The 60,948-nt window shown below is 34.9% G+C and overlaps 6 protein-coding genes across 8 annotated transcripts in view; 4 read left to right on the top strand and 2 right to left on the bottom strand.

Annotated features, from left to right (window-relative positions):
• The first annotated feature begins 287 nt into the window (after positions 1–287).
• On the top strand, positions 288–7,674 carry LOC112051803 (zinc finger protein 280A-like). The gene is made up of 7 exons (XM_052881926.1): positions 288–408; positions 1,180–1,280; positions 1,481–1,543; positions 3,492–4,219; positions 5,221–5,409; positions 6,381–6,489; positions 7,455–7,674. The coding sequence occupies exons 1-7, from the start codon at positions 288–290 to the stop codon at positions 7,560–7,562; spliced, it is 1,419 nt and encodes a 472-aa protein (XP_052737886.1). The 3' UTR covers positions 7,563–7,674.
• LOC112051794 (cyclin-dependent kinase 10) lies at positions 7,675–13,800 on the bottom strand. Its single transcript, XM_024090584.2, has 8 exons — positions 13,645–13,800; positions 13,445–13,563; positions 13,293–13,365; positions 12,309–12,483; positions 11,192–11,394; positions 10,521–10,748; positions 9,484–9,702; positions 7,675–8,737 (listed from the first exon to the last, which is right to left on the bottom strand). Exons 1-8 carry the CDS (start codon positions 13,652–13,654, stop codon positions 8,550–8,552), a joined length of 1,215 nt encoding a protein of 404 aa, XP_023946352.1. The 5' UTR covers positions 13,655–13,800; the 3' UTR covers positions 7,675–8,549.
• Positions 13,801–14,175: 375 nt separating this feature from the next.
• Positions 14,176–23,041, top strand: LOC112051796 (methionine aminopeptidase 1D, mitochondrial). 3 transcript variants are annotated; one of them, XM_024090589.2, is made up of 7 exons: positions 14,176–14,320; positions 14,426–14,530; positions 20,595–20,808; positions 20,917–21,108; positions 21,497–21,604; positions 22,379–22,532; positions 22,805–23,041. In XM_024090589.2, the coding sequence occupies exons 2-7, from the start codon at positions 14,484–14,486 to the stop codon at positions 22,993–22,995; spliced, it is 906 nt and encodes a 301-aa protein (XP_023946357.2). In that variant the 5' UTR covers positions 14,176–14,320; positions 14,426–14,483; the 3' UTR covers positions 22,996–23,041. The 3 variants fall into 3 exon arrangements, with proteins under 3 accessions (XP_023946357.2, XP_023946354.2, XP_023946356.2); XM_024090586.2 differs by lacking the exon at positions 14,426–14,530 and having other exon boundaries at positions 14,192–14,373; XM_024090588.2 differs by having other exon boundaries at positions 14,218–14,530.
• A 3,195-nt stretch (positions 23,042–26,236) lies between these two features.
• On the top strand, positions 26,237–35,269 carry LOC112051800 (protein N-terminal glutamine amidohydrolase). The gene is made up of 5 exons (XM_024090593.2): positions 26,237–26,391; positions 26,491–26,644; positions 27,172–27,320; positions 27,808–27,932; positions 28,290–35,269. The coding sequence occupies exons 1-5, from the start codon at positions 26,276–26,278 to the stop codon at positions 28,397–28,399; spliced, it is 654 nt and encodes a 217-aa protein (XP_023946361.1). The 5' UTR covers positions 26,237–26,275; the 3' UTR covers positions 28,400–35,269.
• A 914-nt stretch (positions 35,270–36,183) lies between these two features.
• Positions 36,184–43,799, bottom strand: LOC112051795 (5'-deoxynucleotidase HDDC2). Its single transcript, XM_024090585.2, has 4 exons — positions 43,538–43,799; positions 42,399–42,546; positions 41,498–41,652; positions 36,184–40,584 (listed from the first exon to the last, which is right to left on the bottom strand). Exons 1-4 carry the CDS (start codon positions 43,598–43,600, stop codon positions 40,348–40,350), a joined length of 603 nt encoding a protein of 200 aa, XP_023946353.2. The 5' UTR covers positions 43,601–43,799; the 3' UTR covers positions 36,184–40,347.
• A 2,354-nt stretch (positions 43,800–46,153) lies between these two features.
• The window catches only part of LOC112051799 (pancreatic lipase-related protein 2-like), a 16,111-nt gene continuing 1,316 nt past the window's right edge, over positions 46,154–60,948 (top strand). Inside the window, exons 1-6 of the mRNA XM_024090592.2 lie at positions 46,154–46,362; positions 49,570–49,717; positions 50,900–51,048; positions 56,696–56,941; positions 58,833–59,021; positions 59,720–59,885. Of these exons, the coding sequence (XP_023946360.2) occupies positions 46,332–46,362; positions 49,570–49,717; positions 50,900–51,048; positions 56,696–56,941; positions 58,833–59,021; positions 59,720–59,885 (929 nt within the window). The 5' untranslated portion in view covers positions 46,154–46,331. The remainder of the gene's footprint in view (positions 46,363–49,569; positions 49,718–50,899; positions 51,049–56,695; positions 56,942–58,832; positions 59,022–59,719; positions 59,886–60,948) is intronic.

Raw genomic sequence — 60,948 nt, 5'->3', positions numbered from 1 at the left:
CTGAAACTACTAATTGAATTCAAATAAAACTTTTATTCGGTTTGAGATCATAATATGGAGAAGGTTATAGGATAGTTTTTATTGCGAAAATAAAATAAGAAGGGGGGGAAATAGGGGTTGAAAGTTTGTATGGAAAGTCCTTAATTTTTAGAGTTACAGTTTTAAAAATTTGTTCATAAATCATAAAAAATACGAAATATAATGTGATTAAAAGTGGTGAAATAGGGCTTGAAAGTTTACATTGATTTCCACGCGGACGACATCGTCCGCTAGTTTTTGATATTTATATGCAGGCCGCCGCAGCGACACCGCTCCTGCGCCGCGCCGCTACCGCACCGCACCGTGTGGCTTCTCCCTTAGGCAGTAAAAGTACTGTTCATCTGGTCCACTGGGCATACTTACGAGGACGTAACTTCTCGTACGTCGAGTTCTACTATCAGTAATTTGTCTGCAACTTTCTGCAATCTATCATAGTTTTACAGTTTTCCATCCGTATATTTGGAATGGAATGTTCCTTAGCTTCAATTCATTGAAATCGAACGTAAAGAGAGGAGAAAATAAACGAATTGAGGGCGTCCGCTGAAAAGTGATAGGTAAGTTATCAAAAAGCACAAAAATCATGACGTAGCTACAAATATGATAAATGAGGGTAGCACAACATTCCATATATTAAGATGTTTACTCGTGAACAGAACAGTGATAAGTGACTTTACTGAGTAGGTCATTGTACCCTTCGTTACCAGGACCTAAAATATGTAGTTTCCGCCCTTTTAAAATTCCAATAGGTACAGAAAAGGGAATATGGAGCATTGAACCATCACCCTAGTTCAATGCAGACTAGCGTTCTTAAGGTGAATAATCTATGAGGATACGTAGCCTCAATAGCTATAAGGTAAAGGGGTCAGACTTATCACCGAGAGGTCGTGGTTCGATTCCCACTCGCTGGACTGTTGTCGTACCCACTCCTAACACGGACTTTTTTGAATAGTTGGAGGGGAATGAAAATATTGTTCGTATTTAAAAGATATGACACATAATGATATGATGCATAAAAAAAAGCATCAGCTCATGTTAATTTTTATAATTATAATGACCAGGAGTCCGGGACTGACTACTAAGTTTTTTTGAACGAAACAAAAGCTGAAAATTTTCTATCTCGATCCACGACTTTTTCCCAAGATCCAAAACCACAACTCAACAACAATCATGAAACTGAACTTTTAAAATCAATTTTCGTTTTGCCTGTCACATCCGGGCGCACTCTAGACATTAAAGACAAAGTATCACCATTAACGATAGGTCAAGCAGAACTTCATCATCATCATCATCGCAAGTATCTATAGGAAATATCAAAAAAAATTACAATACTGAAATTGCTATCAGTAGAGTAGAATTTGAATGGATGGAACCAGCTTTTGAATGGATTTTTGTACATACCCTTAATAGTTTTAAACGGTATTTTTTGTTGACAATTACACAGATTGATATAAAAGCAGAACGCTCTAAAAGAGTATCGGTTCCGACGCTCGGGGCTCAGTACCGAGTCAGTAATTGATTGGTTTCACACGCCGCTGCCTCATCCGCTAGACAGCACACGGCACCGTTTATACCTAAATCATATTATGCTCTGTGGGCAGGTCTTTTAATCGTCGGAAAAATATTTCGACCAGCAATTTGCTATTGCCCACGACAATCATCATATTGCCATGGTTCAAATTCTAATAGTGTAAATAGCAGTTTTATCAACTGAAATGGTTACCTAAATAACACCCACACACATAGAAGGGGAATATTGATCAATATAAATAACTTTTAATAGTTAAAAAACTAAAAAACACGCTTTTCACGCACTTAAAATTACAAATATTGGATTTAAGTCACGTGTCTATTTTTTTCGTATTTCTAACAGCATACCCATACCCTTTCATTTGATATCCATAAAATCCAATATGGCGGCCTCCCCAAGATGGATGGCCGAATGGCGGTTTGAAATCCACCCCCAGGATTTCAAACCGCCATTCGGCCATCCATCTTGGGGAGGCCGCCATATTGGATTTGTAATGACATTTCTTAGCTAGTCATGTATTGTCATCAGAGCTCAGAGCGTGTGCAAAATTTCATCCTACACGAAGATCGGTAAGTGGGCCAAATTAAGTATCCAAGATTTTCTTACATACACAGTTACTATTAGCTAAAAATAATCTGCATACCAATTTCTAGCTTTCTACCTTGAAAAATTCAAACTTCTAACCCCCATTTTTAGGGAAGCGGGGTTTAAGAAAGAGACCTAAAAGTAGTCTACATCCTTTCAACTATCTCCATTTAGAAAATCACGTCAATTCGTCGCTTCGTTGTGCGTGAAAGACGGACAAACAAACATACAGACACACACACTTTTACATTTAAATATGGATTGATAGATGCGATATTAAATAAGCAATGAACGAGTTTTTATTAATTTGAATAGTGGATCTATTCAAATTACACTTTTTAATATATTAACCTCTATAGACAACCTACCCACTTAGTAGTTGTCAATGCTGAATGATAGTTTGAAGTATGGATTGAAAACAATCCGAATTTTGTAATGGCCTATTAAACACCATTTTTCATTTATTTATTTTACTTTAACAATAAATCATCAGTATGAATGACTTCACGATTTTGGAAAAAACTATAGTGCGTGAGCTGTTGTGCCGACTGTGTTTGTGTACTGATGTATCCAAATTAAAACCGCTTAACGCAGAGATCAAACGCAAGTTGAAAAGACTTTTCGATATTGTTGTCAGTACTTTGTATTTTATTTACTCAATATCTTTAATTAGCGGCCGCCCTACGGTTTCACTCGCGTAGTTCCCTATGTACTCAAATAACTTGGTATATCGGGTCAGTAAACCCAGAGATTAACCCCTAGAACCTCGCAACTTATTTTTGTCTGCGCAAACCCTTGGGATTTTACATTTCAATATTGTCACAGTTCTGTAGGTAGACTGCGGATGTGGCTACTTACTAATCTACATCATCATCATTATCAGCCTATGGACGTCCACTGCTGGACGTAGGCCTCTTGCATGGACCTCCAAGTACAATGGTCTCGAGCCGTCAGCATCCAGCGGCTCCCTGCAACCCGCTTGATATCCTCGGTCCACCAAGTGGGGGGTCGACCAACACTGCGCTTACCACGGGGTCGCCATTCCAATTTCCAGCACCTTGGGGTTCCAGCGTCCATCGGCTCTTCGAACTATGTGGCCTGCCCATTGCCAGTTCAGTTTCGCGACTCGCTGAGCTATGTCAGTGCCTTTGGTTCGTCTGCGGATCTACATAGGTACCACCAAACATTTTAGCGTTTCTCTATGATTGCACGTAGAAACTCGAGGAAATTCGTGAAATAAAATATAGTTACCTCCTAAGTTAAAGCGCTTATCTACTTCTTAGAATAGGTATATGTATAGTGTAAAGTGAGATCAATCATTTAAACAAAATATTTACAGATTTACAGCGACGACAACCTCCCCAAGGCAATATGCCACGATTGTCTACAGCAAGTATCTATTTTGCACCTTTACACAGTGAAAGTAGACAAAACACAAAAGTTTTTGGAGTTTCACAACATTAAAAGTAACGCAATCAACACGGAGCGGCATAAACTTCACCCCATAATCGCAGCGATTCCGAAACACAAAGAAAACGATATAAAATCCAATGACAATTCAAAACAGACTTCCCCTAAAGTGAAAGTGCCACCAACCGATTTCCAACAAGGAGATGCGAATACCCTGAAACTTCAGAAAAGAAAGTCTCCCGCTGATATGAGATTCTTAGAAGTAATGCCTTTAGATGAGTTTGCAATAACTGAGAGCATAGATAAATCTTTACTTAACAGTACTGCATCTAGCAACAAACCTAGTCAACTAAAGGAAAAAGATATTAAGGAAAACGCAGATGTTCAGTCGAATGATGTGTTGGACCCCATTGTATTGGTAGACGGCCGTCCAGCCAAGCAAGGCGCGGCTTTAGATAAACAAATAACACTATTTTACAAAATGGAGTGTTGCATTTGTCACAAGCAAGACTTCCACTTTAGATCTCTAATGAAACATTACAAAGATCGACACGGTGTGCCTGGCTACGTCACATGCTGCGAGAAAAAGTTTCACTACTTTTATCCGAAAAAAATTATAGAGCACATGGCTTATCATTTGCAACCCAACATTTTTATGTAAGGCGATATAAATTATTACTATACTTAAATCAGACCCGTATTGGAGTATATTTGTTGGTCCACACTTCATTGCCCGCTTCCATTTATGAAGATTTATATTTGTCTGACGTGTCGTGTCATGACGCATCAAAATCGTATCATACATTGTATAAGGCAACGTTTACACTTATGTGATGTAACATGTTCTGATGGCTTCTGATGTGCGGCATACAAAATGTATGATACCGATTCTGTTCTGATACTCCAGTAGTTGGGCGTTAAATTTGGCTGACATTAACGATAATACTAAATTAATACATTACCTAATTTATATTTTAATAATATTATCTGTCTATGATTTTGATGAATTTGGGTTTTGTTAGAAACTTTTCCATACGCATGTTATTTTGTGATCTTATTTTACGTCGCCGGTTATATACCTTTAAATAAGTATTAAGGTCTAACTATAGTCTGTTGTCATCATCATCATTATCAACCCATATTCGGCTCACTGCTGAGCTCGAGTCTCCTCTCAGAATGAGAGGGGTTAGGCTATTTGCCTTTGTCCACCACGCTGGCCCAATACGGATTGGCAGACTTCACACACGCAGAGAATTGTTAAAATTCTCAGGTGTGCAGGTTTCCTCACGATGTTTTTCTTCACCGTTTGAGATACGTGATATTTAATTTCTTAAAATGCACACAACTGAAAAGTTGCATGCCCCGGATGCCCTGTGGCTACCACGGCTCACAGTCTGTTGTGAATTACTATAATTCTATGGTTTTCTTTAATTCGGGACGGGAATTGTACTTCTTATAGTGTATACGACACACACACCTTTGAGCTAAAAACCAACATGCAATGATGAGTGATGTGTGATGTGTGCGTTACGTGAGTTTTATGTACGTAAACTCTGTTCCATCCACACATTATATTTATACGTATTTCACGTGACATTACAATAAACCTTACACACGTCTAGATCCGGCCTAATAACAAAGCAATGCATTTTTTGTAGGTGTCGCAGTTGTCATCAGAATTTTCAAACGTCGCAACAACTCCTAGAGCACCAGAGCAACGGTGGGATGTCGGAGGGCAAGATCGCCTGCCCACGATGTACAGATCGCTACCCCACCTACCAGGAACTGGGGTGGCATATCGTAACGCATCGCTCGGATAAACTGCAGTGTGATTATTGTGGGAAACTGTAAGCCATTATTGAAACTTATTAACAAAAGCCTGTAGTTACGAATATAATTCATACCATATGGTATAAATCATAATTATTGCAATTCTCTAACAGCGTTTGTATAACTCGATAGCGAGTTTCGAATTTGTTTCTTAACTCTTTCTATAGTAACGTGTTAAACAGAGAAAGATAGAGACATCGTCGACGTCGAGTTTCAATGCGTTACAGAATAGCGCTGCCGCTACCGAATTTGCTCTTTATTAAGGTTTAATAGCTCTAAGACCCACACACAAATTCAGGAGGTCTTAGTCTTAGGTTAAATTGTTGATGGACTAAGTATATTTTTGTCTTAAATACTACCAGCCAACTTTTCAATTAATTAGATGGGTCTTGTTATTGACATGGCTAACATTCAAAAAAATCATAAGAAACGCCTAACTTGATGCTTTGCAAAAGACTTTACAATTAAAGATGGAAATGACCTGATGGAAGTCCTATACCCGTTTTTCCGATTAAACTAAAAAAAAATCTATTTAAATATTATTTCAAAAACGTCGTTTTGTAATAACAAATGCCGTATATCGGCCACATGCCAACGTAGGTATCTATATTGGTACGCAATCGCAAATGTTACGAGCGAGTAGGTCTCTAACTAGTCTGTCCCTGCATATAAAATATGTAGATTGTTGAAGCAGAGGTAAGTCGAAATACGTTTTGGCCGCATATGTTCGATTTATGCTGCCCGAGCAATAGCATGCTACATATTGGCTGCCAAAATATGTACGGAAGATTTGGACGTAGGTAAACTAAAACGGGTACGTAGCTCGATTGCTATTCAGGTAATAACTTCAGCGAATTTATGAAACTAAAGGCACGGACCATCTCATATCGGTCTTGTTATACAGCCATACGAGTACATACATACCTATGTAGGTTTTTATGTAAATTAGCTGAGTTTCCGAGTAAAAATCCGAAATTGCCTTTTTTAGGTTGAAACATCACCACCGCAAGAAAACGGTAAATCATATGGAAGACGTCATACTTTGCTCGCACTGTGTACGGACTTTGAAAAGTTTGGAAAAACAAGAGAGAGAAATCGTAAGTTACATTAAGTTTACAATTGTTATATTTAAAGTAGATATAGATATGTAGGTAGGTACTAATTAACTTCCTACTTAGATCTGATTTTTTTCCGACGTTTTCGTTTACAGATTATTATTAGGCTGTGTTTTCTGTACTTCTATAAATGACAGCGCCAACCTTCAGTGTCCGCTAATACGAGGCGTATGAATGCGTAGTAACTAGTTAATAATAGCTGTGTAATTCGCCGTATTGCAAAGTCTAAAGCCTAGGGCGGCAGATTTTAGGGGTTGACATTTTGACCCAAAAATCTTTTTATTTATATTTTAGGTGTGTACATTTTGTACAGTCTTTTTAAAATTTAAAAACTTGCAATTTTATTGACACAATTTAAGGTAATTGTATTGATTGCGAAACTATCGAATTTCAGAGTTCAGTAGGGGCTGCAAAAGTTCAATAGCCTACTGGCGGCAAAGTAAATCCGCCACTGAGCGGGCTTGGTTTGGCGAATACCTACTAATAACTTCTTTTGCTCTTCATCATCATCATGATCATCATCATTAACAACCCATAAATTCTGCTCACTATTGAGCATGAGTCTCCTCTCAAAATGAGAGACTAAGGCCTTAGTCTACCACGCTGGAGCAATGCGGATTGGCAGACTTTACACACGTAGAGAATTAAGAAAATTCGTAGGTATGCAGGTTTCCTCACGATGTTTTTCCTTCACCGATTGAGACAAGTGATATATTTTCTTAAAATGCACATAACTGAAAAGTTGAAGGTCCATGCCCGAGACCGGATTCGAACCTACGCCTTCCGAATCCAGAGGTCATATCCACTGGACTATCACGTCATCTCTTAAACCACAATATTTATTAAATACTCATAAAATAAATTATGCCTATTAACTTTTTAATGTACCTAACCATAGCCACAGCATACAGGTTTGCAAACGTATTTAATTTTTTTCTGATTATTAGAAAGAAAAGGTTAAAGCAAAGAGCAACGATGTTGTCACAATACAAAAATATCAGAAATTTCGCCAAGCGATGGGACTATCGGCGGACGAAGATGGATCAACAGACTGAATAAAAATTAAGATGTTTAAAAAAATAGCAATATAAAAAAACAACTTAGAGGTACCTACGATCAACACATAAAATAAGTTTTAGGCACATTACAAAATAAAAGAATTGAAACTCTCAATTATCTTTTTATTTAATTTCTTAGTGAACTATAATTGGTGAGCCTTCCATTTTTTAAAGAACATAATTTTATTAAGTAATATCTTTTGGACATGAGTTTTTTTGTTATATATAATAGATATACATATGTATATCCAAAAAATATTATTATAATTAATATGACAGTAGTGCATAGACGAAAATAGAAGCTAGAACCTTAGGGATTTCAGATTACCCAACTGTTGAGATACTTGGGCCAGTTTGACCATTACCTAATTAATAAGTATCAGATAGTCTAACCGTGAGTTTAGTCACTTTGTTACTTTTTAACAGAAGACGAAAGCGTTTGTGAAAACGCTATCCGAGACTTATAATCGTAAAGAGGTAGTGAAACTGGCCCTTAATAAGATGTACCTAATGGCTTCCACACAAATATTAAGGGTTCCGTTTCGTATCCGACTTAAAAATCAACAAAAGAACATAATTCTTTTCAGTAATAGGTACACATGCATGTTTTTTTTATATCAAAGAAACAGTATATAATATGACAATGGTGCAGACGAAAACAGAAGCTAGAACCTTACGGATTTGGATTTTAGATTGAGCTACTTGGGCCGGTTACGCCACTTATTGATAAGTATTGGATAGTGTAACCATAAGTTTTGTCACTTTATGCCCGATGACAAAAACGAAATTTGTGAATAAGCTATTTGAGACTTAAGAAGGTAGTGAAACCAAACCTTAATAAGATGTAATGGCTTTCACACAAAATATAAAGGGTCTTATTTGGTATCCAAAATATTTGTGTACCCTCATTTTGCCACGCTTCTATGGGTCAAGTTCCGTTTTAATTTTGAAATTGATGTTTTTAAATACAAATTATATACTTATTTATTCCAGCCTTCGCTTCTTAACAAGTGACCCGAGTAAGTCAGAAATGGCCGGCAAGTTGTTGGTCTGATCGTTCGCTCCAGTGTTCAGGTTGGAGAGAGGAATGTTGAGCTGGTTGGACGTAGCCTTCTGTTGGCCCTTCATGTTTCTGTGCTGAGGGAAGCTCGGCATGAGCTTCGGGTCGCATGCTGGAACAAAATAACAAGTATAGGCAAATAAAAAAAAATTATCAGCGAGCTTATAACTATATTGTGCTGCATAAACGTGTCAAACAAGACACGCCCAAAGTGTCATGTTTGTTGTCAAGGTCAAACGTCAAAGTCAAACTTCAAAATGCTTTTACAGCCACAGAATGTTTCACAAGTTTCTATATGGTCAATGTCAAAAAAATGCTCCACATCTCACCTGCATCTAAAATATATCCAATACGCTATTATCCATCAGGATGGCAAGGCTTAATATTCTTTGGGCCAAACAAGCGCCAGCTCTCGGGTAGACAAGTTTAATTTTTTTATGGTTTTTAGGGTTACGTGCTTTTAGTAAATTACATGATGCTAAAACACAATCAAGCATTTTTAAAGTGTTTGTGTCTGCCTCCCTGTTTGTCCAGGCTAATCTTTGGAACGGCTGAACCAATTGAAATTTTCACTGATAAATAGAGAAGATATATGCTACATTTTCTCCTGGAAAATCCATGGTTTCCGGGGATTTGTTAAACACTGAATTTCACTTGGACAAGTCGCGAGCGTCCGCTAGTAATAAATGTAAAGTAGAAGAAGAAGAATACTTTATTGCCCACAATATAAAACTAATTAAAACTAAAAATTTGCATTCAAAGTCAGCCTTATTGCTAAAAGCAATCTCTAACAGGTAATAGACAACCCCTGATGACATAATTGCGGCGAAAGAGCTGGAATATATAATAGGTACTCACGTAACGGCTGCTCTTTGAAGTACGAGCTCTGGAGGCACTCCTCAGCGGTGGCTCTCTTGTTGGGGTCGTACATGAAGAGGAAGTTGAGCAGCCGCAGCCCCGCCGCCGACAGCCACGGGAAGCGCTGCTTGAGGTTGTTGTACGGCTGCTGCTTCAGCGTGAAGTTCTGCAGCGCGGGCAGCGCGCTGAACTCCGGCCAGATGGCGTCGGACGGTGTTCCTGTCAACCACATACAATTAAAGCTCAATATTCATTAATACGCCTCAGACACGTAACGAAAACGCCTCAACTGCGCTGCCGCGCGCTGGTTCGCTTGCCAGCAACTCTTGTCACTTATATATCAGGATATATCCGAGAGCTGGTGGAAGGTATTTGAGGCAAGGTGAAAGCTTATCCTGTACCTAACTTGATCTAGAGACCAGTTTGCGAAGCAGTGGGGGTTTTTTAAGTGATAACTTCTTATAGAAGGGTAAACCGCTTCGTGAAGTAACGCATTACGGCGCCACACTGTATAGCTTCCTTTCTTCTTACCCATGCTGCAGCAGGTTTAACTTATATTATTGGCTTGTCCGACGGAGTAAAGGCAAGCTGTCGCCGGTTGGACGGCGAGGTGATACATATAGGCCGAAATAGTCCCGCGTTTGGAATAAGTGAAGAATTGGTAGGTGTATGGTCAAGATAGAACACTCTTTACATTGGTGCTGAGAACCCTGATTTAAAATGGTAAAAGCCTGTATTTCAGGATCCTCGCTAAGATAAGTGGCATAAAATATGTTCATAAGCCACTTTTACACTAAAACTAACTTAACTATTGTCCAGATTTGCACATAAACGCAACCTTTTTTCACACACCCTGATGAGGTAAAAATACATAATCTCAGTCAGAAAAGTGCTGGTGTACCTACAAGCAACCAGTAATGGTGCAGAAACCTAGTAAAAAACAATTAATCGAAAACAGTTACAATGTTACAAAGACTACAATATACTCGTCGCTAACTCCAATAAAAGAAAGATAAGGTAATACTTCTTAAACTCACCAAGCAAATCCACAATAAGTTCCAGCTGTTCTATCTCTGTCCGGCCAGGGAGCAAGGGCTTGTTGGCCAGCAGCTCGCCGAGGATGCACCCGGCGGCCCACATGTCCAGTGCAGGGGTTTGTTTGGGCGACTGCAATAGTAGCTCTGGGGCTCTGTACCATAGTGTGACGACACGTGGCGTAGCACAACGTGCTGGGGCGCCTAGCCAACGGGCTAAGCCGAAATCAGCTGGAAAACAAAATTACGTAAAAAGGGGTCAAAAATAACGAAACAAGAAAATACTTCAGATAGAAATAGAGTGCATAAATATAAAGATAGCCAAGCTAGAACCGTGGTCGCACTCATTGTATACATTTACTTATATTTAAAATAGAGGTCCCATTTATCTACATAACATCATGCTACAACCAATATCGAATCTGACATAGTAGTAACAATGGAAAATGTGTCAAATATAGTACATCTATTCTATCTAGTTATGTGTATATTAATGGTTGGGCAAAGTAGCTGGTGTTACTAGAAATCGAAATAATATATAAAATAAACATAATCTAAGGCTGCCAGTCCACCGAAGCAGAACAAGGCAGCAGAGCCAGAATGATGATTTTTTTTATAAAATTTTAATATTAAAAAAGGGACTAATAAATAAATGTTAGAAAAAAACATATTACCTATCTTGACACATCCTTTATCTGTGAGCAACAGATTAGAGACTTTAAGATCTCTGTGCACTATGAAATTAGCGTGCAGATACTTCAAGCCCTTCAACACTTGGAGCATTAAGCATTTCACTTGGGACTCTGTGAATGGTGACGTCATGTTGTCAAGCAACGAAGCCAAGTCTTGTTCACAGTACTCCATTGATAAGAAGATACTAGAAAAAATGTATTTGATTTAAGATTTAAAATGCATAATGTCAATGATATTGGTGGTTTGGAAGTTGCAGGTAAATTATATTTGACGATCTGACATAGTTGGTAATGCTAGTTTTCAATAGAAAGGTCTCGGGTATGTTTGGCAGTATGGGATTATATATATTTTTATAAAGCATTTTAGAACTTTAGTACCATTATTCTACATAGAAACCTTATAAGAGCCTGGTTCCATCTTAGTCTGCATGGTCTTAATGTCTGGAGAGATCACGGTCAAGGGCTACCTTGTCATTGAATAATCAGAGACAAATATGTTAGGATTCCATGGATTCACTGTGCAGGTACCGGATCTATCGCGTGGTAGAAAAAGACTCAGAGCAGAGTCTTGGACTTGTGACTACAGGATGTAGTTTTAAGGAATTCCTTGACAAACAATTAACACTCCCCTCCTCTGCTCGTGTTTTCTCCCTGCCTAGCCAAATGTGGTAAGATCCTATTAAAGCAGCTTTGGATAACTGTTCTAATATAAAACTTGCTGCAGTTCTAGAGAGGCCAAGGTCTTTAAGCAAGTTATAGAGAGATTTTGCTGGTAATTCTCTCGCACCTGCTTCTACAGCATACAGACTAACTATATAGCCATTTTTAATTAGTTCATAATGTTATATTATATATTAGGTCATATAATTGGGGGTTAATTGCGTAAATCGATTGGATCCATTTGACAGCTAATTCAATCCATTATTATTGTAAAACTGGCAGTTTTCCTAGGAATTTGACAATTCATTAATGGATATTATTTGACATTTCATTAAATGGAGCTGTCGGATCCAATCAGGTTACACAATTACCCACTAGATTGAGCCAACAGAAAAAAGTAGTTGAATTTGGCTAGTTTTAAATAAACAATAAAATATACCTCTCCAGTGACCTTCCAACTAACACTTCTTTGAGTTGTACAATGTTTTCATGACGGCATGCCATCAAGACTTGGATTTCACGTAAGCCGCTCAGTGGCAAGCCATCCTTTTCAACATCCATTCTTACTTTCTTCAATGCTACTATGTTGCCATTCAGTTTGTCTTTCGCTCTATCTGTAATAATTTTTTTCATAAATGTGTATAATCTTAATTTTTTATTAAGCACTGTTCTGTAAAGCTTATAAACGATTCAATTTTGGTTCAATATTGATTTCAATCTCATTCAAAACTTTGATTGGCCAAACTCTTTCAAATGCCATTACTTCAATTTGATTGTATAATCTATACTAATATTATAAAGCTGAAGAGTTTGTTTGTTTGAACGTGCTTATTTCAGAAACCACTGGTCAGATTTGAAAAGTACTTTCAGTGTTAGATAGCCCATTTATCGAAGAAGGCTATAGGTTTTATAGACCAATAGGAACAGAGCACCAAAAGCAAAGATTGTTTCAAAATCGGAGGATGTGCTCCTATTGATAGCCTACGCTGCGTGCGCTGCGTAAGTGGTTAAAGTTTCGCAAAAGCGTTAGCCCAAAGTAACTATACCATGAGGACGAAGTCGCGGGCGGAAGCTAGTATGTAATATAATTTAACAATGTTTTTATAATTTGATAGTGCAGCTTTGAAATTGCCTTTATTTCGCTCTATCTATAGTATAGCATTAAAAGGAAAGAGATAGACGAATGCGAGACTCTCACTGTCTAGCTGTACATTGATACCAGTGGCGTGCATAAGGTTATCGATTAAGATATGCACTAATAATAAAATTGAGCAAACTTGAAAAATCTGTATTTAATAAGCACTAAGAAGGCAACTCTTAGGTATATTATATGCAGTACTTTAATGCATGTATAAAGTTCACGCCTACTACTGCGACTAGCCTACAATGTTTATTTCAAAATTATAAATGGAAGAAAACTTACAGACAATTCCATAGGTGCCTTCACCAATGCGATTTATTTTTTCAAATTCTCCAACGAATCTGCACCTTCCTAACTGCAGACATAGAATATTCAAACATCCAGTTTCATAATTTATAATTTTAAATCGATTGATTGAGGTTATGTTGACTTACTATGTCTTTTTCGGGAATTTCCATGGATTTTCCAGTTCGGAAAGATATCAGCACACCTTTGCGTGCTGCTGGACCAGTAGGGTCCACAACATCTTGAGTGGATAGAGGTTTATCAGAACCTGAAAGAAGTACCGAATAGAATTTTGATTTCGTTAAAACCTGGCACTGGCATAAAACTTAATTTTGTTAGATAAACTTACTTTGAGACATTTTAATAGAGTTTACGTCCAGCTCCGATAACTGCGTCTATTTAATAGTAACAGTAGAAACACGGAAATCCGAAATAATTATGAATATTTCATTTAAATTAAAATTTATTCTATGTAAACAAACAAGCGCAAACTACAACACACATCATAAACAGATTAATACATAATTACATAGATACTACAACCAAAGAGTATCTCATAGAGTAGAATGTATATAGTATCTCAGACCAATTATTATATAGGACCTGCCTCGCTAGACGTTACTTTCTATCAAAATACCTTTTTGTGTAATTGAATTGTGTAAAAAACAGGCAAAAACTTCTAGTTTATTATAAGACATATACCAAATCTAAGCTCGTTTTCCTCAGAAAATGACAGACAATTTTATTCGTGACTGTGAAAGCGATACAGATCCATCTATAATTGGTCTGAGGGTGCAATGCATCTCCTTATCTAATTCCTCTATGATTTAAACTCTGTTCATCAAATTCATTCAAAACCCTATAAACATTCTACTTTAAGCTCATTGCTCAAAACTGTCAAAGTCAAACACGAAAAAATAACCCAACCCAAAAGTCAACAAATACTACAAACCGAAACCAAAACAAATGAAAAAATTTTAAATTTTGCAATAAAACCGTATTAAATTTTTCTGTTACTCATCATGGTTCGTTCACTTAACATTATTGAACCTGTAGGCCGGTTTTGGCGTACTAATATGTAAGCGTTATACATAATTTTCTCATTTCATATTTCTAATTCCAACCCACAGATCCAATCCCAAAACAAATATTTTTTATCAGTATAATTAAAAGCAACACCCAAAAGCTATGAGAATTCCTAAATCAGTAAATCCTCGAATTCAAAAGGAACTAACGTAAGTCTTTCAAATTATGTAATTTGGTCAATTTATTTTATCAGCCCTCTATATATCCCTCCTTAAATCCAGGAGCAGGGATAGGGAGATCCACCATGCAGCTCCAATTAGGTTTGTCAGGCTTAGGGTGATTATGATAAACCATTCTACAATCACTATTGGATGATTGCAAATGACTTAATATGCAATCCAAGGCACACCCTACTGGCTAAGATATACCGCCAAGCGAATTAGCGTTCCAGTATGATGTCGTGTAGAAACCAAAAGGGGTGTGGATTTTCATCCTACTCCTAGCAAGTTAGCCCGCATCCGTGTCTTAGATTGCATCATCACTTACCATCAGGTGAGACGGTGTTCAAGGACTAACTTGTAAAAGAAAAACATACAGTAAAGTGACACCACTAACTGCGTAAAGGGCTACAGAAGTAAGAAAAGCTTATTCCACAGACTGACTTGGGACTCAAACCCAGGACAGGAAGCTACGTAGCTAACTATAAGCCTAAGGTGGCAACCTTCAATAATCCAGTGAAGTCCCTGATATCCAACGTCACCTAGATTTTTTTTTTTTTTTTTTTTTTTTTTTTTTTTCTTGTACGGCCAATCTGCGATCAGTCCTAAGACTATAAACAAATATGTTGCGAGTGTCTTTGTCTTGTGGAGGTCGATCCTCATTAGGAGTCGGCGCTCATTTGGTGCGTCCTGTTTTTTAAATGTCCAGGTCGAGTATGCGTTTACGTTTAAGACGCCTCGGACAGTCATCAGTCAAGAGTCTGTTTGCTAAGATATTAGGATGAATAAGGAGTCGCTTCTTGTATCTTTTGGCTAGCCCCCTAACTTCGTCCTTTACTGTGCAAATTTGCAAATTATGATGTAGTTCCTCATTCGTGATAAACCACGGCGAGTTGGCGATAGTACGTAGTATTTTATTTTGCATTCTTTGCAGGATATTTAGGCTAGTGTCGCATGCACTACCCCACAGTTGAGCGCCATAGGCCCAGGCCGGCTTCAAGATGCACGTGTAAATAAGCAGCTTGTTGTCAACGGACAGCTTAGAGTTTCTGCCTAAAAGCCAGTGGAATGTTTTAAATCTGATATTCAGCTCTTCTCTTTTAGTTTTTATATGCTTTTTCCACGTGAGTCTGCGGTCTAGATATAGGCCTAAGTATTTGACGTGTTCATTGTGAGGCAAAGTGTTGTTATCTAGATGGACCGGCGGACAATCTCCTGTTCTTAAAGCAAACGTGACCTGAACAGATTTATTGGCGCTTGTCTTAATCCTCCAATTCCGCAGCCATGTTGCAACCTGATCAAGACCTGTTTGCAGCAGTGCTGATGCTGAAGTAGCATTTTTATGGCTTGCTAATATAGCTGTGTCGTCGGCAAATGTTGCTGTTGTAATATTTGATAGAGTCGGTAGGTCGGCTGTGTATATTGTATATAGAGTAGGCCCCAAAACAGATCCCTGCGGCACACCAGCGCTAATATTGAAAAACGAAGATGTTGTGTCTTTTTCTTTTACTTGAAAAATTCTATCAGACAGATAGGAGGAGAGAAGTGGTATGTAGCTATGTGGTAGCACTGATTTGAGTTTGCACAAAAGACCTTTGTGCCAGACCTTATCGAATGCCTGCTGAATGTCTAAGAAAGCAGAAGCACAATATTCTTTATGTTCTAGGGATTTTCGAATTTTATCGCACACTCGATGGACTTGTTCTACTGTCGAATGATGCTGTCTAAAGCCAAATTGATGAGGAGGAATCAAGTTGTTTTCATTTAAAATTGGTATTAATCTTTCCAGAAGGGCTTTCTCGAATAGTTTTGACAAGGTTGGTAATAAGCTTATGGGTCGATAAGATTTGATGTCATGTGGTGGTTTCCCCGCTTTGTGAATCATCAGTATCTGAGACACCTTCCATATTCTCGGAAAATATTGTGTTCTCAGAATACCGTTAAATAGGTATGATAGAAAAACTAATGCTTTCTTGGGTAGCTCTATCAAGACCTCTTTTGTGATTAAGTCAAACCCGGGTGCCTTCTTGTTGTCTAATTCTCTAATTAGTCGTGCTATTTCACGAGGTGAGACCGATTTTGGAGGAACATTTAGCTGATAGGGAGCATTTACAGTTGATTCTACAGAGTCCTCAAAGTAGCTGTTATTCCCTGATTCATTTGGGGTGAATACTAATGCAAGGTGTTCAGCAAAAGCATTCACTTTCTCTTGGCAGCTCCTGGCCCAGGTTCCATTTTCTAGTTTTAGAGGTGGTTTCACTTGTATCGGCCTGCTTATTGTGTTAGTCAGCTTCCACAGGGAGTAATCAGAGCCAGAAGTTGGGGAGGCTGATAACAGTTTTTGGTTTACGGTACTATCTTCTATTTCCTGTAGCATATCCTTTAGCTCTTTACATGCTAGGTTAAAAGCTCTCTTGTCAGAGTAATGTCTGCTGGTATGCCAAACGCGTCTCAACCTTCGTTTTTCCAAGATTTTTATTTTAACTTGCATGGGGATATTTGAGGATTCCGGATCATTATTTACAGGAGGTGTGCTACTCCAGCAAGCTTCCTGTATTAGATTAGTTATATGAAGAGTAGCATTTTCGACGTCTTCCGGCGTTTTTAATGCAGTATCTAATTTGATTCGTGGCTCTAAGACCTCCCGAAAGCAGTTCCAATCTGTATGTCGGTTGAAAAGACTTTCAGGTTTTTCAATGTGAATAATGGTAGTGCTTACAGTTAGCAATACAGGGGTGTGGTCAGAAGAGCTATCATAGCAGGAATCGACTTTAAAATAGTGTTGAGACAGCCCTTTTACGAAAAAGAAATCGAGAAGATCGGGTATTTTATTCCTGTCTGTTGGCCAGTATGTTGGTTCGCCTGTGGAGATAGGTAATAAATTATTAGAAGTCATAGCTAGGTTTAGTTGTCTGCCTCTTGTTGTTGTCAGTCTTGAACCCCAGTAGGTGTGTTTTGAGTTCCAGTCACCACCAGCTACAAAACGATCACCAAAAGTCGAGAAAAGCTCTGAAAACATGGCTGCACTAATGTTATATTTTGGTGGGCAATAGACAGAAGCCAAGTTGAAGAATCCACATTTATCTCTCACAGACACAATAGTAGCTTGAGTATGGCTTAACTGGTAGTCGGGGAGGCTATGGTGTTTTATAGAGCTTCTGATTATAATAGCTGTGCCACCATGAGCTGTGCCATCGGGGTGATTGGTTAGGTATGTACTAAATCCATCAAATTTAATGCAGCTGTTATTAGTACAATGCGTTTCAGTAATAAGTAGGGCGTCAAGTTTGTGAAGTTTTAACAATAACTCTGCCTCTTCTTTGTTTGGACTTAGGCCATTGATGTTCCAAGTAGCAATTCTTAAACCTATTTTTGGGCTAATTTATCTACAAGCGTTGTGATGAGGCTCATTAGAGTACTCATTTGTTGTAAGATGAGATCAAATTTTTCACTTTGCTTAATGAGAATTTGTTCTAAGTTAAAGCTTAAGCGATCATCATATGTTGTTTGAGGTTCTTGAGATTGTTGTTTGTTTTTGGTTTTGACGGCTTCTGCATAATCCATCCTGAGTTTTGATGATTTTGGTTGTTCAGAATTCTGCCCTTCCGACCTTTTATTTGAAGAGTTTATTGGTTTTCTGGATGGTTGTTTGGTTGACCTCCTAGCTAGAATTTCTTTATAAACCTCGCATCCTTTATAGTTGGCAGGATGTGATCCAAGACACAAAGCACATTTTGCAGGGGTATTTCTGTCGCGTTTGGGGCATTCTGATGTTTTATGCGATTGGGCACACTTGACGCAGCGAAATGGTCTCATACAGTAGTTTTTGGAGTGGCCATATTGCTGACAACGTTGACACTGTACGATCGTTTTACTTTTTCTAGGGTCTTCAATTTTGACAGACTGATGGTAAATGTACTTAATGTCTTTAACAAGTCGATTGTTAGCATGGGGAAGGAGATTCACAAAGAAAGTAGATGTGGGTTTCTTTTCTGGGCCATATCTGGCATTAATTATAAAACGTCACCTAGATGTGGGTTTTTTAACATCGCCCAATGGTGTTTCTGTGCTCGCCCAAAGCTTCTGATGATGCTGTTGAGGTCCCATTAAGGAGCCTCCAGTAGATCATCACTTCAACACATATTGAGCTGCTGAGCTTAAGTCATGTCTCAGAATGAGAATGAATAGGCCAATAGTCCACCACGCTGACTCAATGCAGATTTGCAGACTTCACCCATGCAGAAAATTAAGAAAAATTCTCTGGTATGCAGGTTTCTGGTATGCCTGCCGCTGAATAGCTGTTCTCCAAAAGAAGTTACTCGAGCCATTACATATCTCAAAGGCAAAAAAGCTCCAGGATATGACCAAATAGATGATATGTTGTTAAAAAAACTGCCACACAAAGGAATCATGCTCCTAGTTATTATTTTTAATGCCTGTATTCGACTAGGTCATTTCCCTAGCCAGTGGAAAATCGCACAAGTGGTCATGGTCCCAAAGCCTGGTAAACCACCCCAGGAGACGTCATCATACAGACCAATAAGTCTTCTTCCAATACTAGGAAAATTATTTGAGAGAGTCCTACTCAACCGACTTTTACCTTACTTACAGGACATAATTCCAACCCATCAATTTGGTTTTCGTTCTCACCACGGCACTGTAGAACAGATTCACCGTCTAGTAGACATCATTAGCAGAACCCTAGAAAACAAACAGTATTGTTCTGCTGTCTTTATAGATATAGGTCAGGCTTTTGATAAAGTTTGGCATAAAGGGCTCCTATATAAAACAAAAAAGCTCCTACCACACTCATTCCACTGCCTTCTAGATTCTTATTTGCATAATAGATGCTACCAAGTTAAATGCCAAGATGAAGTATCGCCGCTATACAATATTGAATCTGGTGTCCCACAGGGAAGCATTTTGGGCCCCGTACTATATCTTCTGTTTACTGCTGACTTGCCTATAAAAGAAAACACTACAACTGCAACATACGCCGATGATACCGCTGTTCTGTCAGTACACGAAAATCCGGAAGCAGCTTCACTGAACCTGCAAATCCATCTAAATGAGATTGAAGATTGGCTAACAAAATGGCGTATAAAAGCAAACCAAAGTAAATCCACACATGTTACATTTACACTTCGCAGAAAAACATGTCCACCCGTAAAACTCTTTAATGAAGAGCTTCCTCAGGCAGATGACGCTAAGTATCTTGGCATGCATCTTGACAGACGGCTTACATGGCGTAAGCATATTTGGACTAAGCGCAAACAGCTTGACACAAAATTAAGAAACCTGTACTGGCTGACCGGCAAAAAGTCTCAGCTGAATAGTACCAGCAAGTTAGCAGTATACAAAGCTATATTGAAGCCGATCTGGACTTATGGTATACAACTTTGGGGAACAGCCAGTACAAGTAACATTGAGATACTGGAAAGATTTCAAAACAAGGCTTTAAGATGTCTTTTTAACATCCCGCCATACATAAGTAACAAGAATATCCAAAGTGATCTTAATGTTAAGACAGTCAGACAGGAAATACAGTGCTACAGTATCAAATATCAGGAGCGACTAGCAATGCATGTCAATGACTTGGCAAACAATCTAGAAGGAGACGGCAGCCTGCTTTTTTGCAGACTGAAACGCAACAGTGTTCAAAATCTAGCCAAGAAAAATAGCTAGAATACAGCATAATAGGAGATTTGTTAATGGACTTACTCCTTCTGATGACCCATAACCTCTAACCAACAGACGAACGGCTCAATGTCGAATGACAGATTGCCGAGTAACAGTATAAGAGAAAGGAGAAAAAAAAAAAAAAAAAAAATGCAGGTTTCCTCACAATGTTTTCTTCACCATTTGAGATCTGTGATATTTAATTTCTTTTAATGCACACAACTGAAAAGTTGGGAGGTGTACGCCTCGGACTGGATTCAAACCCACACCCTCTGGAATCAGAGGCAGAGGTCAAATTCACTGGGCTATTAAGGCTCTCTACCACTTACACATTCAGAAAAAAAACAAAATAGTTATGAAATGCTTATTATTTTAGAAAACGTTTTGGTGTGTATGACAAGGTTTTACCAGCCGCTACTACACCAAGTAGACTAGTCCCTGATTATATTGTGCAGCCAGACTATGTAACAAATAAACTAGTATTTGTCAATAAGAAACCTGAAATTAAAGATGAGGAACAAATTAAAGGAATGAGATCTAGTTGCACATTGGCATCAAATATTTTAAAGAGGATTGGATCATTTATACAGGTAAAACATACTAATTTAAAAAAAAATTATAAAAATTTGTATGTATGAATGTCCATATTTATAAGGCCATGCTGTAGTTTAAAGATTTTTTATAAATTATTTTGTTAGCCAGGTATAACAACCGATGATATAGATGAATTAGCCCATACATTAAGTATAGCAGCTGGAGCATACCCTTCACCATTAAATTACAAAGGGTTTCCAAAAAGTGTTTGCACATCTGTAAACAATGTGGCTGTACATGGAATTCCTGATCTACGACCCTTGAAGAATGGTGATATAGTCAACGTTGATATTACAGTAAGTTGGTATACAATGAACTTTAATAATTTATAATATCTGCAATTTTTTAGGGTTTGGTTCCCAAAGGGCAAACCAGGACAGAACCCTATTATTATATACTCTGGTGTCCATATGTCTGTCTGTACCAGGCTGTATCTCATGAACTGTGATAGACATAAAATAAATATTTTGGGGGGTTTCCATACAGCAAATGTGATAATTTTTTGCTGTTTTTACAGTTAATGGTATGGAACCCTTTGTGTGTGTGTTTGACTCTCACTTGGCCGATTTTATTGAGTTTCTTGATACTACACTTTATACTTTGTACAGCTTACTATTACAACCAAAGCCAAACAATTTTAAAAAGTTCAATATCTGTACTAAATTATTTGCTTTTGCCTTCCAGGTTTTTTTTAATGGTTACCATGGAGATTGTTCAAAAACATTTCTGGTTGGAGATGTTGATGATCAAGGCCTACATCTAGTTCACACTACTGATGAATGTCTTAGGCAGGTAAAACCACAGATTTTTTAAATTCAGGAGCAAAATTTCTTACATCTGTGATTTTTCCATGTAGAATTCAATAAATAATAAGAAAAAACTCATCTTACTACTACTATGTCAGCAGCAGTTGTTAAGAAGCAGGTACTTCAGCTTCATACCAGTGGTGTAGCGTTTTTTTTTTTTTTTTTTTTTTTTTTTTTATTTTAAAATAAATAAATATACTTAAACAATACACATCTCTATCTAGCCCCAAAGTAAGCATACAGAGTAGCTTGTGTTATGGGTACTAAGATAGTTGATATTATAATATTAATATACAATTATATACTACATATAAATACTTATATATAATGTATAAATACACAGACACTGGAAAACACTCATGCACATCACACAAATATTTTCCAGTTGTGGGAATCGAACCCACGGCCGTGGATGCAGAGAGGCAGGGTCACTACCCACTGCGCCATGCGTTGCCAAATGAAAGGTCAAGATTTCTCACAAAAGAAACAAAACTGCTTGCCTATAAGAAATATCTTAGCGATTTAACCTATGTATGATATTCCCAACTTTTGGGCACACACTTTACTAGGGAAAAAAGAGATTGTGGATTACCTACATTTTACAAATTTTTGATTTCACTCAAAGACTACATGGGGCGCTGTAGTCCTGGGACCCCGTATCATTGATATGGCGGTAGCTACGCCCCTGCTTCTTGCTACCAACAATATAACATTCTTTAGAGGTTAGTATCTTGAATAGTAATGTAAAAATTTGTTTCAGGCTATAGATGTATGTGGGCCGGATGTACCATTTTGTGACATTGGTATGAGGATATACAGGGTCGCTAAGAAAAATAAGCTCACAGTATTACCAGCGTTTGTTGGTCATGGCATTGGAAAATATTTTCATGGACCTCCTGACATCTACCACACAAGTATGTTTACAACTAAAAAAACAGTAATTTACTTATAGACTACTACCCATAGATACTTATTTTCTTTTATTGTGCTTGAAACCTTAGCAACTCAAGAGTTATTGAGGTGGACAGATTTAATACTCACTTGTTGCACTAGTGTTGTACCCACACAAGTGTTCACAACTAATTAATGATGGGAATAGGAAAATTATATTGGCATACATTATTAACAAAACAAACAATACAAAAACAGACTTACTTTAGTAACTTATTCCTTTTTCTATTTTTAGTCAACCATTATCCAGGTATAATGAAACCAGGGATGACATTTACAATTGAGCCTGTCCTTTCACATGGTAAAGAGAATACAGTTATATTAGATGATGGCTGGACTATTATCACTGAAGATGGATCTAGAGCAGCCCAAGCAGAACATACAGTGCTTATCACCAAAGATGGAACTGAAGTGTTGACTAAATAGCTAGAAAAAGTAACTTTAGAAAGGCAAATAAACAACTTATGGGTTGCATACACGTTTTATTTCCATTTTTGTCTTGTAAATAGAATGGCACAGAGATTAATTATTTTCAATTTCGTTTTATCGTAAGGCACCCAAATTTTTCATTAAATAATTTTTATACTAATCCAGTTTGTGTGCTGCAGAATGGTGCGGGTGACAGTGTTTCACTTTTAAAGTTGCTACGATTCACAATAATAATACATAGTAGGAACGCCATACAGGCAACTGTCGCACACACCATGATACAGAGCACAGACCTCTACCTTTGTACCTTTTAGTAAAATTAAAAAAAAATATTATATTTTTTAAAATTTATTTATAAAAGTGGGTATTCCATTAATTTACATACAAATTTATTTAGTCACGTGATGACCTCATAAGTGCTAAGATATATGATGATACATTTTAATTTCACATTTTATTTATATCATGCAGATCAAATGAATCAATGGTTAATTATCCTATTGTGTATAAAAACATCAAACATCAAAGAAACACATATATTATTATTATTAGTTATTTAATTAGGCATTTAGGTTAACTTGCAGGTGTAAAAATCTTTATTAGATGATCAACACTTGAACAATTTCCGTTTCAGCAAATAAACTGATGTCATAAAATCATTCTTCATTTATATTTTCAGCCACCAAAAACATTGTTCATTGCTATACTAATTAACAGTTTGTTTTGGATTCTCAGCGCTTCCTTCGGATTGCCCTTCCTTTTTTCGTTGTTTCTCTCTCATTAATTCAGCATCCCTGAATATGAAAACTTATTTGATATACTGTAGAAGTATAAATATTGCTGTAAACATATTACTAGAATATCATCTAAGTCTAAGTACCTTGATTCATGTTAGCTCAGGTCATTATAATATAAGAAGCAAATTAATTTAAATGTATTTATAATGACTGCCTGTCTTGCTACTTTCTACATTTTGTTAGGAAATGTTTTTTATCAGAAATAGAACTGCTGAAAATAATTATTATTATCAACGAATTGGTAGATTAAAATAAAATAAATTGAATCTTTTCAGCAGAAACACCTAATCAATTTATATCTATATATATAGTAATATTGTAGAGAGGTAAGGTTTGTGGTGTTGTAGGGGTCACTGGACCTACTGAACCAATTTTGAAAATTATTTTATCACTAGATAGCCAAGTTATTTTTGACTGTCTTATGCTAATCCTATTCTTATATTCTCACATTCAGGATTTATGTGTGTGAAACCACAGTGGTGTTGATCTCTCAAAACATTACTTTCATATAATCATAGGTATGTAATGTAATTCCTTTATGTCAAATAGATTTGAATAGTAGCACTTTCAAAAAGTCAAAGGAAGTCTGTTGGTTGTTTTCAATGTTGTCTGATAATGGTTCTGAAAGCAGATTGAAAGATCTGGCAAGCAAAGCTTGTATGAAGATGCAACATGATAAACAATTTTTTTTAAACTTTTGTATAGGAACTTGTGCAGAATCTTATCAGTTCTAATCCTTATTATTCCTTACAATCTTTTTTTATTATACACAAGAAACAATAAGCTGATGAATTTGTACTACTTGCAGATGCCCTGTGGTTTAAACTGCATAACTCCTATTCCTGTGGGAATACTGGGACAAAAGCCCATTACAGTCATAAATAATGTGGCTTAAATTGGTTAAAGAGACCTCACAAACTTCACAAAACCAAAATAACTCAATATAATACAATTACCTCTTTATAACAATTAGTGTAGAAAATGCATTACAGTACAGGGAGAGATTAGTAAATAATATTATCAAAGATTACTTTATATTACAACAATATATTGTTACCTGTGTTTTCTCTCAGAAAGAGACATGCCAGTTTTCTCATTGGCATTTTTCTTCTTCTGCATTTCTTGTTGTTTCTTTTGATTTTTAGCACGAGCTAAATCTCTCTGGTTTCCTCCTGAAGCAAGTTAAAGTCTGTATGAAATTTTTTAGGTAACACCTTGTTGAAAAATAACAGGTTTATTTTGAGTCTTCTCTTTGAACTTTTTAAGGTTAGATATCAACAAAGGAAGCAATCAATTGTAATGAAAATTGAAGTGAAACTCAAATGTCATTTGATACATCCTTGTATGTTGACAATTTGACATCATCTAATGTTATCAACTAGAAGTTTCTTTCAAATTAAAATACATTTGGTAGCAACAAATTTTTTAATAAATAAATCATTAATTTTAGTAAAATAAACTTATAAATTAAATGAGCTTCTTATAAATTAATAAAGAAGTATTGTTTTGAAGCATTTTACTTCATAATTTACTTACGGGTCATCGTGGCTTCGTTTTTTTTTTGTTTACTAGTTACAGAATGAGTTGAAATTGAAATTCTAAAGTCCGGACGATACGCTAGTCCGGCCGAAACCCAGGACAACGCACCGCCCTCCTTCTGACCAATATGAAAGGAAATTTGAAGCAACTAAAAGAGAAGTTTAACTTTTCACAAAGTGTTTGACCAACTTAGACTTGTCATCACAGTTGCCACCATGTTACCATAGACAAGAAAATGTTAAATAAGTGACATTACCATTAGTGATGTCATGAAACATAAACTAAAGACCTTGGGTATAATTAACGGTTTCTGTCGTTTTTTTGGGGGGACGAGGATGGAGAAACTCGCACGTCGAAAATATTTAACACCAGTAAATATATCCTGCGTTCATACAACAATACATTCTTTTTATATCGCTATAAACTCGTATGTAATTTTAACACAATGAAACATCATTTCTATTGACATTTGACGCAGTTAGTATAAACACCTTAGATAGTTTTAGTTTAAAATATTTTATCAAAATACTTGGACATTGCTCACAAGATTACCGTTATGTGGAATATTGAGTTGACTAATATTATTATTCTAGTAGTTGTTTCAGTCAATGGTTATAAAGCGAAAAGCTTCGACCATTACCTTGAAAAGCTTTTACTATTTTTGTCATGATTTTTAATAAAAAGTATACCTACCTATTAATACCCTATTTTTCACAATTGAGAAAATAACATACTATCAATACACAAACAAGATAATAATTATTGTAAAATTACGTAGGAAAGTTTAAGATCGCCAAAATAGTATTTAATTTTATCGGTTTTCCCTACTTCTTCTATCGTTTATGGCTCTGATGTACTTTGCTTTCTGGCAATGACAAGTAACTGTCAAGTTGAGTACTTGACTTTATTTGACGTTTGTTTGTGGTACTTGAGTTGTCAAAATGTCGGTCAATGCACAGGTGCATCTCGATAAAAATGAAAATAATAAAAAGAGTGATAAAGCCCTAAAACCATTATTTCCGAAACAAGCGGAATGTTCATACGTGTCATGTTATTGGCGAGTATAGTTTGTGTTTATAAAGTCCATTGTATTCTTTAAAAAAAATTATTGTTTAATGGATGTTTTTGCTTTGTGTCTGTTTTTGCTGCACTGCAGTGAAGAGAACGTCTGGAAACTATGCCAGGACGTATCGATACGGATTCCTGGAGAGTTGGATAGGTGCTACGTTGTGTTCATCTCGAACCCCTGCCGTACCGTGCCCCTGTGGAAACAAAGGGCAGGGCGCGAAGAGGACCGCCTCGTCATATGGGTGTGTACTTAAGCATGCTATAAGTTATTAATTTGCGTATACTCTGCGGCATTTTTGTCATTACTTGTTGAAAATTCACACCTTTGTCCATTTTATTCAAAGTTTTTAATTTATTTACTAGAACTACCATTTATACTTTGTTAACTTTATAAATTTATTATGTTGGTTCTTTTTTTTCCAATTAGCTAATTACAGAATTACCAAAAAGACATTTGCTTTTAAAAATAATGTAGGAATGACAACTGAATCTTTTTGTAAAGATTTGTTATTATTAGTCAATTTCTACCAAAAATATCATTTCTTATTAATTTCTAAAATAAAAAAGGAATGGCAGCTTTTGTGGAGAAATTTTTAAATTTAGAATGATTGTAAAGTTTGCATGTGGTTATGTTTATAACTACAATCATGTGTGGTTGTAAAGTTATATGAGTTTTTACTATTTATTTTATTTGTGTATCATAATAAATTAATATTTATTTAATTAAGCATAAAGAAGAATGAAAAAATAATAAGTTTATTCTTTACAGGACTACCACGTCATATTTCTGTACTCAGTGGATTGCAAGACTTGTTTAGTCTACGACTTGGACTCTGAACTTCCCTTTCCTACTTTCTTTCACAAATATGTGACAGAAACATTTCGCACTGATCAAGTTTTAAAATCTGACTTCCATAGGTAAATTATTATTATAAATTATGTTTTTTTTTTTTGTAATAAGGTAGCATTTTGTCATACTAATGCATGTTGGAGACACAATGCTCTCAGGTGATAATTGTATCAGTTTGATTGACAGCTGTATGATCAAAATAAATGGGCAAGTATCTACATTAAAAAATACACCATTTCAACAAAAATCAACAAACTTATTTAAAAAAATATTTATAACTGTGAATTCTAATTATTTTTGGTGATTAATAGGATAAAAGAAAAGATTTTACATATTTTGTAAAGTGCTGAGCCCAAAATGGTAGATCTCCTTTCCTACAATCAACAACATAAAATATAGCCTTTAGCACTCAGGGATAGTGTAACTTTCCAACAGTGCAAGAATTTTTGAATTTGGTTCAGTAATATCATAGCCTTCAATGCAAACAAACAATCAAATCTTTCCTCTTTAAAATAGTATAGATTAAATAAAATATTATTTATTTCACATTTACAGATTCTTTCGTGTAGTTTCTGCAAAGCAATTTCTGCAACATTTTGCTTCTGATAGGCGCCATATGAAGAGACCTGATGGGTCTTGGATTAAACCACCACCTCCGTATCCTGCCATCTGCACTTCAAGTAAGTATAATATTATGATAAGTATTTATGTTATCTTCATTATCATTTGGTGCTGAGAAGAAAGCTATAAGGGCCCTGACATTTTTTTGTGTATTTTTTTTAGTTTAAATAATTACCACTACTTAATGCAAGTACTCATAGCGGATTTCTTACATTCTGGAAGTTAAATATTTTAATGTTTATTCTTTATTTATTAATTAGTGTGTAACTCAAAATTATTGCAATTATTTTTCTATGAGATCTAATCCATCTTAAAGTTATTATTGCAAAACAAATGAATTGGGAGATAAGTACATAAAAAATTAATCATACGCGACATGTTAAAATGTAATGAAATAAATAAAATTTTTATTTCAGCTGCAACTCACAATTTAGATGAGTACATCAACATGGACTCTGAATCTGGTCCAGGCCAGGTATTCAACCTTACCGACTATGTACAACGATTCTATAAAATAGACAAGTAGTACAAATTACGTGAGTTAGTTAGACTAAATTTTATTTTAAGTTTAATACATTATATTGTTATGTCATGGTTAATGATTTGTTGATTATGTTTTAATAATCTTTATTGTTGATTCCATTGATGTTATTTTTACAACCTCAATAGAGTAATGATTTTTTAATTTTTATATTTTGTTATTGTTTTAACATAACAGTTTATAAAAATAAGTCAGTATATATAGGGTGTTTAAAAAAATGTTACTTTTTAATTAATAATAGCACTGGAGTGACCACCTTGCACATAAAGTGGTTTTGCACAAAAATTAAATTGATTAGCCAATTTCACAATTTTACTAAGAGTTTTTCTCATACTTCTAATAATAATTTTATCTCAATATTTTTGTGAATTTTATTAATACTATCTGGCAGTAAGCTATGTTATGAAATTAAAATAATATTCTAAATTAGTTAATTTTTTTAAATATACATAACATTTTTGTGAAGCTAAGTAAACAAAAAAAATGATAATTGCATAATTTTTAAATAAAATAGATATTTTTTAATATTACAAATATTTACGATTTACTTAAACTATAAAATTTGATGTTATTTATCATATATGTACTTTGCAAAAAACAAATTAGGTATTTTCTTTTTAATCAGTAAAATTGAATTGACAGAGTAAAGTTAAGATTTGCTCTTGCCTATGAATGTAGCCAGTAAGTGATTATTATTGGAGTACAAGATAAGCATTCTTCCATTTTGTAATAATTAAGAGTGAGTGCTTATAATTATATAGTATGGACCATGAATGATACATAGCACTTATTATGTTTGGCTTTCTTTTAGAATATAAATATAACAGCAAATTTCCTTTAAAAGAAGCCTTAAAATAATGCTTAAAAGTATAAATCAAGCGATAATAATAAATGGTTCTAATAATGAGACTTCCAAAATATATTTGAAATTTTCCCATAATAAATTAATAGTATTTAACTTTATTGTCCTTATTAAGAGTTTAAAATGTTAACCATCACTTTCCTGTTGTTGCTGTAATTATTATGTAACCTGTTGTTGCCATGAGATCTTAAACACGTAAATTTATAATTTTTTAAAAAATTCTGTATTTAGTGACAACCATGGATTTTATGAATGGATTGTAGCTTTAATGGAGCATTATGTGTTAGTGTGATTTAACGAGTTTGAACTCTATAAATTAAGGATGTAGTTCTGTGTTATTAACTGAGTATTTTATTAATTTAAAAATATCCGGGTCTCCGGTTACGGAGCTTGAGAGCCCAAGCAATCGGTGGTCAAAGTTTCAGAGTGATTTACTTGCTCCGATTCTGCGCCTTCTCGTCTTGTCTTGTCACTAGTCTGGGCCTTACATTGTGGTTTTGATGTAACATATGTTTTTTACATTCTTAGTGATTATTTAAATTACTATTTCCGCTATAGATATGCACCTAGAGATAACGGTTTATGCTGATGCCTCCAATATTCCAAATATATTTAATTATTACAATGTCGTGCAGTTTTTAACAACATTGAGCCCATATTTTCATGTGGTATTGATGAATCTATAGTAATATTATAGAGGTAACGTTTGTGGTATCGTAAGGGGTAATCTCTGGATCTACTGAACCGATTTCGAAAATTCTTATGACACTAGAAAGCCACGTTATTTGTGAGAGTTACAGGCTATATTTTATCTACTCATTCTCGCGGGCATGGGAAACCGCGGTGCGTCGTTTTGTGTTATATAACTTGGTGATAGAGTTATTAATAAATTGATGGATCGATTCATGATAGATTAATTGAATTGAAGTATAAAAACATTACCTCTACCTACATACTTTGGTGAAATACACTAACTTTTAATTTAGTTAATTATTAGTAAGTGGGTCCATATAATTTATTTAGACATGCAATCGTTGACTACTGCTTAATTGTACCTACAACACGCTTTTAAAATGTTTGCGTGCTGCGATGAAAAAATTATGGCTAGCTTTCGTTATTACTAGGTATTACTATTATCTAAATCGCCTTCCCTTGAATGCATTTTCAAAGCCAATAAAGCAAAGCAAAGCAAATGATAATAAAAAATCATGCCGATTTCAGATATTCTCGTTCGCTGAGTAAACTTGTGAAACTAAAAAATGTACCTTAATAACCCTTAGTTAGGTTAGGTGTAAATAATAAAATGTAATAGCTGAAAATAATAAAAGTCCGTTCCCACAATTTAGAATTTTCCAACTTGTTATGTTACGTGTTTTAATGCAACTAAACCCAAGGATATTATGCAAATTGAAAAGAAAATATCCTTGCGCTAGCATACGACCTTAAAAGCAATTAGGTAAGTGTAATTATGCAAAAACCAAATTAGTTTTCTTTCTGACGCGGAAAAAGAGTTTAACTTTTAAAATATTCGCGTTTTCTCGGTCAGTATTCGAGGTGATTCGTGCTACATTGTTACATTGAACTACCTTGTGTAGGTACTGAAAATCATGTGATCCATATCAGTTCGCGTGCCATAAAGCTCAAACTTAAAGCACACCTATTTTGTTACCTACTGGCTTTTATCTATGGTATGGTATGTTATGGTTTAGTTTAGTGCAATGAAGAAATCTCTATCTAACTTACCTACCTAGCATTTTTATATTTTTGCTATAAAATTATAGCACAATTACAAAAATTAAAAATACATAAAAAAAGATTTTTTTTTAAATATTACCCCCATCCTTAGGTTTAACATCAAGTATTCCGATCTAAAATGGCAAAATGCCTCAGGTGCGGCACATTGTGAGAACTTTTTTCTCTTGCCTATACGCCATGTTTTATTACTTTTACATGAAAATGGGATAAAAAAGAACATTTTAAAATTCCCCCTTTTATTTATTTTTTTAAGAATATCAACATAATTTAGTGCCTGACTGTCTATCTATTTGCATGTCTGTGGTGGATGTATGATATTTATTTTACCAACGTACTATCATATTAAAGTATAGGTACCTTTTGACATTGTATATTTAGTGTTGTGTGTATTATTGTATTTATTATATTTAAGTGATTTTATTGTAGTGTATTATGGACGCGAGGTAGCTTTTGTATGTTGTTAAATCTATTTAAAGTTTTTTATCAACTTTTATACACTCTTTTATCCTTCCCTAAGCACCCTTAGAAATGAAAATGTATCGAATGTAGGTATACCAAGAGCGATGCATTTTGTTTTATTACCAAATAGGATATATTATATTTGTGTACGGTTGTTACTTACTATAATACTTCTAAATAGGGCTCCCACATACATTATAATGTATTAATAAAATTATTACATCTTCGCATTTAGTAAGGCTAATTGAATAAAAAAATAAAAACCGATATGTTGTAGAGTTTGGTACTAAGCCTAAAATGTCTTTAAAATTTTTAACAATGGTTATAACATATTTTTTATGGTCCTTGGGTCCAAACAAAATATTTATTAATGACAATACTGCTCATACGTAATAATGGCAAGCGAACTAAAATGGTGAAGCGTTTTCCTTCCTAGCCATCTTCAATTTTTTCAATTAAAATAAGTAATTTACTTAAGAGCTGATTTTTGCAGAATAAGTAGAGAAAGATATTTAAAAACGTAAAGGTTCATTCATCAAATCGGGGCACAATAATGTATGAAAATCTAGCGGACCCGGTACTTTGAAAACTGCGGAATGCTCTATACAAACATCCACCCCCCATTTTGGGAAGTGGGGGGTTAAAAAGAGACAAAAGTAACCTGTCTGAAACAAAAAGTAGTCTGTCACTCTGCCTTCCTTTCAACTATCTCCACTTAAAAAATCACATCAATTCGTCGCTCCAGATAGAGTTTTTCACCAGACACACTTTCACATTTATAATATTAGTATGGATGGTGGGTCTTTTTTGACCAGTAGATGTGGTTATGAATAAATATTTTGTTCCTGGGCCCAAAAACTATTAGTACATAGCGCCGTCAAAATTGGTGTACAATTTGTGACAGCTGTGAAAATAATGTGTCAACAAATACAATTTGGTAAAGAGTTGACATTAATTTTACAGTAAATTGAAATGTATATATATTATTTATAATTTTAATTATTTTCGGTTGGTTTGAGAATGTTTACTATAATATTACCTTCTTATTACATTTACATTTAGAAATGTACCACGTTTACGTTTTTTTATGAAAATATTCTGCATTTATGTGCACTCCGTCCAATCGAAATCCGCTGATATATAATATTGAGATTTTGGGAATTCAATTTATGTTGGTGATGATGATGATGATGACGATGACTATGACGCTAACGACGACGACGATGACGATAACGATGACGATGAAGACTATGACGATGACGATGATGATGACAATGACGATGATAAAGACTTCGACGATGACTACGACGACGACGACGACGACGACGACGACGACGACGACGAATACGATGGCGATGACGATAATGATGATGATGACGAAGACGACGACGATGACGATGACGATGACTACGTCGATGACGACGACGATGACGATGACAACGATGAAGATAACGATTAATTGGCAGGACCCAAATTCCATTAAATTTAATTGATATCACGATTTCAGATCGGATGTAGTGCACAAAAATTGTGAAGCTTAAGTTAATCAGATATTAGTGACAGTTTAAAAGAAATTATTTTATGTTGGTGTCTACAAAATGAACATAAACAATTTAATTATACATTTACCCTATTTTAGTATGTACTAAGTATTTATTATACTTTTAAGTATAATATTATAGAAATAAGAATTTCCAGAAGCACCAAATTATTAGACGGTATGTTAATCAGGTTATTATTGTAGGTACCTACCTACCTATTGATAATTTGTATACTTTCTGCAGGGTTCTTTATCTGTGTTCAAATATAGGTTCTAGTCAAATATTTTAATAAGACTTTAGTTTAAAAGTTCATTCGTAACTTCCAATTGCTTCTTAGATTGTAACTTGGCCGCTTGGGAAACGTAGACGCTTATTTGAATGGCATAAGCAGACAAAGTACAATACCTACGTTTATATTATTCCTAATAAAATAAATTACTTAAGCTCACAGCTCGTGCGGATTAACTTGACACCTGGCTCGAATGATGTTTGTACTGTGATTGTTGTTTGGTTGTGTTTGAGAGCAAGGTATCAAGTTATTGCGCACGAGTTATGGTTTATGTTTAACTTTGTTTTGTCATGCTTCAATTTATAGAAAGTACTGGTATCATTTAGGTACCTATACCTACATGTAGCCATAAGATGCGCCTTGACATAATATCGTCGACCAATAAGTGCAGAGCCGGAAATATCGGTGTCTCTTTTTAATTGCGATGTGACAAAAGAGAGATCTATATTTCCGATTCGGTCCATGTTTGTCGACTATGTCTTCTTTCTCTTCACGATTGGTTGAGTAAATATATATATACATATATATGTATACCTAGCCTTTCTGTGTGTAAACTAAAGTTACGTTATCACAGCGAAACACATCGTTAAATTAGGTAGCATATTCTACACCAAGTTATTACTTATTAGATATACCACACTACCTACTGAACTCAAATTGTCTTCCAAATGTAGAACGTCAACAAACTTGGATATTCTTTACTTTTTAAAACGATTAATGGGAAATTCATCCTTTCGAAAAATTCCCTCTGATAAGTGCCTACGTTTCGCAGCGTCTTAGTATGTCTTTGTAACCGATTCTCTATTTCTAAACTATAAACGCTCTTGATATCTAGTCATAAACTTTCGTCTACTTTACTATTAAGGAGTTATCTATAGCTACGTATTTTATTCGTGATTCGAGGCGTAGCTGGATTCTTTATGGGACCAAAAAAAAAATAAAGAAAAAAAAAACAAATTGAGAATGGATGAACACAGTGATTAAATGGATGGTAACAAAAGTAGGGGCTGTGTTTATGTCCCACTAGTTACGCCTTAGGCTGGATCCAGATTATAGTGCTGTTTATGGTACGGTCTTAATGCGTATAGACACTTACCTACTTGAAAATTTTGGATGTGTTTCGTTGAATGCAAATTTTTGTTGCTTAATTCAGGGGTCGGCAACCTGGGCCTAACGACAAGTTCTTAACTCTGAAGCGATTCCCTGTTCCGGTGTCTACCACCAACTAGTTATTAGGTAGGTATATTAATTACTAAACTGAGCTTCTTGAGTTGTCCTTACCCCTGTTGCTTTTTTAATTGTTTATTCATTTACCTATGTATGTATAGTTTAGTCCACCCGTATCGATCATAGTAAACCGTATTCAGCGCTATAATGTGAATCATCCCTTAGGCTACGTTTACATTAGCTCAGTAGCAAACGCTTACAACTTTTCTCTTTCATATGAAACACACCAACAAAAAGAAACAAATAATGTTCGGAAATTTTAATATTTAAAATTAAAGTTAGACGGCCAGCTACTGCGAGCATGATTACCAATTATCTTCACTACAGTTACCTACTTAGCACAGTAGCACTTGACACCTGCTGCGAAGTGCGAAAAGCCATTGCAAGTTCAAGTGAATTAAACTTTAAATATTAATTTGCCGTGCCGTGCGGTATTCCTCTGTCAATACAATAAATACGTTCTAAGCTGACTTTCATTCGTCACTTATTACAAGTAGTAAGTATTAGCTACTCGGCTAATGTAAACTTGCCTTAATCTTACTAATGTTTATGAGACATTTCTAAACTATCGATACCTTCCTTCGGAGCCTTTGAAAAATTTTTATGTATGACTGACAGCATATAAAGTGATAATAAATCCATCATGCTTATGCTTTTAATGTAACAAGTTATATTTTTTAATTTTAACGATTCCAGCTAAAATAAAATATTATGACACGCAATTTGTTTTATTTTTGAGTGTAATAAGTATAATTCAACATCTCATTGGAAAAAAAAATACCTACTTCTAGGTAAGTGTATAATATTATAGTATGAGATCCGTCACATGAGTTATGTATATACCCTCATCTATTATTTATTTGGGATAAGATAAAAAATATTCATATTGGTATTCGATATTAACATGCTTGCGTGCTATGTGCTTCCTTCTACCACTCGACCTTATTTTACAAGTTCTTCGTTTACAGGTGGTATTCACATTCATTATTTATGTTATTGTGAGGGTAGGTTTCAGTGTTGGTATAAATAAGAGGGTATTCGATGACTTGAGCTCAGTTGTTTGTTAGGCAGCGTAGACACCATCACGTTGACAGTCGTTGGTGATTTTTTTTGTAATAATGTTTTGTGTTACAATTATTGGTTATCATAAATTGTTTAGTGTGGGCATGGTGGTGAGTGTTGATGCATTCTAAGGGAATCCCTTAAACCTACTCTCAAGGTTACAAGTCCTGGGTCCTAATCGAGGTGTATGCTCTACCACAAAATAATGGCACAATCAATGTCGCTGCACACTTCATCATTATCAACCCATATTCGTCTCACTGCTGAGCTCAAGTCACCTCTCAGAATGAGGGGTTAGGTCAATAGTCCACCACGCTAGCCCAATGCGGATCGGCAGACTTCACACACGCAGAGAATTAAGAAAATTCCCTGGTGTGCAGTTTTCCTCACGATGTTTTTCCTTCACCGTTTGAGACACGTGATATTTAATTTCTTAAAGTGCACACAACTGAAAAGTTGGAGGTGCTTTAGACATGATTTTACACAAAAACGCGCATTCCTGTAGGTGCTTACGCTTTTCAAAAATGGAATATCTATACCAGCTCTTTTTGAAGTTTATGAATGAAACAATAAAAAGTATTGTGCTGTTTTTATTTATTAAAAATTTTAAGTACCTTGTTGATTACGCATTACGCGGACTGTTGTAGGCAAAGCCTAAGCAAAACTAAATTAGGTATAGGTAAGTTAATACATACGATAAGTTTTATTTTGGAAACACCTTATTGTTAGCAACAATTTAGCAATAATGAATCGATGAATTTGGAGAGTTGACTCCAAGTCAAAACGAATTGCTAGCGCCATCTTTTTACAACAATGGCAATGGAAAAAGATGCACTATTATCAACTTATCTATAGACCTGCGATGGTCGGACATACCTCACTGATCCAGTCAACTTAGTAAAAATTGGATAAGAAACTCGGAATTTGAGGTACCCAGCTGAATATTTGTATTTTGGCATTCTAAAACTTGTGTCAAAACCTATGGTTCTTAAAACCTTCGAACCTATGGCTTTGAAAACCTTTAAACTAAGAGTGAATAGGTACCTTTTAGGCAAGCGTGTCCCATCTTATAGATCATGGTTCGACCATGATCTATAAGATGGGACACGCCCGAGACTATATGCATAAAAAAAATGGTCAGGTGTCCGTGTCTATTTTTGAGGAGAAAGGTCACAAAAATAGTTTTACAAATATTTCATTTACTATGGATATTTCGCTATTTATTTATCAATATCAATATTGCAAAAAATTAAATTCCCTACAAATTTTGTTTTCTAATTTTTTTTATAACATATAAAAACTATCTTTTTCAAGTTAGAGGGCGGACAAAATACAAGTTTATACAAATATAATATATGGGTAGGTATCTCAAATTCTGAGGTGAACTTACTAAGTAATACTGGAATAATCAGTAAAGTATCAATCAACGTAATCAGTAAAGAACAATTTATATTACTTTTGGCTCAGTATTGATGTGTGCCACCTAAGCAGTAATTAGTAACAACATTACCTGTTTTTCATTGCTTAAATATTTAAATATGATTAATTACAAAGTGGTTTTACATTAGATAAATCTACTTAACAATTACAATAGCAGTACCTAATATTTATAAACATACCTATGTTTAATGTGAGGTAAGTTATATAATACAAATTGTACTATCTACGTAATACCGCACATAAAAGACAGTTACAGTTCGTTTCATGTAGCATGGTGCGGGTGATAGTTCGTTTCACTCTTGAAAGTATGCCGCGATTCACGATACTAGTACGTATTATGAACTTCATACAGGCAACTGTCACCGTACCCATGCTATTTGAAAAACACGTGACACATTTAACACTGGCTTACAAATACACGCTTGTATAGTAACTTTTAACAAGTAACAATTATTTGAGTATTTGAAATAAGATAGATGATGTCGGTTGTCTCCCGGACAAGCATGGTGAGGAAATCCTGAAGCAAGCATGGTAAACACTTCGCAATGAGTAATGGGTAATCTCAAGGGCCTCTAAACAACAGTTTTTCAGGTAGTTTAACTACATAAAGATGAAGAAAATACTAGTAGGTAAATAAAAATACTCAGAGGCACAATTATCCGCCCACTTTAATATGACGCTAGTATATTAAAGTGGGCGGATAAAGTTTTTATACTCAGAGTATACAAACTTTCTTACATTTATGCAGACAGGACAGGATATTGTTACGAAAATACCAAGCCAAATGAGTCTTCCTTTATCTATGGAAATTTGACAGCTAAAGAGACACATATATTGTTCCTTATCATCTGAGATAAAGAGGAACACTACATCGCTGACGTCATAGCATTTTAACAAGATAGATTTATAATAGGCGTTTTTCAATGCAAATCAGTGTACAAATTATAATTACTTATTACATACAATCCCACTGAATTTGGACTATTTGATCACTATACATTTATAATGTTTCTACACAAACGGGTCTCTCTTATCCCACAAAACAGGACAACACAAATTACAAAAAAAGTATGGCACCAATTTCGGTATAGCAGATACAGAAATATCATAACTGTAATATCAATATTGTAACAACTTTTTAGAAAATTATTTATAGATTATACGAGGATATTTTGTCTTTTTTTTTAATATTTCTACAATAATTTGGTTAAATTAATAAATTGTGCAACATAATTAAAATATCTTACAAGGTAAAAAACAATCAATAGAAAAGTTAAGATTAATAAGTACATAAAAATTGTGTGCATACACTCTAAGGTAACTTATAAAGGGTTTTGTGATGTTAAGCTCTAAATAAAATAATTTGTTTCCATATTTATTGCTAAAAAGTATTAAAAAAAACCTTCGGTCATTTTAATATGCCAACTTAGACTGTTGCAAGGTGTAGAATACAAATAAATTAGACCATGTTTTTGAACGTTTTTCTTTAAAGAGTAGGTTCTTTAAAAAGTAACTTCGTTCATAACACAACGATGTTTCGCGCGGGCCGGGGGGCGTGTAGCAATGAATAAAAATCCACGACTGATTCACGTCACTTGCCCGCACGCACGATTTCACACCTGCGCAGTCTTTCCCCCTGTCGCCCGCATATCACGGGAGTGTTAAACTTGCCAGACTATAAATACCCACAGAAACAGGTGTGGGTACAAGGAAGACATCTGTCAATTATTAAAACGCAACAATAATAAAAATTAAGTTGTATTCTTTGGAGTACTTATCAACGAAAGCATGGCCTATTAAAATGGCTGTAGATAAGTAACAATTTTTTCCTACAACTAAATAACTTGAGAAACAAAATATATATTTTTAGATACTTTAAGACAGATTAAAATTATAATTGGGATTGAGAAAAATCTATTAATTTCTCACTATATAGTTCTTCGATATCTCATGTCAGCCAAGCAAATCGGAAAACTATTTTAGATTAGCTTGGTCGTGACTTTTTGCACAATTTTTTTATTGCTGTTCTTTGTTAGGTCTAATGGTAACTGTGAGTTACAGGGAAAATTTGGTCTTTTGAATCCAGCTTTGTTTGGATGGTATAAAAAAGTTTGATTAAATTTATCAATGGGCGTGTCTGTGTGAATGTGTGACATATCACACAAACGACAAGCAACAAATTGCATTAGACATCTTCCAAAACACAAATAAAATTCTTTTTCCAACCTAAGATATTATAAAGAAAACCAAGATAAACATTGATGTGGTGTTTTTGGTAAAATTTTATTACTTGGCATTAAATTTTCTTCATTTATAAGCATTAATTAAAGACACATATTCAAATTTTGTGTCAAAATTTGTAATCAATTAGCTGGCTACTATCTATTACAGTTTGGAAAACAAAAATATAGGTATAAAATGCTGAAAATTAATATCTCATAAGTATAACCACTTATCAATCATGGTAAGTATTATTTGCACTTAGCGATAGAATATAACACGAAACCTATCTAGATGCATTGTCATTAGATAACTTTTAAAGACAAACAATGTACAATTATTAAACCTTGTGCAATATTTAAATAACTGAGGACCATTTCATGAAAGTATAAAAGTGGAGAAAGATCAATTCAATAAAGCAAAATAAAGTAAAAACCCTACACTGGTTTGTCCAAAATTAACCCTTTATTATATCTATTGAAATAAAAAAAAAACAACTTTGGAATTTATTTGATATTAAATTGGATTATTTTCAAATCCATGTAGAGGTTTTATTATGTATTTTTTGTTTCTTCTACTTCTGTTCCCTCGCTGGTTATATTGACTGGTAATATCATCATCTCTTTAGTTGAACCATTTATCTGGTTCATATTACAGAATCTCTTGATTGTTAAAATATACTGAATGGATTATGTATGTTCTAAATTAATGTAAAATTTTCTTCAAATATTCTTGATAAAATCAACATGTTTTACTAAACAACAAATCTTGCAATACCTTTCTTATTTAAGAAATTCTACAAATATACAGATCAATTTGAAATACATAATAAACAAAATCAAAAAAACAGTCACACTTTAGTTAAGATAGCATATTATGGAGGTTTTTTGCAAATACATACTTACAGGGTATTTGAAGATAGAAGATATATTGTTTAGTAGATTATCTATACTGGAAGTTGTGAGTTTCAGCAGTTTACATATGAAACTGTTAGCCTCTATCTAGTTTTAACATCTTTTATTGCATTTGTTATGCAAACCAAATTAAATCCTATAGTTCTTTAAGTAATAATCGAAGTTTACGTACTGCCATTAACTAGGGTTTTCTTCTCAAATTCCTCTCTTTGCTTATAAAGTTCTGTGGCTAGGCCTTGAATGAATGGATGGTTAAACTTTCCATATGTGGCTTGGAAGAATTCTTCTAATTTTTTTGGGGCATTTTCACGCTTCTCATACTCAAAAGCTTGGAGAATCATATCATAGCGATCTAGATCTTTGGCAAACTTGGCTTCTGGTGAAGTTTGATTTTCATACTCCTGAAAATTACAAAATAAATATTTTTATACATTACAATATAAGTTACTTTACTTCAGACATTACTTCTGATGTAAACACAGACTGGTGTGATTCCTGCATGGTTCAGCATCACTTACTGATCTAATAGACCATTTTTTGCTGGACCAAGAAAAAGAATAATTAGAGAAAAAAAATATGTTTAGCACACATTACTCTATATCCCTAAATTCCAACAGGAATAGGCTAGTTGACATGTCTTTTTATTGAATGGTCTTAAATAGTTCATTATCATTCTACTAGATTGAACTTTTTTTTCATATTTTTTTGAGACGTGATTATATGAAAATTTTAGTTTTTAAATATGTTTTTGATGATACGAGCCAAAATGCCTTGGCCATGATGGTCTATATTTCAAAACATCACTATAACAAACCCCTCACAAACGGAGCGTTCAACACAAATATTAATTAACAATTAGTTAAGACATTTAGTACATCAAGTAACATTGTGATGTCACAAAATGGATGACAGCATTTTTGATGTTTGGAAAATTTTAATAAATACATGATTTTTAAATTAAATTTTGTAGGAAATTCCTAACTTTTATTAATTAATATCGATATTTTTTGGACCCTTATTCCACATACTATGGGAAATTAATATTGTTTATATTAAGTTTGATATAAGTCAACTACCATATTGGATTAACATGGGTGTAACCAAGGGGTGCAGCTGACTAGTAAGAAAAAGTAGTTTTCTTGCTAATGTATTACGAAACACGGCTAAAAGTCACATGATACAACATCCGAGTATGCCTGACTACAAACCCATACAGGTCCTTAGTCATTAGTAGTCAGTCCGACTCCAACAACTCACAATAGATTAATATGAATAATACTCACAATAGCTTAAATTCTAAAATTGTTTTATTACCTTGTATAAGTCATACATTCTGTCTCCAGCTATTCCTGTGAGTTCAGCAATAGTTTTCATAGCTTCATCCTCCCTCCTATGCTTTTCTTCAGGGGATACTCCACAATGTGGTGTCAGGTCACCAACTATACATTCTGCCAAGTCGTGGATTAAAGCTGGAAGGCAAATATATAGGATAATTAAGATAAATGTTCCTGGAATGGAAAAAAAACTGTATATTTGATTATTTTTTGCATAATTATGATTTTTAATTCAATAATAAACTACTTTTAAGGTAAAATGCAAAAAGCTGGAAACATTTAGGAGTCTATATAAAACAATATCCTTTGTTTTCTGTACTGGCATATCAAATGTAAATTTTTGCTGATAAAAAAAAATTTTTTTAGCTTATTCATAGGTCTTGAATGTTGGCCTCACTGATATGTAAATTAGCAATAGAATTAAAATATATAATGTAATTTTTAATAAATTAAGATATAATATTAAGTTTTGTTGAGAATTATTAAACTAAGTAATTTTATAAAAAAAATATGCATTGACTATGTCTTTTTGAATGTAGCTAAAAGTGGCTAATATTCATTAAGTTCAATAAGTAATAAGACTGCCTTTGCACATTCATGTATAACTATGTTTTTGATTATTTTCTTTGTAATAATTGTTTTTGTTTTGTGCAATAAATAAATAAGTTATTTAGTCAAAAAGACTATCAAAAATATGTGACCCTGATAACACCTAAGAAGCTAAAACAAGAAAGCCTTTATTAGCCTGCATTGTACTGCATTAGGTGAGATCTAGGGTAACAAAATAATAATCACTGCACCATTTTACTTAGACTCTAAAGAGCAGAAATAAGTGAAAAGAGTAAAACTTAGACTTAGGATTAAAGACAAAGTAAAATTACCAATCTGCAAACACCTAAAGCGATCTAACTTTGTGGGGTTGTTCTCTTCTGTGAGAAGGAAAGTCATTATGCCCATTCGATACATATGGCCAGCTATGGTCTCACATTCATTGATGTCACAGATCACCCAACCAGTCCTTTTTACATGCTGTAATTGAACAATTAATAAAAAATATTAATAAATATGTTAGAACAGTACACACATTACAATTTAACCCACAGGACATTAGAAAAGCAGAACAAAAGTTCTTGGCAACCGTGAACTGCGACCACACAACTCACTGCTTAGTAAGAATTTATGTGGTGCACTATAAAGAGCCCAAGTCCGCGTCGCGCAATCACTTTTGTTTAGTGCCCCATATAAATTCATACTAAGCAGTGTCGTGATCTGTCGCGATTGCAGGTCTCGGCCGCCAAGATCCATGTTAATCACATTTTCCAGTGGTATACGCAGTGGATTTACAAGACGGAGGTCCTGGGTTCGATCTCAAGCTGGGCCAGTTGAGGTTTTCTTAATTGGTCCAGGTTTGGCTGGTGGGAAGCTTTGGTTGTGGCTAGTTACCACCCTACCAACAAACACTTACTGATAAGCAATTTAGCGTTCCGGTTCCATCTTGTGTAGAAACTGAAAAGGATGTGGATTTTCATCCTACTCCTAACAAATTAGCCCGCTTCTATCTTAGATTGCATCATCACTTACACCATCAGGTGAGATTGAAGTCAAGGGCTAATTTGTAAAGAAAAAAAAAGGTGGGAATCAAACCTAATGTCTCTGATGCAATTGTCAGGGCCACCTTACCCCTTACACTGATCAGCTGTTCAATTATAGATTATATATATTAAAAAAGCAGAGAAATTGTAAATTCATATTTTCAGATCACATATCTAAGGACGAGCATAATCAGATTGGAGCCGAAAATATTTAACCATTATTATTTCATTTTTGAATCGTCATTGGCATGTTTCCTACATTGTTATAATGTGGATAAGATGACCTTAATTTTTTTTCTAATAGAGTTCAAACATTTATCCCTGGAAGGTCTTACAAACAATTATTTCGGTAAATTGTGTTTCCACTCTATACCTACGTTTTTTATTTTTCATACAAAAATTTCAATATACTTGCTAGCAATACGTACCTTTAAACGACCTACAAGCTCCAAAAATTCAAGGATTTTTTTATTCTCCACAACTAAAGCCATTTTAAATCGACCGACACTTTTTTCTTGTAACAGTATTTGTTTTTGGGTTGACTTAATATCGAATCTATGTTAATCAATATAACCTTGAGTTAAAAAGGGCACAAAAATTAGAAAATGTAAATCACAAGGATACTATTGTTAAAATGAGATTCAAATTCAGCGATCACTCACTTGGGAAATCAAATGACTTGAAATGATTTAATTTGACAATGACAAGATGATTTTTTTTTTGCAATTTGCGGTCGAGTGACAGTTGTTGTCAATTTGTCATTTAAGCATTGCCATGCTCATTTTCCTAATTTCTCACAAATCAATGAAAAATTCCCTAAATTGGGAAAAGGCAATAATCCAATTTCCCACATGTAGAAATCAAGAAAAAATGCAAGTTTTTATTGAATTTTTTTAGTGCGTCACAGCTTTTTTCAATAAATAGAAAATCATGATTTTATTGAGTATTTTTATTAAATCTGCAATAGTATTCAAAAAGTGTAGTGACGACGTTACAGAATTTTAAAAATCCATACGCATGAATGAAATCCACCCCCCACAAGTTGGAATGGTCCACAGTTGAGTTCCCGAAATTCCCAAAATTTGGGGGATTCCCCACGAGTTGGCAATGCGGTTGCCAATGTCATTATATGTGCCGCCCTACATTCACAGAGTCAATCCAAACTATTTTTTTATGATTATCTATGAGTCCAAATGTCCACTGTACTCTCGGACCAATAATCATTGGACTTGTATCACACATAAATTCACCATCAAAATAGTCTCTCGTTTTTTAAGTTGAATGAAGTAAACTCACACGTCGAAAATATTTAACATCAATAAAAAGGTATATCCTGTGTCCTTACACTACACACAACTATAAATACTAATCGTAATATACACACATGTAATTTTAACACAAACATAAACAAAGATCGATTACATACGTACAGAGTTTGTATATACACGTTAAATCATAATCTTAAAGTTTTGACTGAGACGTCTAGCGAGGCAGTTTCTGAGGCAATTAGTCTGAGACCGTAATAATTATATCAAAAACCGTTTTTTAATCGTCTTTTCAAAATAATGAAGTAAGTAGATTAATTATTATATAGGTACTAGCGGACGCCCGCGACATTATGCATGTGGAAATCCATGTAAACTTTCAACCCCCATTTCACCCCGTATATGTATTTTCTCATGTTTTAGTTATTAGTAGGTACACTAATTTTAAACATTTTACAAAATTTAGGTAACTCAAAACATGAATGATTTATATTTAAAAAACGTCAACCCCTTTCATGGTGTAGAAATTTGAGAAATCTTGATTGAAGAATATTGATAGTAGAATTTTGAAAATGACATTATTTTTAGGTTACTAGCTAATCAAAATTTCTAAGCGTAGGAACGAGATAACGTCACACGCACAGATTTATCAATAGTATACAGATGGAGCGTATGGAACACGACAGTGTCGTAGCTGCTCCAAATACAAAATTCAAAAAGTTTTTAAATATTTTAAAAGCTGTTTACAAAAACTATAGAAATAAGATGGAGTATTTTTTTTTGGTAATTATTGATTATTATATTAATTTAAGTAATTGTTGTTAATGTTAAGTTTTGAAATACAAAAATTTTCAAATAGTTTGTTTATGCGGTTGTCAAGGGACGCGTGACTGTGGTCCCACGCAATTATTTAGGACCATGTGGCTGCTATGTTGTAGGTATATCTATTATATAAGCAACGGCAAAAAAAAACAGCTATACTCCAGCCTTTCTTGATGAAGACTGTTTACCAACAAACAAATTACAAATGAGGGTATAAATCACTAGTCATTTCACAACTAATAATAATTATAATTAACTTGTTCTTAAATTAATGAAAATAAATTAGAATAATAAGCTTAGAACAATTAGATATGGCTAATATATTTTAAACTAGCGGATGCCCGCGACTTCGTTCGCGTGAAACTCGATGTATTTTTCAAATACCTCTACCCTACCCTACCCCTACCCTACCCGTACCCTACCCTACCCCTACCCTACCCCTACCCTACCCTACCCTACCCCTACCCTACCCCTACCCTACCCCTACCCTACCCCTACCCTACCTCTACCCTACACCTACCCTACCCCAGCTTTATTTTTAGTGTTGCTTATTTAGTTAGTTATACAACTCTATAGCCACATTGTCCAAAAATTGCATACCTAATAGGTACCTGTTAGCTACCAAAATCAAGAATTTTTATAAATATAAAAGTTGAGCGTCTCATCATGATGCAGCTACTCACGGAAAATTAACTTGATAGTAGGTACCTAATCAATAATGTAAAAAAGCTCCCCGGATCGTGGAATATATTGCACGTTATTTCTGTTCGACGAGGTATCCTAAGGGTTTTAGCACTATCAAAAACGGTATTTCTAAGTCTGAGTCACGACATAGCAACCACCAGCAATACGTAACGGGCATATTTGATTAATATATGATCGATGGACGAAACACCAGAGCGCACTATGAATCCTAATGTTCCCCGATGTACCGCTACGCAAATTTAAATTCTAACTTTGCTCCGGACTGTCAGTGAAAATGTTGGAGTCCTTGTCGTCGGTCCAGCAATTAGATTTAGCTCCAAAATGAGCGTTTCAACCCGTTTAAAGTTTAACAAAATTTCGTTCAATGCTCGCAAAGTTTGTTTTACCCTCTTCGTGACTTTAATGTTTGGTATTCAAGAAGGCAGCTGGAATGATTTGGTGTTTGTTCCTTGTTTATTCAGGTTGGTGTGTTTATGTTTGATTTTATATACTTACGTTCCAAAATTCGATAAGCTCTGCTTAGACATTTTACTTTGATTTTTTTGCGGTGTTTATTTTATAAATAACAAGCATATACCCGTGTTAATCGCCCATCCACTTTTCAACCCATTAGGTACTCTTTACAGTTTCTAGTAGAGCTTTTTCTGATTGAGCTAACGACGCGATGTTATCCAAAGTCGTTCCATGCATACGAAAATGATTTGAAATTTGAAAATTATTTTTCTTTCTTTCTTATTTGTCTTCATACATTTTATTTTAATTTTTTATAAGATATTCTGTTATTCGCAGAGAAGAAAAATCATCAGATCAAAGATTTTTTTTTTATTCTTTACAAGTTAGCCCTTGACTACAGTCATACCTGATGATAGATGATGATGCAATCTAAGATGGAAGCAGGCTAACTTGTTAGGAGGAGGATGAAAATCCACACCCCTTTCGGTTTCTACACGACATCGTGCCGGAACGCTAAATCGCTTGGCGGCCAGGCAGCCCTGGCCCAATTAAGAAAACGGACCCCCGTCTTGTAAATCCACCGCGCATACCACTGCGCCACGGAGGTGGTCAAATTCACAAAATTGTTCATCTTGAGTAATAAATGGTGTAAATTACGATTAAACGTACCTACACCTTTTATCATTACTTACAATTTTTGAAAGATGCTGACTTTGTTTAATGTAAACATTAGCTGTGCCCTACGGTTTCATCCGTGTAGACCCCATTTTTGTGGGAATATCGAAATAAAAGTAGCGTGATAAAATCTTTGTGCCAAATTTACTTCATATCCGATAAGCCGTTGATATGATTGTGACTGAATTAAATATAAACAAAAAAGAAATTTACTGAATTTTTTTTCGCAATCGTAAAAACTAAAAACGTTAATAAGAAAAATAGATGAATGAAATCGGTTGCATGGTAATAGGGTTCAGAAAATGGCTTGAGAATACTTATTTTAGGAAATGGGAAACAAAAATCGTTATTTTTTTTATTTTCCTAGAATATTTTACGAGAAAACTCTCTATGCATGCAATTTGATTCTGTCATTTAGAGCGCCTACGCACGCGTTTTTTTTTTAAATTTACCTTTATGTTAAAATATTGTAAAAGATCCGGTTATACGGATCGGTCCTGAATTCTTCATAGGTTTAAACGAGTATAAGGAAGAAGAAGTGAGGAGACCCACAAAGAAATTGCAATAATTTCCATTGCCATTTGCTACGAATGTTACTTTCGCGTAGGTTACTTTCAAAAAAGTGAGACTTAATTTTATGGATGTATGCGACAACTGTCCTTGAATTTTAATTCATTGATGCAAATCTTAAAGTTTATTTACGGTTAGGTTCCGACATTTTTGGTGTGGCACAAGGCTGTGTGTTGCTAATTAATTAAGAACTTACCTAATAGCTTTCATTTAATATTCCTATACTTACTAGTTCAGTGGACATGACCTCTGCCTTCGACGAATCCGGTCTGATACACGTCAAACTTTTAAATTATGTGCATTTTAAGATTTTAAATATCACGTCTCTCAAACGATAAAGGAAAAACGTCGTGAGGAAACCATGCATACCTGAGATTTTTCTTAATTCTCTACGTGTGTGAAGTCTTCCAATCTGCATTGGGCCAGCGTGGTGGACTATTAGTGTAATCCTCGACTAGTCCTCAACAGTGAGCCGGGTGTGGGTTGTTCCGAATATGGGTTGTTAATGATGATACCATAACTATATTACTGAGCTACGTTGGTAGATAAAGCATGTCATTTCATAACTTATTCATTTTATATTAGGTAGGTATGTATTGTTTGTTTAAAAAATGTTAATCAAAATACATTAATTTCAATTATATTCGATTTTGTTTTAACTTATTAATATATTTATTTATTTTCATAAATTTAAGAACAAGCTTTTTTTTTTCAGGTAACTATAGTTTAAAATTGTATTTCGTATTTTAAAGTAATGCTATTTACAATTACTTTTACAAAGATTAAAAAGAATAATAAAATCTAAATTTATATGTGAAATGACTAGCGATTTATACCCTCATTTTTAAATTGTTGGTATACGTACATCGAGTTTGACTGCAGTATATTATCTTAGTAATAATATACTAAGTAAGATTTAGCTAAATAGGTACGTCGAGTTTGCTTTGAATTGTGTATTTGATAAATGTTGTTAGATGAATCCAAATCCTCCGTATCCATGGCGCATAGTTCATGACTGTAAGTCGATTAGAAGAGAAAGCGCATTGTTTACGGAGGTTCCGGAATTTCCAATGTTAGTTCGTTAGCAATGCAAGCTAATGCCAGCTTGGATTAACATGATTGACGTATTATGCAAACAATACGAAACTTTCAAATAGTTAACGGAATAAAAAGTCTATTTACTGTTTGCACGCTACATACTTATTTCTTTTTTATTTTAATGATATAATTTCTATTCAGTAATCTTTTTTGACGTGACAACGTCTTATAATTCGATGGAGCCGGCCGATCTGAAAAAAGATGACGTCATGCGTCGTTCTCTCGCTCTAGGGTTGCCAACTTTTTTTACAAGAAATAAAGTATATTCTGGTCTATGAAGATTATTAAACAGTATTTTAGAAATGCGAACATTTTCTTTTGAAAAATGCAACCATTCCATCAGTATTTTCTTATGACGTTGTCACGTTCAACTATCGCCAGTAAACCGACTTTACAGACAACCGATTTTTTTATTTTAGAGTTTTTTATCTCAGAAGGAAAAAACACGGAATCTTTATATTTTGTTGTCCGTCTGTCTGTCTGTCTGTTTGTCTGTCCGTTTGTCCGTCTGTCTGCCAAGACCATTTATTTTTTATTATGTGCATATTAGCACAAGCTAGATTTTTGATTTTTCGATTTATAAGAAAGAATTTTTATAGCATTTGAACGGAGTTCTCAGTGGGCGAGTCTAACTCGCACTTGACCGATATTTTTATACCACGAAAGGACTGCAGACCCAAGTTGGTAGGTATGTGGTTTTACAGAATGTCCAAGCGTTAAAGAGAGAAAAGGTCATGCTGCAGACAGACGGACTATAACTATTGAATTGATGATAAATTTTCCGTTTCCCGTAAAATTGAAGCTTTTTTAGATACGGAACCATAAAAATCACTAATTAAGATGTATAATTTTTTTGACAATTGCCTTTTCAGTTGCGGCAGTTAAATGGGATGCGCCTGCGCCCTACGACCCGGTGTGGTTAGCCAGTGTCCAAAGCCACGGCCCGGTGCCATCTGTCAACGAGACTCGGCTGTGGGGCTGGGTGAACAACCATGACGTACAGTTTAGATTGTTTACGAGGTAAATGTTTGAAGCCTTTACTTTCTGGGCCAGAGCAAATCTCAGATTTGGTCTCGACCCCGTTGTCAGAGGCATGCAGGAGACATTTTAAGTATGTCCACAATTTTAAAATTAGAAATGCCCTTCCGATTTTTGTGTTTCCTCACACTTATAATTTAAACACCTTTAGCAAGAGTGAACAGACATTTTCTAGGTAAGGGCGCTCCAACTTAGACCGCATTTATACTTTCCATCAGGCTTAATTATAGTCAAGCGTAAACCTATACTGTATAAAAATGGATAATTCCTTCTCTAGTGTAGGTTTATAATTAATCTGCGTCTATGAATTGCACGCCACTACCCGCTGTAGACTGATATATTAATATGAAAAATCTCGTTTCCATCAGTCTCATGGCAACCCTACGAAAAATAAAATTACTTATCACAAATTAAGGGTCTCTAGCTAAGGGTTGCTGCTAAGTTAAGTATCTGGGGATTGGGGATAAAATGATTTCTCATGATATCCTTCAGAAAATTTAAATAAATACGCTTTAAACTCGTAATTAGACGGTTTAGGGTTAGGTCAGGGTTTAGTCTTGTAATCTTCTTTCCCAAAGCCATGGCTAAAACTCCATAGTTGCTTAAAGTAGCACGAATTGTCAAACTTTTATAAAATGGCGACTTACCTACTTTTTGTTGTTTTTGTTATAAAGCACCCATTTGGTACTATATAAATTTACGATCTAGCCTACCTTATGTGACTGACTAATTAAAAATTGTCTTTAACCAAAACTTATAATATTATGTTATTTATGGTAAGATAATGTCCAACAACTTAATCTTAGTCTTTAACTAGCTATTGCTTCAAGTCGCTTTAGCATTGTAGCACTTAAGACTATAGTGTAGTGTTAAGTACATTGAAGATAGTGATAGCACTAGTCACTAAACACTAAAACTCAAATGGTTTGGTCCGTTTTGGTAAGTCTTCTCACTGTATCCGTGTAACGTTGTATAGCCTCGATGTTAACGTGAGTACCTTAGCACAGACTTTTTAGGTTAGGTACTTAAAATCCTCTCAAGTAGTGTAATAGCAGTAGTTGGAAGGGGAATTTTGTTCACATGACTTTTTAGTTGACATGTATAAAAATTGGTTTTTAGAACTGCTAGTGTATTTGTTTAAAACTATCCCATTTTTGTTTCCAGACGGAACCCGTATGAATTTCAACTTCTGAAAGCGAATGATTCATCAATGCTGCGCGAATCCAACTTCAACTTTAATAACAAGGTGAAAGTTCTGGCGCACGGCTGGCTCAATCACGGCGACGGTCCTATGCCGGAATCCATTAAAGAAGGTATCTGTATACTTTATGAAAAAAGCCATTTGAATTCTTCATTTCTTGCTGCTTCAGAATTTTCTCAGATTCATTTCGCGATTTTTTTAACGTAAAACGTCGGAAAGGTCCCAGGGTGAACTTTCTAATGCGAACGAACGTGGCGGGATGAAGACCAATCAGATTATTGGAAACTGAAGTGATAGAACTATCTTTTAGTCTGCTACGTGATCCGATTGGCCTTTTATCTATTGATAGACGTATAATATTGGAACAATTTACATAAAATATAAGAGATTATTGATTTAAAAAAAATATTTGATTTAAAGTTCAGTCTTTTATTGTACTACCGCCCGCGACTTCGTCTGCGTGGAATTCAGTTTTTCACAAATCCTGCGGGAACCATAAACTTTTCCGGGATAAAAAGTAACCTATGTGTTAATCCAGAGTAAAATCTATTTCCATTCCAAATATCAGCCAAATCGCTTCGCTGTGCAATGGAGGAACAAACACATTTACACACAAACTTTCGCATTTATGAGTATGAAAAGTGTGATGTATGTATTTATAACTATAAAAAGTGTGATGTATTTTTAACATGGGTTTTTCCTGACAAGCTTGGACAAGCTTATACTTATGTCTTAAAGTATATGTAAGCACATCTTAATATGTAAATGCGAAAGGTCACACGATATCTCGAAAACCGCATGACGTACAATGTTGAAATTTGTCAGGGAGGTAGTTCATAGGTAGTAGACGTTTACTAAGAACGGAATTTGCGAGAGCCGGCCCTCTCTGACTGATTAGGTCTAAGGGCGGGCGTCCGCTAGTAGACTATAAACCAATGTGTACTTAAGAAATCACTATATATCGATGAAGTTTTGTAAGTAAATATTATTCTAGGCCTATAATATATATTCGTAGCGGTGTGAAATTAAAACGGTCGCTGTGAATTTCGATTGAAAATTATTGCATTTTAGACACCAATAAAACAAAGCATAATACAACTTAAGACAGAGGGTAAAACAATTCGTTACGATACGTTAAAAATCAATTAAAATACGGTCAATTAAAAGACTGTGATCAAAATTAGTCGGGAGAAATGATTATTTTAACTAAAGATATGTACTTTTAATGGTCTAAGGCCTAAGGTCTAAGGCCTAAGGTTTGGGTGTACTCTTCTATAACAAGATCCCCAAGACTGTGATGGACCTGCCAATGCATAGCTTTAAGCAATGTGTTAAAAAACATTTGCTTAGTCGAGGTTACTACACCATCGATGAGTTCCTTAATGATAAAGTTGCTTGGAGCTGGATCAGCTTCCACCTTCACACAGGAAGTAAAACTATAAGAAATTGTAATATTGTCATCAATTGTAATTATAATATTATTGTTTGATTTTTATAAAAAGAGCAACTGTTGAGTTTCTTGCCGGTTTCTTCTCAGCAGAATCTACCTTCCGAACCCGTGGTAGAATCTTTACAAATAGTCAACTGACGTATCAAAAGTGCTTGTATACTGAGCTTACTTGAAATAAATGAATTTTTGATTTTTTGATTTTGATTTAAAAAAATCACCACAAAAAGTGATCCGAATTTAGTCCACTAAGTACATACATGCACATTTTTGTGTTTACTTATATTATATATTTCTGTATAGGTACCTATATAGTTTTTACATTTCTTAAACACACAACTTGACACTGTAGACAGTGTTTAGGTACTTATTATGTGTTAATAACTTTCGTTGTTTAATAATTGGCTACATGAAATCAAGACAATTATGCACATTTTGTCCGCCTCAATTTTGATGCGTTAGTGTCTTATCTCTAGTATAAAATATCTTTAGTTGGGTCAAATTTTATAGCGAGTGAACTTAAAATATTGACCATTTCGCGCGAACTGAATGCACTGTTCAACCGGCAATGTTGCAGGAAGCAGACTTAAGCGACGGAAGGTCGCAAAGTGCTGTTGGTTGGCTTTTAAATCTTTAATATAAATTGCTTCTCGTCGTAACGAGCTTTTGAACTACGGCTCATATAATTTACAGAGTGGTACAGGTGTAATTCCGTTTTATTGAAAAGCTTTGGACTTACAATTTCGACTCATTTGCAAAATAATTGAATTCAATATGAAACATTTTTTTTTCTGTTCATGTTATATTTACTCAATGTTATACGTTCTGTTTATTTTGGCTCCGTGGCGCAGTGGTATGCGCGGTGGATTTACAAAACGGAAGTCCTGGGTTCGATCTCCGGCTAGGCAGATTGAGATTTTCTTAATTTATACAGGTCTGGCTTCGGCCGTGGCTAGTTACCACCCTACCGGCGAACGCGACGTACCGCCAAGCGATTTAGCGTTCCGAAAAAGAGAAAGATTTTCATCCTCCTCCTAACAAGTTAGCCCGCTTCCATCTTAGGCTGCATCATCACTTACCATCAGATGAGATTGTAGTCAAGGGCTAATTTGTAAAGAATAAAAAAGTGCAAGTGCGAATTCACCTCTATAACTTTCTGTTTAACACGAAATGTACTCTAGAATGAGAAAGAGGTGAAATCGAAAATCGCACTTGCGAGTTATACAAACCATCGTTGGAGAATAGCCGTGTTGATCTAGGATTTAAAATATCTTATAAAAATTTTAATAAAAAAAATTCAACCGACTTCCAACTCTAAAAATTACTTTAACTAAAAAGCAAAAAATAACATCCTACCTATGTGCTACACTCTGATCAGTTTGAAGGCGGTGCCAAGTCAGTGATGTTTTAATTAAACACGTTTTAACTACAAAATTTCTGTGGTTCTTTTAGAAACAGCTTTAATTAAAACACGACACTGGCTTGGCACCGCCTTCAAACTGATCAGAGTGTAGCACATAGGTAGGATGTTATTTTTTGCTTTTTAGTTAAAGTAATTTTTAGAGTTGGAAGTCGGTTGAATTTTTTTTATTAAAATTTTTATTTTTTTATTTTTAGTGTTAGCATACCCACTGCGTCACAACCTATCTAAGTGGAAAGTTCTTATCAATACAAAATTATCAAGTCCAAACACAAGGTAGCTACTGTGAGCCGTCGAGGAGTTCTCTTCACTGTCCCTCGTCTTCATCATCAGACCCTTAATACAGTCACAATCCATCTAGGTGGTAAGTTCTCATCAATACAAATTGATCAAGTCCAAACACAAGGTAGCTACTGTGAACCGTCGAGGAGTTCTCTTCACTGTCCCTCGTCTTCATCACCAGACCCTTAATACAGTCACAACCCATATAGGTGGAAAGTTCTCATCAATACAAATTTATCAAGTCCAAACACAAGGTAGCTACTGTGAACCGCCGAGGAGTTCTCTTCACTGTCCCTCGTCTTCATCATCAGACCCTTAATACAGTCACAATCCATCTAGGTGGTAAGTTCTCATCAATACAAATTGATCAAGTCCAAACACAAGGTAGCTACTGTGAACCGTCGAGGAGTTCTCTTCACTGTCCCTCGTCTTCATCACCAGACCCTTAATACAGTCACAACCCATATAGGTGGAAAGTTCTCATCAATACAAATTTATCAAGTCCAAACACAAGGTAGCTACTGTGAACCGTCGAGGAGTTCTCTTCACTGTCCCTCGTCTTCATCACCAGACCCTTAATACAGTCACAACCCATATAGGTGGAAAGTACTCATCAATACAAATTAATCAAGCCCAAACAAAAGGTGACTGCTGTAAATCCTTGACGAGTTCCATCGTCTGTGTTTCGGCTCCATCATCAGACAAACTCCAAACCTTCATAAAATTGTAGTGGTTTAAAATACCTTATGGAAACACTAACAAACGTACTAGCCGTCTGTACAACTTTCAAAAGTTCCCCTCAATTTCTCCAGGATGCCATCATCAGATCCTGACATGAAAAAAATGGGACCACCCTGGAAGTAAACCCTACAAAACAAAAAAAGAATTTTCAAAATCGGTCCATAATTGACGGAATTATCGCTGGACATACATAAAAAAAAAAAAAAAAAAAAACATACATACAGCCGAACGTAGAACCTCCTCCTTTTTGGAAGTCGGTTAAAAATAAAGATTGACCCGAATAAGCTATAAGCTTTGATAAAAGGAATACAAGGACCCCGTAACTCGAAGTGAATGCATTATTCTGTTGAAAAGGCAGATGTTTTAGGTAAAAGAACTAAGCGGCGGAAGGTCGCACAGCGTTGTCGGTCGGCTTTTATCTTTTATGTAAATTGCTTCTGGTAATGACGATCTTTTGAAATACCGTTTATTCAATTTATTGCTAAATGAAAGTTTAAGGAAGTGTAATTTTATCGAGCAATTTGTATCTAATTGGCTTTATTAAGTCTCTTTTGTTTTTACATCTTCTTTGTGTAAATTAAATGTGGCACCTTGAATAAAACGGCCACTGTTTATCGTATTTAAATAGAAATAAATTTCCTTAGAGTTTGTTAGTTATATTTTTTAAATAATTTTGTTATTGCATAACACATTGCACATTTTTTCCCAAGTTATTTTAAACACTTACAGAAGAATATAGAAGAATTAATATTTTTCTGCATTCTCCGAATGATTAATTCTGTTTATTTCGCAATTCGAATTCGAATTCAGAATGTACCAAGATATTTTGTTTTAATAATAATCTTTTCAGAAAACTCCCTAATTATTTTCGAGTAGGTAAACTGTTTTCACTTTGGCAATTTTTGCGAGCGATGTTCCGAATTGATTAACACCTAGTTTATGTATATTTTTCCGTAGCTGCTAAAAAGCGTAGGGAAAACTATTATTAATATGAATTGATATAAACTGTTGTAATCTTAGTGCATAGGTTTTTCATGCAAAGTAGTTTGAAGACCCAAAATAAATTTTGACTTACTTTATTTTCGCACGAGATTTTTGAAAATATTGGCGCAGTAAACTTGTTAAGTGAATCAAATACGGAGGCTTGTTGTCTTGTTATTTTCACTAGGTAATTAATATGTACTCAAACTCAAAATTCAATTCAATTTCAATTTGGCATTATTTATTGAGAAAGAATACAATAAGGAACTTAAACTAACTTATCCGAATAACTTTACAAATCATGCCCACGTGGAATGGTGGCAAAATTACTGGCTGCATTTCCGCGCTGGACAGGCTGATCCTTTGCGCAAAAAATGAGCCAGCCCTTCTGTCACCAGTCGAGGCAACTTTAAGAGTGTGCAATATGTAATTTGGTAGTTACAAATGGTTCTGGATCTCAGATTCTGGAAAAGTTAGGAGCCTGATATTTGGGTAAATGATATTTCAAAGTGTTAGCTTCGTTATGACTATACAAAATATACAATTTGTTTTTTGAAAAATACATGTTTTGCTCACATTTTGCTTTCAATCTCAGCAAAAAGCAATCTTATTTTCTTAAATTTTTGTTTTGTATAGAAAATTAGGTATATATCTTGAACATCGCCATTTTGTTTTTCGTTATGTTGTTTAATTTACTTGCAATTAAGGTAAAAATGGTTTTGGCGCTCACGTCATAATATTTGCGCCGCGCGTCAATCGCTCCGTGCTTTTCACTCACGTGAAAGTCATAATTCGGCGTCTCGTTTGCGCTTCGAATTTTATCCATATCGTACCGACACGCTGCGCGCTCTTAACAAAAATTTGCACTTATTTATATTTCTATTTCAGCATACCTAAATGTGAGTGATCTAAACATTATCGTCGTAGACTGGGGTACCGCGGCTAATGTGAACTACATATTAGCCAGCTACAACGTAGCCTTAGTTGGAAGATTACTCACAGAATTTCTCAATTTCCTCATAAGTGAAGGCGTGTCAATGGACAATGTACATCTTATAGGACACAGTTTGGGAGCTCACGTTGTGGGTATAGCAGGTGCTTATGTCAAAGAAGGACCAATAGATACTATAACAGGTAAGTTATTTATTATAATATAACCAGTGGCTGATTTACAAATATGCCTGGCTATTAAATTTTTGCCGCCAATCGACTGCAATTCGACGCTATTGTTCGTAAACATTTTTATTACATTTTATCTGTCGGTAACATTGCGATTTTTAATATTTTTAGTACGTAGGTATAGAAAGACTAAAACATTGAAATTTTCATTGAAGTTTTCAAGAGTAGTTTTCTTTCTTACTGTAATAAAAGCTATTTGGCCAAAGTTACTGCCTTCTGAAATCTGCTAACCAAGGCAATTCGCCACTGATAAAACAAACATGAAAAATCGTCTAATTGATAGAAAAATACGCCATAGGTTAAGCCTTATAGGTTATACGCGTAGATAGGTTATACGCGGACTGCAAGTGACACGGTAAAACTATGCTAATTAGCAAACCCGAGCTCGGTCGCCGCACTGTCATCGCGCCGTTGACAACGCCGCTGAAATAATTTTTGCGTGCCAGTTGTAAACATCGAAGGTGGTTTATGTCTATCTACCTCGTTTTCTTTTAACATCATTGAGTGCATTACTACTTCTTGTGTTTGTTTTTGTTTTCTGTAGATGTTCTGTGAATTTGTTTACGTTTCTCTACTTTTGCGTGTGTGTGTGTGTTATCTGTATTGTGAGCTTTCTATTGGTGTATAAATATCTTAGAGTTAGTTATATTTTGTGAAAGTACATCGGAAACGCTTAGTAAAAACTACTTAGATATTTTGACGGGGTGATAAAGTTTAACACCGCAACACTGTTTGTGGTATGTACCTATTTATAGATAATTTTATTCTCTATACTGTAACCTACATGATGATATATGTTATTTTAAAATAAGTGCTATAGTTTTATCATGGTAACCAGTTTTATCACGCCGCAGAGCGGGCCATTTTGCGAGCGAGCACGAGCGGGCACTTATATGAGGAACTCTATTTATTTACTAAATGTACGTTTTGTTTGTGTACCAAAACCCAATTATGTGAGTCATATACGTAGTGATCGGGAAAATTATAGTAAGTGTGTCGTGAAGCATGATTATGAATAAATCAGTGGATGTTATTTTCTCTAATTTTGTTTGGCTTTTTGGACTAATAACATCGTCGCTTAGCAACTCACTAACATAATTAGATACAGATTGGTTGAATTAGACACGGTTGTAGAGGTACACGAGTATAATCTCCGTGAGAATACCTACTTTATCAGATTGATGTCAACCAATTTTTTTGGTGTTATGGATCGCTATCAACCCATAATCGGCTCACTGCTGAGCTCGAGTCTCCTTTCAGAATGACAGGGGTTTGGCCAATAGTCCACCACGCTGGCCCAATGCGGATTGGCAGACTTCACACACGCAGAGAATTAAGAAAATTCTCTGGTATGCAGGTTTCCTCACGATGTTTTCCTTGACCGTTAGACACACGTGATATTTAATTTCTTAAAATGCACACAACTGAAAAGATGGAGGTGCATGCCCCGGACAGGATTCGAACCCACACCCTCCGGAATCAGAGACAGAGGTTATATCCACTGGGCTATCACGACGTAGGTGTTATGGATGCACAGAGCTACATAGATGAACCGCAATCATAGATATAAGGATCATAAGGTCTTGGATTCAAGATCTGGGCTCTAATATTCAATTTAAGGATTTTCTTCGTTCTAAGAATTATGTTACGTGCTTGAAAGAGTCCATTTATCCCCCCCCCCCCCTCCTCCCGCTAATAAATACAAAGTATGTATCTATCATAATAGCTCCCACAGAACCAAACTACCCGTCGTACCCGTACCATAACATTCTATGCTCCTCTATTATCTATGGTTGGCTCTGCGTTCCTTGCACAAATATATCTAACACTTTTGTTACCATTTCAGGGTTAGATCCAGCTTTACCACTGTTCACACTGGGCAATAAAGATGCACGTCTAGACAAGCACGATGCGAGACATGTTGAAGTTATCCACACTTGCGGAGGTTATCTAGGTTTCGCAGCGCCTCTGGGACACATTGACTTCTACCCGAACGGTGGCACTCGCCAGCCTGGATGTGGCATTGATTATAGAGGTATATACCACAGCCTTTCTTGATGAGTACTTTTTTTTTTAATAATGAGCTTTACGGCTCTGGGTTCTAGCCCTTTTGAACCTTGATGAGTACTGTTTATCAACAAATTAAAAATGACGGTATAAATAACTAGCCATTTCACACCTTATAATAATTATAATTAACTTGTTCTTAAATTAACGAAAATAAATTTTATTAATAAGCTTAGAACAATTAGATATAGTTAATATATTTTATTTAACATTTTATAAACAAACAATACCTACATAATTTAAAATAAATAAGTTATGAAATAACATGCGTTTAAAATAACTAAGTTATGGAATGACATACGTTTTCTACCTTCATTTCTAATTTATTTGTTGGTAAATAGTACTCATCATCAGAAAGACTGTTGTATAGTCAAAAAGTAATATTTATTACCCCCTATGTCATGTCAAAAACGTTCTCCAGTCTTTGAACTCGATTACTAGTTATTCAAAGGTGCAAATTCATCAAAGGTGCTGTATCCAAATCATAAATTGCTAATTAACTTTTTTGAATGTACTTTGAAGAACATATCCAAAAACGAACGCCCGCCCATATAAGAATAACGCAACAAGCATCGTTATAAAATAACTACTAGTATTAGCATTCACCATTCAATCTTTTTACTTTAAAGTTCCTTAAATTTACATATTATTTAATGTTTATTATAGGCTTATGTGCCCATAACAGGGCCCACATGTTTTTCGCGGAGTCGATAATATCGGACGTGCCTTTCACCGCCGTCCGCTGCAAGGATTACGATGAGCTTTACTACGAGAGGTCCTGTAGAGGCACAGGCGAGAAGTTGATCATGGGCGGCTTTGATATACATTACGGGTAATCTTTTTTATTTATAACTTTACCGTAGATGGGGAAAATTCACGGAAATAATCATATATTTCCGTTGAAATAAAAAAAAAGTGTCTAAGTATAGGCTTAATGTACTACACATGCTCTAAAATAGCATGCTAAACCGTGCTATTAAGTATGCTCCGTACGAGTATGCTTTTCATCAGTTTACATTTGCTAGCAATAAGCATGCTATTTTAAGTATGCTCCTGAATAAGCATGCTCAAAGCAAACATTCCAATTACACATGCTAATTTGTATCTATCGCTCTCTGTCTATAGTATCGTGTTAGACAGGGAGAGATGAAGGTGAAGAGAATACAGAATAGCAATGCTGATCGACAAGCAAACTCAATAAGCAAACCTGCTCATAAATCGCACGACTGTTGATTCTTGAGCAAGCACGAAATTAGCATGCTCAATATTAGCAATGTTGCGATACATATGCTAATAAGTAGCAACTGCTCAACAGTAGCATGCTTTCGTGCTTGAAATGTTCATGTGTAACAGTAGTTTTACTTTATACTTTAACTAGCAGATGCCAGTGACTTCACCCTTTAAAAACAAGGACAATGAGAAGTACGTCTCTTGTTTTGTTTAGTTATATCTCGTAGGGAAGAGACACTGTTTTAGACAAAATATCCCAGGACTTGACTTTTTACGACACTTCCAAGAATTATCGTCTCAACTAATGTAGATTATTATTTTTAATAATATTTTTTTTATAAGCCAGTATTTTCACCGGAAATATTCTTTATGATAAAACATAACGTAGCTGCTTGGTGGTATTAATAAATGAGCTTCCCTGTATATTTAATTAACAAGCAGTAACACAAAATTGTTAACACGACTAAATTAACTTATATAAAACTTTGCCATTGTGTTAACAGAATACTTTACGAACGATCAATTCTGCTTAACAGCGAGGTCGAATCTATTGCCAGCGTTGTACATAAAGAACTTTCCTTTAAAGCAGAACAATGGCTATTTAAATCTTTGACACGAATGTACTGTGACTAAAGCTTCTCTTTTCGACGGATATAAATTTGTTT

This window comes from Bicyclus anynana, chromosome 1, assembly GCF_947172395.1.
Source record: "Bicyclus anynana chromosome 1, ilBicAnyn1.1, whole genome shotgun sequence".
Lineage (NCBI taxonomy): Eukaryota > Metazoa > Arthropoda > Insecta > Lepidoptera > Nymphalidae > Bicyclus > Bicyclus anynana.
This window is presented reverse-complemented; position numbering and strand designations above follow the sequence as displayed.

Bases quoted from the DNA above. Each gene is read 5' to 3' on its own strand.
- LOC112051803 (XM_052881926.1), top strand. From the start codon at position 288: ATGCAGGCCGCCGCAGCGACACCGCTCCTGCGCCGCGCCGCTACCGCA. The intron at 1,544-3,491 runs GTCAGTAATTGA...AAATATTTACAG, and splicing joins CGCTCGGGGCTCAGTACCGA to ATTTACAGCGACGACAACCT. The intron at 4,220-5,220 runs GTAAGGCGATAT...CATTTTTTGTAG, and splicing joins TTGCAACCCAACATTTTTAT to GTGTCGCAGTTGTCATCAGA.
- LOC112051794 (XM_024090584.2), bottom strand. The intron at 9,703-10,520 runs GTGAGTTTAAGA...TGTGGTTGACAG, and splicing joins ACTTATTGTGGATTTGCTTG to GAACACCGTCCGACGCCATC. The intron at 8,738-9,483 runs GTGAGTACCTAT...ATTTTGTTCCAG, and splicing joins CTTCAAAGAGCAGCCGTTAC to CATGCGACCCGAAGCTCATG.
- LOC112051796 (XM_024090586.2), top strand. From the start codon at position 14,318: ATGGTTCGTTCACTTAACATTATTGAACCTGTAGGCCGGTTTTGGCGT. The intron at 14,374-20,594 runs GTAAGCGTTATA...TTATTATTTTAG, and splicing joins CGGTTTTGGCGTACTAATAT to AAAACGTTTTGGTGTGTATG. The intron at 20,809-20,916 runs GTAAAACATACT...TTATTTTGTTAG, and splicing joins GGATTGGATCATTTATACAG to CCAGGTATAACAACCGATGA.
- LOC112051800 (XM_024090593.2), top strand. From the start codon at position 26,276: ATGTCGGTCAATGCACAGGTGCATCTCGATAAAAATGAAAATAATAAA. The intron at 27,321-27,807 runs GTAAATTATTAT...TCACATTTACAG, and splicing joins TTAAAATCTGACTTCCATAG to ATTCTTTCGTGTAGTTTCTG. The intron at 27,933-28,289 runs GTAAGTATAATA...TTTTTATTTCAG, and splicing joins TCCTGCCATCTGCACTTCAA to CTGCAACTCACAATTTAGAT.
- LOC112051795 (XM_024090585.2), bottom strand. From the start codon at position 43,600: ATGGCTTTAGTTGTGGAGAATAAAAAAATCCTTGAATTTTTGGAGCTT. The intron at 42,547-43,537 runs GTACGTATTGCT...GTTCAATTACAG, and splicing joins AGCTTGTAGGTCGTTTAAAG to CATGTAAAAAGGACTGGTTG. The intron at 41,653-42,398 runs GTAATTTTACTT...TTTGCCTTCCAG, and splicing joins CTTTAGGTGTTTGCAGATTG to CTTTAATCCACGACTTGGCA.